The sequence below is a fragment of the Trachurus trachurus genome (genome assembly GCF_905171665.1).
Source record: "Trachurus trachurus genome assembly, chromosome: 3".
In the NCBI taxonomy this organism is placed as follows: domain Eukaryota; kingdom Metazoa; phylum Chordata; class Actinopteri; order Carangiformes; family Carangidae; genus Trachurus; species Trachurus trachurus.
In genome coordinates this window covers 29,331,434-29,403,522 of record NC_139893.1, presented here as the reverse complement: position 1 = coordinate 29,403,522, position 72,089 = coordinate 29,331,434, and the positions used below count along the sequence as shown (strand labels likewise).

The window sequence follows — 72,089 nt, the reverse complement described above, 5'->3', positions numbered from 1 at the left end:
CATTTTTAATGTGGGGGATTATATTTCTATTTTCATTACATTTGTATTTGTGGAATGGATTTCCCACAGGGAATTAATAATGATAATCAGAATAATCAGAATGAGAAATGATATTTCTGATCAATCAGGACAGTCTACCACATAGGGCTGACATATAAAGACAAACAACTTGACACACTCACATTCACAGCTACAGGAAAGTTGGAGTCTCCAATTAACCATATTCCTTTGGACTGTGGGAAGAAGCATGAGAACATGGAGATAACCCACACAGGCACAGAGAGAACATGCAAACTCCACTCAGAAAAGCCCCAGGCCCAGGAATCAAACCCAGAGTATTGTTGATAACCACCACACCACCATATCACAACATTTTTGATAGATAGATCATTTTGATATGTTCATATACAAATTTTAATACAGTATGGGTCGTGAATAAATAGTGAGTGAGTATAGTGATATACATCATTCTTGACGTAGGGACTTGTACAGTAGTATTATGTTATATATTCTGTAATGTATAAGTTGTGTCATGAAAGTTTGTTTAAAAGATCAAATGACCAAGAAACACAAAAACAGTGCAGTGATCATCTGCAGGACTGGAGAGGTGGGGGACTTTACTTGTCTGCCTCCATTTTCCATAATTCATCTGCAGTTACTACAATGCAGTTTGTACAGTATTTGTGTGAAATGATACAGAACAGTGTCATAGTTATTAATAATTCAACTTGTCATGACAGTAAACAACAACAAATCTAAGGCCTTCATTTGAATAATCATAATGTGTTATAATTGTATATTAATATGTTGTTCTGTTAAAATTTCATATATTTTAATATATATATATACTGTATATGACTATCGTATTAACATCATACTTACATATTGGCTTTTAAAAAACTGAAGTGGTGATAGCATACTTCATTGGATTATTGTCATTTTTTCAGGCTTGAATCAAAACTTTTTTTTTCTTTCTTTTTTTGTGTTTTTTAATAAAATTGAAAATATTTGTTCTTTTTTATGTTCCTCAATCAATACAGTCACAATTATGACGTGAGAACATCTAGATTACAACAAAGTAAAAAAAATAAGAAAATAAATTTAAAAAATAAAAAAACAGTCCCAAATGCAGCAGGTTAAGAATCACTCGTATTTTAATGTGGTTTCTGCTGTCATGGGTTTGGGAAATGGGTGCTTGTTGAATGCTGCTAAAAGCAAATATTGAACGTACGACAATACAAAAATAGTTTTCCTAAAAGTTCTTGTCCTTATGAAGTCACAAGACTGGGGAGAAAGTCTCTGTTCGCATGCAGGATCAGTGTCTTTACGCAACAGTGGGATTTTGAATGCGGTTTTCTCTTTATAGCCTCACACCTACAGTACGTGGTGTGTGTGTAATTACACCCCCGCATCAGCTCCCAGTGTTTACTGCTGTAATATGTTGTGACACTGTCAGACAGACACTGACTCACTTTTGTTTTTGTCATTCTTGTTATGGGCAGCCTCACCCCTTCCTGATTTCTCAAAACCTTTATCACACATGCATGAGTGTGATATGAGAGGCCATAGCTCCCCACACTCCTCCTCCTCCTTTCACTGCACTGGTTCAGCTTCACACTTTACAGTAACATCAGATGAAGTTTAGTTTTTGTTGTTTAAATCTGGACTCACCAAAATGTTTATTTAGACATGAGCAGAAAGACATTTGGAGGAAACTAAACCCACTGATGATACTGAAGCAGCAGAATTCATGTATTTTTTAAATGTGACTAGTGACTTTGCTTAATTTAGTTTATTTTTAGATCTGTTGTTGATTGTCACAAAATAATCAAAAAGATCTACTCTGGTGACATTAATCTACATGACTGCACACAACTTTATAAACATGCACAAACAAACAGAGAGTGTTCTCACTCACTTTGTACAGGCTGGTGGTGATATTGTGTCCCAACAGCGTCAGGATGCTGCAGGTAAACGTACCTCCTCTGTCTCCTGGTGGATGAAGAGCCTGCTGCTGGGATGTGGATGATCTGTGTAGTTCACCATTTGAAGATGGTAAATCCGTCCTGAAATGAATCCTATATATATATCACCTCTGTTGCAAGAGGAGGAATCCTCATGTGACACCTGTCGATGGTCCTCATGGTCCCCGCTTCCTCCTCCACCTCCTTGTCCTTCTTCTGGATGGTCGTCATTGCCTCCATGACATTGTGGATTGTCCTGCAAAGAATATATTTTACCACTTTAACCAAATGTCTTATTCTGCTAAAAGTTAAAAAGAAAAAAGAAAAAAATACATGGGTTAAGGTGTTCAGGTGGAGCAACTGGAAATTTTGTTCAGACATCAACTTACTGTATGCAGCAGTTAAAAAACACAAAATGGATTCATTATGATTAATGGGGGGGGGGGCAGGCTTGGAAAAATTAACCTTCTCATACTACTAATATGACCACCTGCAATGGCTTCATCGGCAACATATGGTCGTCATGCGCCGTGATGTAAAACTGTTGTAAAACCCTGACATTTTAAATGTGTAAACTGATTTATTCAGTTCAGGGTTCACAAAATACAAGAAACATTCATTGAACGCCTTCATGCACAACACTGTCAGTCTCCAGATGCAGCTGCTACAAGTTTTTCATGTCTGTGTTATATCCAGACTAGGCCGTGAGACAACTACAGTGATTCTTTTATGTAATTTTGTTGTTGTCATTATGACATCGACAACAGGTCTATTTTCTGTCTATCACATCTAGATTTATGTTAGTGGACTGGTCTGGCTCAAGCTGGCCGATGAACAACTCAGAAATGCTGTTATAAACTTTATTTATATTAGCCAGCCTATTAGAAAATGTAAGTTTTGAGTCAAGCTTGGGCCCATTATTACCATTAAGGGGACGGGACATCTAGATCATGTGACGCAGGCATGAGGCATGAAACACAGCAGTCACACAAATGTGTGTTAAGATGGACGCTAAAATCTCAGCCAAGTGTGTCCCTGAGGATCATGAAAATCACATCAGAGCAATTTTAAATGGCCTTCTGGGCTTTGACGCACATGTCCAGTCAAATATGTTCTAATGAAATATTTTGTTAAGTAAAACAGGTAATTACCCTCCTACCTATCACTCAAAAGTGCTAATTAATGAGCAGCATAAACTGAGTTGAGTGCAGCTGCAGTAGAAGTTCTGATAGGAAAATGTCTGCAGCGAGGCGTTTACAGGAGTCAGTGAAAAACATTCTGACCTAAAAGTAAAGAGAGAGTTGAGATAGTTTAGTTGTGTCGTTGTGTTGAAGAGTCACAGTCTTTTCCCAGCTGGCAGTGTAAACGATCATCTGTCCTCCATCCAGATTTCCCCTGCTTTCTGACTTCGGCTGAAGCTCTTAATCCCATTTCCGTCAGCTCAGTGCTACAGCGAATGGGTCACGTTTCATAAGGACCTTTGGTTTCCCACTGGGGACTGATGCCAGATCAGTTTATAGCAGCAGGTACCAGGAGAAGATATTTTCATTGGGCTGTTAAAGTCAGTTCTATTTATGATTGTATAAATAATAAAATGTGGTAATACATGTCTCACAATAAGATTGTATCCTATGATTGTATCCCTTTTATTACAGAATTTGAAACTATTGATTATTTTCACAAATCAAATTAGTCAAATCACTGAACATAATAATATTTATTTGGACTTACCATTACCGGGCAGATAAAAGCAATTTGGCATGAGGCTTCATCAGTACCCACTAAAGGATTTTAGCCTAGGAGCCCAACAGAAGATTATTTCAAAGATCTTGTAACTCTTGACAGCCACAACTGCACAGATGCATCTGTGGTAAATACAGTCACGGGAAAGAAACAGTACCAAGACTTTGTCAAGAAGGTGCTTGATGAGCGCACAAACTCATAGGTCATTCAGGTGCCGTCAATTAATTTTATTCATCTTTGAGATAGTTCTATTTGAGTCCAGATGTGTTGAATTAAATAATATGGACATGATTTTGAAAGGCACACACCTGTCTAAATAAGGCCTTACAGCTCATTTGCATAATAGAGAAAAATGAGATCCATGACGTCAAAGGAACTGGCCCAAGGGCTCAGAGACTAAATTGTAGCAAAGACCTGCTGCACTTATTGTTTCTAAGAGCACAGTGACCTCCATCATTCCTACATGGAGGAGGTTTGGGTCAACCAGGACTTTTCCTAGAGCTGGCCGTCCAGCCAAACTGAACAGTTGGGGGAGAAGAGTGTTGGTTAGAGAAGTAACAATCCCAAAACACTCTGTCTGAGCTCTAGGGATCCTGTTTGGAGATGGGAGAAAGTTTCAGAAGATCAACCATTGCTGCAGCTTCCACTAACCTGGGTTATATGGCAGAGTGGCCCGACGAAAGCCTCTCCTCAATAGACACATGAAAGGCTGCGTAGACTTACTCACAACCTTTAGGTGGTTGTTTGCAACACTTTGCAGGCTTTCGTGTGTCCTGCACTGACCAAGGCTCTTCTCCCCCAACTGTTCAGGTTGGTTGGACAGCCAGCTCTAAGAAGGCAAGGCAAGGCAAGGCAAGGCAAGGCAAGAAGAGTCCTGGTTGACCCAAACTTCCTCCATATAAGAAGGATGGAGGCCACTTTGCTCTTAGAAACAGTAAGTAGAGCAGAATATTTGTTAACCCTTTAATTTACAGGCTGCTAATTACATGATAATGTCAAGAAATAGCCAGGAAAAAACAAGTTATTTCTCATTTTGTTGAGATATTCAAATGAGCTGTGAGGTCTTATTTAGACAGGTGTGTCTTTCAAATCATGGCCAAACAAAGCTGGACTCAAATGAAGGTGCAGAACCATCTCAAAGATGCATAAAATAAATTGACGACTCCTGAATGACCTATGAGTATCACAGCAATGGGTCTGAATACATTTCTTTTTTTATTAAATTGCAAAAAATTCTCAAATTCTGGGTTTGTGCTGTCATTAAGGGAGGCCGAGTGTAGCTTGATGAGGAAAAAATTTGATTGTAACATATTTATATATACACATAAGAGGGCTCAGATTTTAAACTCACTCTCTCTGGACAATACAACAGCTATCTTGACTTTCACTTGGGAAGAGCTCAGGGAGCTTTGGCGGTGTCAACTGCTCTTACTCAATATAATGCATTATTTAGGTTCTTCCTAATAGCTGTCAATGGTTAGAAAACTGAAATGAGACAATTTGTTTACACTGCAGTGTCTTGGTCGGTATGGTTCCTTTCATGAACCAACCATCTCCATATAGTCATACTCATATCCCATGCTTTCTCAACGCTGAATCAAATAGCTGATTCAGCATCATATGATTCACCACATCATATTTGAAGGTTGATACACATCACCATTTAGAGTTGATGTTTCTCTTTGCTGCCACAAAAACACACTTTTCAGAAGGTGTCAATATTTGTTTGTTAGTTTTATCCACTGTGTAACTGACAGATTTGACAGATTTTGCTCTGATCACTAATTAGCTCAGTCAGCTCACGTGCTTGGATTAAGTTTGTCTCTGCTGGTTTTTTTTGTTTGTTTTTTTTCAAAGTGAAAACCAACAAGCAGTAAATCCTGGGTCCATTCACCTGTCGTCGACATCATCATCAAAGCTCAAACGAGGAAACCATGGAGCTTCAGTCTGATGTGATCGGACATGTCGGGACACACGGAGCAGGGCTGCAGCCTGCTGGAACTGGATGTGGATTCCAGATGGATCGGGGCTCAGAGGGACTCTCCAAACACAAACACTCCCACCAGCTACCCCCTTCCTCCCCACTGGTTTATGACTCCTGTCCATGACTTTTGCCTTGTGATGTGTTCAGACAACACTCATGTTGTTTCTTTAAGGCCTTAAACCCTCAGACCTGAAACTGTAAAAGACCCGGAAAATCTGAGTTTCTTTTTTGTCATTTTCCCTCTTTAAAGGGATATTCCAACATTTTGGCAAATCCGCCTATTGCCATAATCCTTAGGTTCACTAGCTTTGATTGTTGGTGCAAGCTGTTTTGAGATTGGCAGGGCAGAGACGCAAGCTGCTCAGCTAACGCAATGGAGGCTCATGGTATTTCTACGTTTCCCTCATCAAACTAAATACACAATCCAACAACTCCAAAACGCTAACGTAACGTTCCATTATTATCTCATAGCGTGGTGAATGTGCAGGTCACAACTTGTCCACGAGAGCATTTTGGAGTTGTTGAATTGTGTATTTGATGAGTTCAATGAGGGAAGATATCGGAAATACCGTGCACCGTGCAGAGCTCAGATCTGCCCCGCCGATCTCAAAACAGCTTGCACCGACAATTAAAGGTAATGAACCTACTCCTAAAACTATAGGGATTATGGCAATAGGCGAATTTGCCAAAATGCTGAAATATCCCTTTAATATGTTCAACCATTCTATCATGTATTCTCCATAAAAATCCTCATATTCATTTAAAAATAGGGTCATGTCCCAGGAAAGAAAGCAAACAAAAAAACAAAAAAACAAAAAAACAAAAAAACAAAAAACAAAAACAAAAACAAACTTAGGAAGAAAATGTGAATATTTTCTAACAAAAATGAGAAACACAATATTTGTGAGGTAGGAAACACGTCTACAAATAAATACAATAATTAAACAAAACAAACCGTGACTCTGTGATAAAAGAAAAAATATTTGAGAGAAAAATTGCGACTTATCCATCCCATACTATCTTTGCATGGGGTTCAAGTTTTACATTGCCAGGGCATTTTTGTTTATTTATTTCATTTAGTAATTTATACTGGACTAACTAAATATAAAATGTACCTACATATAAATGCAGAGCAGCAAATACAAGCAGCTATTGGTTTAATTTTGTCTTTATTTGGTCTGTTTTATCTTAAAGTACAACTTCCTTCAAGCTGCATCAGCACTGTGGCCACAGCTTGATTACTGTAGTTGTGCAGGTATTTTTGAGATTAGTAGTTTAGTTTAGTTTAGTTTAGTTGTTTTGAATCCTTTCATCATTCCAAAGTAATTTTTTCATTTCTTAATTTCTTCTCTGCTACTGTCAGCTTGGTATATGAATAACTGGTTTAATGATCATGTTAATTTATACTGGACAACATCAAATACTGAAAAATTATATAATTACCAATATATTTATAGGTTTGTGACGCTCAGGGCTGAGCCATTGATTAGTCATATATTTCTAAAATGTGACAAAGAGGTGAATAATCTGAGATAAACAGGTTTAGAGCCGGTAGATCTCTGCTGATGAACCTGTTTACTAGTCTGGAGATGAGCAGGTAGAGACACTAAAACATATAAATAAAAACAAAAAATGATCAGATTCTCAGTCATACTGTAGTAACATGCAGTATAGTATATCCATTGTTATATCCAGTATATCCATATCCAGTTTTTCCTTCATTCCAGATGCCATTAGTGAGCTGTCAGATCTCATTCACCGACCAGTGTTGATCTGTGTGTAGGAGGCGAACGGGGAAAACAGAATCACAATCTGGGTGAAAATCATTTGCAACAAGCTGAAGCAAGTGAAGTGCAGGCAGTGTCCACAGACAGCTGTAGGTGTCGTCGTAATGACGTGACGGAGGAGGTGGAGCTGGACAGGTGTACAGCTCTGATCAGCCTGAGTGACACTGTGAGTTACTACTTCCTGTTGTGTGGAGAGTGTGTTGACCTCTGGACACACTGTGATGGGCGTGACTAACTGCTCTAATAGGATCTAAATGGCCTGCTGTGACACACACACAAGCACGCACACACACACACACACACACACACACACTCACACATATAAAGTGTATTGGAGAAAATGAACTATACCAACAACATAAAGTTACTGTAGTAGTATAGTATAGTAGTTACTACCACTACCTTCATTTATTAAGTGTTAAAATACAATCATTAAGCACAATATAGATAAACTAATTAATCCAGAGTTAAACATTCATAATGAATACAGACTAATTCGTATATGTAGATTATTAAGTATTAATAGTGCTTGTAGTTGTTATAGAGCATCACTGTCAAAATGTTAATTTTGATGAGATCTCTCACAGGTTGCTTTAATCTAATTTATAACATTATTTGTTTTTGTTTAAGACTTGGAAGTACTAAATGATGCAATAAGGCCATATCATCTCTATTGGTTTTTCTATTTGCTATTTAGGGTGTGGAGGCTGATGCACACCTAAAAAATCTTGAAAAACAGGTGCGTTGGAGCATAGGTTAGGAGTGAACAAAGGAAAAAAGAGTCTCCCGCACACTGTCAAGTCACTTGCAAAAGACTTTAATAAAACAAACAACGTTTCGGTCCACAGGACCTTTTTCAAGCAGAATTTTTTTTTAAAGACATTTCAGGCAAATATATGGCCTACTATAAGTAAGATAGCCAATCACAGGCTGGGTCAGTGGGGGGTCCCAGAAGGTCCTACAGCTGTAGTCAACTAGTGGTGATTTGTGCAGCTCCACCCAGGGGGTGTGCCAACAGACTCAGTGAGTAGCTGGATAGGCAGTGAGCCTGTAAAGTTAATTTCACCTCAGGCAGACATACAGTATATGTGAGTGCTCACATGTGTGTCTCTCTGTAACGGCAGGGACACCCACAAATATATATCAATACAATAGTAGGCAAAGAGCAATTTACAAACAGAAAAACAACAACAAAAAAACACTACAATGTATACTATACCAAGAGAAATATATATTTTTCATTTTAAACAAAAAACATAACAGTGCATGGAGAAGAAGAGAATAGTCATAGTAAGACCATGCCTGGCATAAGTTAAAAATACATATATTTTTATATTTTTAATTTTAAACAAAAAACCTTACAGTGCATGGAGAAGAAGAAAATAGTCATAGTAAGACCATGCCTGGCATCCTAATAGCAAGATAGGGGTCGGGAGAGGGGGGGGGGGGGGGGGGGGGGGGGGGGGGGGTTTGTCCAGCAGGGCTTCAATATCTGGTGATAGAGGCATGCAATGATAAGCAGATAATAATAAATAAAGTATTTGCTGATCATAGAATACATGCCATTTATCACTAAATACAAAATTACAGCATCACATTTAATAAAAAATCATCATTAAGGCCTTTAGGGGATAAAGTTTGTAGGGTGAAGATCCAGAATGCTTCACGTCTCTTCAAAGTAAGGTCATGATCACCACCTCGAGGTGGTGATTTAACCAGTTCAATGCCATGAAATCGCAAGGTAGCGATGTCATGTTTGGCCTCATTGAAGTGTAAGGCCACTGGTGAGTTTCTGTCCTGCCTGCGAATGGCGCTCTTGTGTTCATGAATTCTCACTTATAATTTTCTGGTGGTCTTACCCACATAACATAAACCACAGGGGCATTTTAACAAATACACAACATGGGTAGAGGCACAAGTAATCACACTTTTTATAAATCACAATATTGTTACATTGTGCACAACTGCCACAGCGGTAATTTCCATTAGGAAGGGGACTCAAGAGAGACTGGGCAAACTGAGGTGAGCCACCCTGTGTGAAGGTGGCCTGCACCAGGTGATCTCTAAGGTTGCGGTCCCGCTTGAACACAAATAGAGGGGGATCTTTGAAGAGAGGAGTCAGTTCTGGATCTGAGTTTATGATGTGCCAATGTTTCTTGAAGGCTGATTTGATCACATATGAAGTAGGGGAGTACGTAGTAATGCAAGTAAAGGAAAAGTTCTTGCTGTTCTTTTTTCTGGCGCTGAGCAGACCTTCTGGGACCCCCCACTGACCCAGCCTGTGATTGGCTATCTTAGTTATAGTAGGCCATATATTTGCCTGAAATGTCTTTTTTTTTTAAAATCTGCTTGAAAAAGGTCCTGTGGACCTAAACGTTGTTTGTTTTATTAAAGTCTTTTGCAAGTGACTTGACAGTGTGCGGGAGACCCTTTTTTCCTTTGTTCACTCTATTTGCTATTTCACATCTTTTGAACAGTGGATTTGAATTTATTCAAGGTTATGTAATCCACCCCTTATAGATGGGTTACACCCTGGACAAGACAACTTATAGAAACAAACAACATTCACATTTACTCACATTCACACCCACAGGAAAATTACAGTTACCAGCCAACCGGGTGCATGTCTTTGGATTGTGGGGGAAACTAGAGAACCTGGAGAGAACCAATGGGCACATGGAGAACATGAACTCCACACAGAAAATGCATTGAACCCACAGCACTTACCACTGCACCACTGTGTCGTATATAATTCTATGTGGTCTTAAATTGTTAGATTTAAACAATGAAGTCAGATGTCCTCAGTGCCACGGTGCACACAACTAATAGAATGTATATGACAGTTTGGTGTCTGCATCACCTTAGTGCTAAATGTTAACATTGTTGTAAACCTGCTTTAGTTGCTGCAGGTGTGTTGTAAATGATTTTAAATGCACTGCGGCTGTAACACATGAATGAACGTGTACTACACTGTACACACTATAGAGTAAGAGAGCAGGCAGCACAGTATCTGTGCGTGACCTTGGCTGCAGGTCGACACACAGCAGCAGCTGGTGACTCTGATTACTCATGTGTGACTTCTCTGTGCTGCGCTGAAAAGCAGATTTTCTACTAAAACAACACTGTTCCTGAAAGCTCTCTCGGTTTTCCCCTCTGTTGTGAAACAGCAGGAGTTATGAATCACTGCAGAGAAGTGGTAAGAAATTCACACAAATGTATCTCTGCTATTGGTTACACCACCCTTCTTCTGTTTTTTTTTTCTTATAAAAATTGTTGTTTAATGAGCTGTTCTTTCTCAGTAAACCTCCTCCTTCTCCCAGTCACTGCCGATTCCCAAAACAAAGGAATTACGGAAACAATGCAGGGTCACAGATACAGAAAAACCTGTGTGAGTTCTAGTTGAAGATGACATAACACCCCATTATCAAATAATAGGATGCATTTATTCACACATAGAATAGGAACTTTTTCTCTTACCTGTGTTGGTTTAACTCTCTGTTATGCTTTGATTAACAACTTGTATAATGCACAATTTAACTTAGACTTTTAGTCTATTCCTTTTCTTTACACTGCGCAGTAGGATCTAGCTGTTCGTTGTAAACTTTTATTAAATTGTTGTTCATTCAAATGCTTCAGAAATCAAAGAAAAAAACTTGCCTTTGACATTGTTTCTGCTAATAGATGAAACTATGATTTATGTTATGTATAAATAATAAATATGTACTGTACATGGTTCTCAACAGGTTTAGTTAGTTACTTCAGATGTGTTTCTTATTTTGTGAGCAAAGAAAAAGAAAACCTGAATTGTGACTTCCACGTCTGCCATGTTTAGATCTCTGTAACTAAGTTCAGTGTCTAACCTTCATTCTGACTTGTTAGTTGGAGCCTTTTTCACATCATTATTTTTATTACAGGGTCCTGCATAATCCTGTGCACCCAATCTGTGTGCACCCTACCCCACGCCCCACCCTCGCCACGCTTCACTGTGTTTTGGTCTTGAGAACAGATCAGGTCTTCACTGCTCTCAGGAGTCAAAGGTTAAATCAATTCAACCTGCTCTCTCTATCTGCTCCTGCTATGACAAAGCCATCAGGTCACTTCCTGTAGTGGGGACAAATGTCCAGCTCTCTTTCTCCATCCCAGGACGTCACCTGATGGCCCGGGGGTCTGGCCTATGGTCATCAGCTGTGTTTTCACTCCTCCCCCTCCCTCCTCAACCTCCCCCTCCTCAGCCATCCTGTTCAAAGACTCTGGCAAAAGGAGCTGGTTGAAGTGGTGACGGCGCTGATGTGTTTATGAGCTTCTGACCTGAACAGGAAGGAAGAGGCTCAAAAATGGACTCGTCGGTTGACCCGTCACTGTCAGTCTGTATCTGCAGCGCTCCTCACCTGAATCATATACAATACAAAACACAATGAACACGAGTTCAAAATACAATAAATATTCTGGGGCGGTGTTTAGCTCAGTTGGTAAAGCACCCGCCCCATGTGTTGAGGCTATGGTGCTCACTGCAGGCGAGTTTGAATCCTGCGTCAAGCGGCCCTATCCTGCATGTCACCCCCCCTCTGCCCCCCGCCTCTCTCTTAACTCTCCTGTCTATTAAAGGCAAAAAAGCCCAAAAGAATATTCTAAAAAAAAAAATTAAAAAAAATGCAATAAACATTGAAATCAGTTATGGATCCAAAGCCAAGTCTTCAATACAAGATAGAGAAATCAAATCAAATTCAGACAATGTGTCAATTGAATCAATCTAGATTTAATTAAATTTAAACATGCCACAAATTCAGACAACAGCTGTATCAGTTTGATGACACAGTCTCTACAAAAACTCACAACACAACTTTAGTTTTTTCCAGGGATACAAAACAGTGATGGACCTGACTGGGTCATGTTTTTGCTCAGTGCTTCTCCACCTTTTAAGTTGTGAAGACAGCTACTGTACTGGACCTGTTAGTGGTGTTTGAAAGTACTGTAAGATGAGTTTGTTCTCTCTAAACATGTTGTTTTCAGTCACCAGCTCCTGCGTCCGAGCTGTGAAGCTGTTTGGTTCACAGAATTAATACGAACATGTAGCTGTGATGGTGGGGGGTGGGGGTGGAGATGGGGAGTGGGGGGGGGGGGGGGGGGGGGGGGGTGCAGCTGTTGTAGCAGGATTACCGGGGCAAACTGATCCCTCACAGCCCTCTTCTCCAACCCTACCTTCACAGCCACAACACAACCTGGACACTGGCTCTGATACGTTTTAAATATTTTTCTGTCTCATTTCGTCGTGGTGCATTCAAGAGCATCATATCACAGTCATAGCTCAAATCTCAACCTCACGAGACGTTTGATTCAAGATCAGTGATCAGTTTTAATGTATGTCTTTGATTGTTTTCTATCTCTGTTCATCTTTTCATCTATTTAGTCACTTTGTTTTTATTTTATCATCTTGTCTCTTTGTGGTGGTTTTGCATTTTGTCAAACTAATTTTGTCTCTTTGTTGTTTTGCATCTTTTTGGTGATTTTGCCTTTTTTTTCCCACTATCCTATTTGCATTTTGCCACTTGAGTGTGATTTGGTGTTTGTCTTTTGGGGGTTTGGGGGTTTTGGGTCACTGTATTTCTCTTTTTGGTCACTTTTTAGATATTTACCATTGTTTAGATGTCTGTTGTCTTTGTGAGTTTGTGTTTCAGTAATTTTTTGTCCGGTCAAACTCATGTATCTTTTAGTATTTTTTGTTTGTCTGTGGTGGTTTTGAGACTCTCTTAATACTTATGACTTACAGTCTTTTAACTGGGGTAAGTGCTGCTTCAGGGGATCACCTGGTGAGCTTCATCTTGTCATAGCAGCCGTGGGTTTGAATCCCACTGGTGGCCTTTTACTGCATGTCATTCTCTCTCTCCCTCTTTCTGACTTTCCTGTCTCACTGTCTGGTGGGCCCTTAGTGGCTGGCTGCTGTGTTGTACAAAACAAAGACAGACCATGACTTCATCTAGAAAGCATCAGTCAGCAGGCCACTACAGAGGTACGAACATGATACGAACTTCATCCATTGGTAACCGCAGTTACTGTATATGTCAAACATGTTTGGTGACATCAGTGAGTAATTGGAGCTGTGGTACAGTTGACAAGATGTTGACAGTCCCGTGTCCTGTGTCCAAACATTAGACAAATGAAGCCTGAACATGTGACATTACCTTTAGCAGAGAAAAGCAACATTTGTCATTGGATCAATGAAAGGAATTCCCCTCGGTTCATTTCAGAGCTCACTGCGCTGCACGTTTTTATGCAAATAAAGCTGAGACCTTGAGAGATTACGGTAATGTTTCATTCATTCATCTTATCTAAGTGATTTAAATGCTTTTTGCACATGATCTTTGACAAATAAATTCCATAAGCTAAACCATGACACTGGAAACAGTGGGGAGACATGATGTAAAACCAATGACAGCAGCAACAATGCAGAAATATTTGTGTTTCCTCTACTGAAATAATTTACAGATGAACAACTAAGTTCTCTCATAAGGGCCACGTGAGCTGAATAAGAATTCATAGGATTATTTTGCACTGATAACTCCCTGTCAGTCTGACTTGAAGACCACGTCTCAGGTCTTAGCAGCTCACACTGTCGGGACAACATCAGATAAGTGTGAGAGCCCAGCTTACATGTCTGCCATAAACTGTTAGTCCCTGGATTTTGTGGGTTCAAGGCTCAGTATCATTTTCCCAGCTGCCCGTGCCAACACCATGCTTTATGTAATAAGCCGTGTGTGTTGAGACCAGCCAGCAGGTTTGGAGTCTGAGCCTGATTTACTGGCCTGACTTGCTCTCAGTATCCATCCTCACACATCTGGTTTAGTATTTGATTGATACTGGACACTGAGTCTCTGAAATTTGAAATTAAAGAAGCAGTGGCATCAACAGTCTGAACAGTATCACATCTGCTCTGGAGTCTGGGGTCATATTAAAGACTTCACCATGTTAGAGTGTTTACGCAACTCAACATGATGCATAGTGCACCATGTTTGTTCTTTTTGTGTTTTATTTTGAGGTGCTGATTCATGAGAAGATATACTGAATTAGAAAAAACATATCAATTTAGTCGCACATCTCCTCAGCTGTCAGCTGCTCTCTGCAAGTTGGTGACCAGCCAATCAGAAGAGAGGAGGCTCTGAGCCTCTCCTCTGGTTGGTTGGCTGTTTTAAGTGATCCAATAAAAATGGAGCAGGTTTTGGGTAAAACACTGTAGACCTCTACATTTACATGTCTAGGGAGCTTTAAGGTTGTATGCAACTCTCAAAACTAAAATTAATACTTATTTTTATCTTTTTCCAGTTTGTTAGTGATAACTGGCTGTGCAGGAGCAGGAGAGGAAGTTGAAGTGAGGACAGCAATAAAAACCAGACAATATTGTGTACTGTCCCAATATCTAATAATCATAGCAAACAATGTTTAGTTTTCCAAAGGACATATTTATTGAAAATGCAAATGTACATTTATATGATACAAATCCTCTTAAACTCTGCTATCCAGGTTGGTCTGTTTGATATGAACAAATACATTAAAAAATTTAGTCCATAGAGAAACATACATCTATATCGCACAACCTTATATTTTCTTCGGTGTTCTGTCATCGGGAATAAAACCAAATTAAAGATTTGGACCCAGTTTGATTTGTTTGTTCTGCATTTGGGCTGAAAGCTTCTTGTCTTCTCATCATCAAACTCAGAACAGGCTGTGCTCTATCAAACGCCAATAAATAAATAAAGTGCTCCACATACAACTGGATTTAAATCAGTTAATACACCTCACTAGCACTGATTATTCAAAATATAATGTGTAATCAATAGATATACAGATTATTCTTGTTATACTAGAGGTGAAACATCTAGGAATTTGATATTGAAAATCATTTTTAAAAGTTAAGTTATTTACAAAAACAACACAGTCACGCCTCAGGGCTCAACTGTCTGCAGCTTTTGAAAATTAATTTTCAATATGTTTGTTATTATTTAGTCTTTGCAGTTGTACAGGAGCTCTGTGACAACTACAGGATGAATGAAATCAGACTGAACATGTTTTCTTTCCTGCAGGCTGACAGGGAGGTGGAGGTGGCAAGGCACTTCATTTATCCATATCTTATTCTTAAAGGGGCTGTTCATAAGTTTTCAAGGGTGATAACAGGTCATCATGAACGCCTACCTTTAGTTTGTTGTCGAATAAAAACAAAGATTTTTTTTTTTTTTTTTTTACTTGGTCTTGATGTGTTGTTTTGTATCAGCATGTTCACCACAGGACAAAAAGGAGAATGTGGAGAGAAGATGGACAACAAGGAAATGTGGTTCTTTTTGTTGAGAAATGGGTATCAAACCAAAATCCTTTGGAGTTTGTCCATTCACCAAATGCCATGGAAATTTGGAATGGAAATTCAGACTGTTCTCTGACAACATTTTAACTAACTGGTTCACATGAACACCTATGTGGTTATTTTGGCTCCCACCTGTGATATAGAGTATAAATGCACAGAATGAGAAGTCACATACACATGTGGGTTGGGGGCAGTTCAGAAAGTGCTGAAGATGAAAAAAAAAGCTGATCAACCTGTGAACAGTCCAGACTCGAGAGGATTCATTTTTATCACAAGGGGCCAACAGTCTGCTCCACCAGGCTCTCACTGGAAATCAGTATGAGCTGCAGTACCACATCCCTGCCAGCAGAGGCACCACCACAACTTACTGTCACATCATTTAACAACTTACACTTGCCACGTCAGTCATGCAGTCCTCATGTGTGTGTGTGTGTGTGTGTGTGTGTGTGTGTGTGTGTGGGAGAGAGAGAGAGAGAGAGCGAGAGAGAGTGTGTGTTTAGGACCACTGGCAGGAGCAATCAGTGGGCTCCTGGATGGTGTAGCTGACCCAGGTGGCGTTGCCGCTGCAGTAGAGCTGCACTGAGCGCCGCTGCAGCCCCGTCTCCCTGCAGCATTTACAGAAGCGAGCGTATGTGTTGATGTTGTAGTTGTAGATGCTGGCAGACGGACACTTCCCATCACATGACACGATGTTCACCTGCAGGACAGAGACAATCAGTAGAGTAGATGTACTTCATTTTGCTATTATTTTTAAACATATCCTTCAATCAGACTGTAAATAAAGATGGACGTAGCCTCTATGACGTCACCCACAGGTTTCTGAAACTCAGTGAGGAGGGGCAAGTGTGGACTTATCACTGTGTTGTATGCCAAATTGTGCAAAGCATACTTGCACCCACCTGTCATTCAAAGAAGTCACACCCTCAATTCTCCTTCGCTTCACTAAAGTGAAAACTGATGAGTTCAATAAAAAGTCGTCATTAGGAAGGAATCCGAGAATTTCCTTCGGGATCAATAAAGTTTATTCAATTCAATTCGATACGAACGATACGATACGATACGATACGATACGATACGATACGATACAATAGCTGTCCACCACTGCTGTTTTTTGGTCCATCAAGGTGTTATGAAGTGGATGATCCGAGTTGTTCAGAATTGCCTCTACCGTTCTAAACAACCTTTTACTTTTGTAAACCTCAAACAAAACAGCAAAAATCAAATAAACATATTGTTGGGAAAAACACCAAACTGTCAGATTGCCCCCTGTCAAAAGTTTAGATCAGAAACATACCGGTCTGTTGCTGCGACAGTCGTTCTTCCTGATCGTCATCCTCACCGTCACTTTCTGACAAGACTTTCCATCTTCTTTGCCTGTTCATACGACAATAGATCAAAACAAATCAGCCACAACAAAGTTAGTGAAAAAACATCCAGACAAAAAGGCTGCGAGACCTGTTAAATGTAGGAGGATGGAGAGAGAGAGAGGGAAGCACTGAGGCTGTGGAGATGTTTAGTGGATGGATGAGTTAGAATAGGCTTCATGGTTAGAAAGCGACAGAAAGACAAAGAGCTTCACCCAAATGAGACAGAAAAGGAGAAACAAAATTAGAACGATCATGCATTTATCATGCACAGAAAATGGCTTCTAAAGAGATGAGTGGACCAAAAGTACAGTGTGTGTAAACATGCTCCATCAACACACAGATACATTCAGTGATGCATCACTGCAGCTGCCATGAGGATTACAATAATCAAAACTCACTTCATCTGAATCCTCAACTGAGTTTACTGCTGTTTGGTTTGTTAAATATCAATAAATATTACCAGCAATATTTCTGATATAAAATATAAAGGTGAGCTGTCTTAGACGCTGAACTTGTTATCAAGATAGTGACTTATGTCAGTGAATAATTGACTTGTTGTGATGTACATGTAGAATACAGTAACTTCTCAGCTGTGAAGTGTTTGTTCCCTCCTGTCTGTTTTTTTTTTATTAGTACAACACTTGAATGTGAATAGTTGTAGCTTTGCTGCAGCCAATATGGCAGCACCAGAGATGCCTTTGTCAAATAGGAAGTGACATGAATCTATATGCATTTATCTATTTGGCATAAAACACATAAAACAAACAAAAAACAAGAGAGCACAAACACAGGCTGTTATGTGAGGCACATATCCCATCAACCCTTTTCCTGTTCTTCCTTCAGCTCCTGTCATCACCAGAAACTCAGAGTCAGATGAGTAATATTTGATCAAAGTTGAATTCATATTCACTCGTTAGACAGTGTCATTTAACAGGAAAGTAGAGTTGTGAATTCACCATTACTTATATGGATTATTTGTGCTGAGTCTGTGATGATAAAATGCCTCACACAGCAGCTTCACTTCTCCACACAGCTCCCCCTGGTGGTGCAGAAGCATGGATGAGTGGAACGACACCCGACACCAGCCCACATCAGTTTCTAATGACACATGCAGACGTCTAAGCCCGACTACTGGGCCACTACCAACAGTACATTGTTGGCAATCAACAATGCACTGCCCAGACAGTGCTAAATGGGGAAAGAGTTTCGCCGTTGTGTACGCGTACATGATCCACTGGAGGGGAGTTGGGGTTAAATACATGTTTCTGTCCTCTCAAGTGTGGCGTCATTTTTTGGCCCACATGAAAGAGTGTCTCGCCTCCCTCCAGGGTGTTGAGCGGCAGCAAGGAGTACATACAGTACATATATAAATTTAAATCTGCGGCCTGTTTTGCTTTGTTGCATCTGTAACTTTGAATTTGACCTGAAATGAGACAGCAGTTGAGAGGACTGGTACAGCACGGGGGGGGGGGGGGGGGGGGGGGCTGTCAAACTTTGGGGTTTCAGCCTTATTGTTTTAGAGCGAGTACATTGTTGAATATCAACAATGGCACTGACGAGCCTTGTTGTTTTAGTACCTCGTTCACAGTTTGTGTTTACTGTGGGAGTCAAGGGGCTAACGGGAAAAGGGAACAGAGAGAATCCAGTACCTGGGGGGGATTGGTACATGATGGTAAGCTGCAGCACACAAACCACAACGTATGTCGCCGGATGCTTTTCAGTGAAAGCTGCATCGATGGTGTGGCACTTTGAAAAGTTTTTCTGGCACCACAGTTTGTGACACTGATGAAGGTGAATTCACTGAAAAGCACAACGACTCTCTAATCTGAATACACAGCAGATAAATCTCATGGAAAACAGCAGCTGGCGTCCAGACAGGAGTCACTTCAGACAACGTGGTTGAAGACTTTGGACTGAAAACGGACAAACTGAAGGGCAAACATGTTGGAAACATGTTGAGCGGCAGGTGGAGGTGCTCTTCAGTGTCAACCTACAGCGCTACACTAACTACATACAGCTGCTGCTACACTCAGGTCACATACTCACATGTTTTGCAGCATCCGTCCATGTAACTTACGACAGTTCCACCGATCTGAGAGCAGATGAGAGTCAGATAGTTTAAACTGTTCTTCTCTCTAAGTTCCTGATGCCAAATATTCAGTATTTTCAGGAAAGCCAACAACAAACAGTGAAAAATATGGGTTTAACTGAATGTGCTACAGTTTTTAGACACTGAAGACACATCCCTCCAGCTACACTGACAGATCTCCAAAGTGAGGCAGACTTCATCTTGTTTCATTGATATCAGTGATGTGTTTTATTCTCAAGACTCTGTCCATCTTGTGTATGTTGCTCTGTTTGAGCCTTGCACTCATCCTCCAGCCAGGGAAGCACAGAAAAGACACTCTTTCTCCCTCTTTGCTTTATATCACATTAAATGTCATAAAAACTAGTTTTACTTGTTTTTATATTCAGTTCATTACACAGTCTTTCCTCCCTCTGAAAACTGTTGTTCTCTTAAGTTGAGTTTAACTTCAGGGTTCAGTCTGACAACATGCAGGAAAATTAATAAGTTCTGCACTGATGTATGTATTGTCTACATACTGACAATAATAAACGAGAACAGAAACAAATAGTGCAATTTAAGTTTGGATGAAAACAGGAGAGGGATTTAATTAAGTAAGTAAAATGGCTGATGCATGTATGCATGTATGTAACTGTAGGTGCCTGTGTGCGTCTATACTGCTGCATGCTGACCTTCATACACTCTGTTTCGTTGAAGGGGGGACAGCTGAAGGAGTAGGAGATGAGTGTCGGTCCGGACAAAGTGTCTGTACAGTCAAACTTCATGCAGTTGGACACCCAGGACTTCCCCGGCTGAAAACACAGCAGCAACATCAGCATCTGGACTATTGGTAATTTAAGACTCACAACTCTGATGAGGACAGGCTTCTACCTTATAGAGAACTGTGGTCCCGTTCTCATGTTCATAGAGGCAGGAGATATTCTTACAAACACCACAACATGTCGACTGGTCCTTGGGAGGGACGTAGATCTGATTCTGAAACAACGAACAAAACAAAGCTTCAAGATTAGTTTCATTCAACGTTGGAAAAAACTGTAAATAAAAATTCAGAAAAAGACACAAACTGCAGGAAAAATAAGAAAAAAGAGGAGATTGGACACAGAGTTTAGTTCAGTGGTTCCCAACCTTTTTTGGCTCATGACCCCATTTTGACATCACAAAATTCTGGTGACCCTCAATTTAGATGCGCAAGCTCAGAAAGTTTTATATGCTGCATTTTATTTGATCCCGATTTATATTCGAGAAAGTGAAAGTATTGAATATTTTTATCAGAATTCATTTTTTAGACACTAGACATTTCAGGCGACCCCATTTGAATTCCAGGCGACCCCACGTGGGGTCTCGACCCCAAGGTTGAAAAACACTGGTTTAGTTAGATGTCTGTAGTGTGTGTGTGTGTGTGTGTGTATAATGTTTCTGCATTGTGGCATTTTAACATCAAATGAATTAACACTTGTTTCCTGGTCTTTCTGCCTAACTTTAAGAGATACCATTGGACACCAGGAGGTGATAATAATATCATGATTAATGACGGGAAGTGGACTATGGCTGGATAAATGGACAGAGAGTTAACTAATTAAACAATAACCTATGATCTTTATGTCAGGAACCACAAACAGATCAGAGGTGTGAAACATTAATAACTTGTGTTTTCGTTATCTTATACAAAAACATCACTAGGCAGGACATCTCTATTGTCTGTACAGAAGTCGATGTTACCTGTGTTTTTGGAGGGCTTGGAGTCTGTGGTTCTTTTCTAAACAAGTGTTGCATGCTTGGATCCTGTGGTGAGTGTGTTACTAGTGTGTTACTAGTGTGTTTGTGTGAGTGTGTGTGTTCTTACTGGCTGGCAGTGGGCAGAGCAGTTGATGCTGGCCGTACGGAGCAGGTGGAAGCCACTCGCCGGGTCGAGGCTGCGGCTGCATTGTCTGCTGTGACACAAGCCGTCGTCTCCATGCTCCACCAGTGTCTGACCAGGTCGCAACACACCCCGCTCGCCAAACACACACACCGCTTCCCGCACTGGACGCACACAGAAGAGAGGTCAGAACAGCATTTGACTTCATTTTCCGCCTTTTAAATACATTTGATTAAATGTGCAGCAGCTAGAGTCTAAACCACTGAATTGGAAGCAGCCTCCCTCCTCGGCAGCGCTCACCACACTTGTATCTTTTGCAAGCACACTGGTCCTGTGGGTCGGACAGGAAGGCCCGGTCCAGCTGGGCGGCTTCTCCCTGCAGAACACAGACAGAACCATACCTCGGTCACATACACTCTGAAAACACACTGACCGGCTCACAGAGAATCGACAGCATAAAAACATTGAGTTGCACACATTTGTAGCCGCAAACAGCACAAACAGTTCATGAAGTGTACTCAGTTCTGCTCTTTTGCCTAGTGATGGACAAAAAACCTTTGTTTTATCAGTGTATTCAGCTGCTTTGAAAATGTGTTGTCTGTTAATGCTCATTATCAGATGGAACAGACTGACTGAAAATCAGCAAAAGAGGTTTTACGCGTAAACTCAGTGTGTTCTACAAAGACAATATATTAAAGAGAAAATACACAATTAGATGTCTTTAAACAGACAGAGTGAGTGTTTAAAGTCAGGACGCACCAGGCCACATTTTGGGGAGGTAATCTTCTCACAGGAACACTCTGAAAACACAAAACAGAAATGTTCAACATCTCTGCACTTGAACTGTTTTAGATGTTCAGCTATAGAGTGATGACAGCAGCAAACATATCATCATCCTAAACAAAAACAAACTACTATTTACTAACTATTTAAAACCCTTTGATGTAATAATTTAAAATCTAAGCCTTCAAAAATATTGAAAACACAGACAATCTGGGGTTGACCAACGTTTCCTGAACGCATCACTGACTGTTATTAGTCATACCGCAAGTCTGGTTGGGGCAGCAGCGACCTGGACTGGACACTGACACTACAGACATCCCAACTGGGCAGCTGATCTGTGGACACCTGTAGGGCTCACACACTGCACACACACACACACACACACACACACTATCATTGTGATTTTTTATCATTTTTATTATCATCATTGGGTTAAGAGAGTATATGTTTGTGTCAGATGTGTATGTGTGTGTGCGTGTGCTCTGACCACAGTGGTAGGCTGGGCAGCAGCGGTCAGTGGTGTTGCTGTCCACTGTTAGCACCTCCCCGTCCTGGCAGAGAGGAGGCGCGTCAGGACACGAGGAGCACACTGAGGGGGAAACACACACATGGTTCATCATCACACTGATTCAAAGACGACTGAAAGTTAGAAACCGTGACTGTGTTTGTGTGTGAACTGACTGCAGATGTGGGCCAGGCAGCAGCTGCCGTCGGCTCTTGTGGCGATCAGAGTCTGGTCCTCTCTGCAGATGGGAACGTCGGACTCACAGAGCTCAGGATCACACTCTGCAACGCACAGACACTCACTGATGTAACATCAATAAAAGTCAGGGGGCAATTAGCTTAGCTTAGCATGAAGCTCGTCGTGGGTCACCATGTCGCACCTGGTTCTGTCTACAGGTAAAATTGTGCCCACTACCAGCTCCTATAGAGCTCAAGTATCACCAATGAATAGAGAATGGCCCTGAGTGTCACACAACTCCTTGTCTCCTAACCCTCCTTCTAAGGATAGAAAACACTTTGTCCTTGACAATCATCCTGGGGGACATTTCCATGAAGTAGTGAGAATCCAAGGAGAAGTACTGCATTCAGAACATGTTGGGAAGTCAGAAATTGCAAGCTCCAACTCAGAAAAACCTTTGTCTGAAAGAATGTCAACATTATAAGTACTAAAAACACTAATTCTGCAATATTGACTCCTGAAACGCGCTCCATTCAAAGATAAAATCTCAACACATGATCGTTCTTGAATATAAGACAACCAACCACTTCTTTAAACCTCATTTCCAGAGAGAACCTTATCGTCTTATGTCCAGATGTGGTGATGATGATTTAACAGAGACACTGAACAGAGTGTCTGCGCACAGAGATGGAAACTCACCACACACATAGTCCGGGCAGCAGGAGTCTGATCTGTAGTAGGACACCAGCTTCTCCCCGTATTTACACTCAGGAGGGAGCAGGTCGCACAGGCTCTGGTTACACACTGCACGGACACAAATGACATCATCACTTCATAAGGATAAATCACATCAGGTTTTGTTGACGCAGATATTTCAAAGTGCTCAGGAACTCTTGCCGCCTCACCGCAGACTTTCTGTGGGCAGCAGCTGCTGTCGTCAGCCAGGCTGATGATCACCTCCCCTTCCCGCTGGCACATGGGCACCGCCACGTTGGAGCAGTTGTACTCCACAGGGACAATGGTGTCTTTGTCGCAGCGGTACATGCAGCAGGCGTCCTTCGAGGCCTTCCACACCTCACCGTTCGCACGAGGAAGGCCGGAGCTGTCGGTACAGGCTGCAGACACACAACAAGCCATGATTTCTACTTACACAGCTCTCAAAACAGTTTTGATTCTGCAACCAGATTTGTGACACTGTAGTTTCAATGATTAAAAAAAGAGATGACAGAAAGATTAAAGAGTTAACCGAGGCATGTATTTCTCAGATTCCCTCGTGCCTTCATAATTTAATGTTGTAGTCTCCAGTTCAGGTTAAAACTGAGGTCTTACCGCACTTCTCAGGTGAGATACAGAGAGCCGAGTACGGCCGGTGGAGCAGTGTTCCCTCAGGACACACGCAGCCCTCTGTCAGGCCTGAACACTGGTCTGGGTCAGTGTCAAAGTCGTGGTTGGGGCAGGACTGAGAGGTGCAAGCCGGCAGACAGGCCTGATAACGTAGAGTGTCGGGGCACAGGAAGGCTGCGGGAGACAAACACGGATTAACTTCACAGTCTAGACTTTACTAATACAAATCCTAGATTGCACTGCTTGGATGATTCAGCCCAACCTACACACAACTCACTGGACAGTAAGCATGCCCTTGTTATGTTCTCTACCGTCTACAGACTATGCAAATTCACACTAGTGTTAAGTTTCATCAAGTTCACATTTGCCATCAAATTCCACTTGAAATAACAATCTTAACATGCGCTGCATCTGCCCCAGAGTGGGAGGGGGACGTCACTCAAACATGGTCTGTAAACACAGCACTGACAGGAGGGTTCACTGGGACTCTGACTGACGTTTTATCGGGTGATTTCATATTAGTATTCAGTGATACAGCCTCTTCACTACTACTACTACTACAGCAATTTTAAAATACACTGAGGTTTCATGTATGACTTTCTTTGTTAACAGATCCAACATTAGCCTGTGTGGCACTGGAGTTCACTGCCAGCCTGAGAAACTTTGAATTTCCTCTTATGATATTAAATTTGCAGAGCAGCAGTTTGAATGTTTGACTTACGACAGTAATCCGGGCTCCTCCACTCAATGCAGATATTAAACTTGTGACAGGAAGCTGCATACGCAGCCAAAGCCACACACTGGTTATTGACATACTCTGCATCTCGTACCCAAACTTCACAGAACGTGCTGGGCGGGACCTGAAAACAAAGCAGAGAGACTTTTCATCATCTATGCTTTGTTCTTATTAGTTTTACACACCAGGTGGATGTTACTGTATGTGTTTTTTGATTTGTGTCTAGTTTGTCAAACATGTAGTTTATCAACAAAGGTGCAACAGCAATGATGGCACATGAATTAAACACATCAGATTTAATGCTTGAAATATTTCATCCTGTGGAGAAAGAGGACATGAACCTGGATACTACATCAGTGATGGGTAACGTACGAAGGCGTGGCAGGTGGAGAAGGTGGGATTCTGCAACATGAGCAGGCAGCTGGAGCAGTCGCTGGTGGAGCAGTTGAGCTCGCGGCGGCGGCTGTGGCTGATGTAACTGGTGGTGTTGGGAACTTGCCAGCTGTCGATGAAAAGAGCCGGGTCCTCGTTGGCGCCCACCGTGGTGCCGTTGGCCAAAGTCAAGTCGTTGGTCGGATCTCCGTCACAGAAACCTGAGTCGGGCGTGACGTGTCACAAAAACACGACAACAGATGATTTCAAAGTCATAACAGTCCATAGCAGAATGACAAAAAACAGTGACAGTTATATTCTATTTTTGTCATATCTATAACAATATTTAGTGATATAATTACTCAATTATCAGCACCCATGTTTTAAAAACCTGTCTAAAGATCCAACCGCATAATGCCAGTGTTGCTTGTTGGTTTTATGAATTTCTCAATTGAATGATCACTTTATTTCTTCTCCCTTTAATCCATTTTGGTGAGTGTTTTAAATGTGATAAATAAATATCTCAATAAATGATCGCTACAGTTGTCAACTGTCCACATAATGCTCACCAGTCAGCACAACTGTGGCTGGAACTTGTGTCCATGTTTCAGCTCTTACAGGTTTGACTTCTAAAATAAAATGATATTTGATAAACTTGTTTGAACTTACAAAACTTCCAAAAATGATCAAAGCAGTGGAGACACTGGTTTTAGTGTCTAGTTTATGTGTGATCTTCCCAGTTTGAGGAAACCATAAGGCTAATACAGCCCGAAAGCAGAACTAAAAGCATCTGTGCAGGAGTTTGACTGCAAGAGTAAGACTACTACTACTACTACTCTTACCACAGAGGCCCTTGGTTGGAAGCTTGTTGCTGATGCCGTCAGTGTCAATCACCATCATGCCGGTGCTGTGGTACCACTGCAGCTTGAGACCGGCAGGGCTGCGGATCAGGTACATGTTGCCCGTGTCATAGACCTCAAAGCCGTACTTCTTGAATCGAGGTTTGGCGTATCGTGAATTGACGTAGAGCTGGAAGAAAATTAAAAGTGATGATGATCAGACACAGTGTCAATCTGCTGTTCTGCCACATAAAAACACAAGAAGCAGGACGTCAGCGCCTCTTACCCTCCTCTGCAGCCTGTTGATGACGATGTGGTTGGACTTGTGCGTGATGTTCAGCACCACCAGACAAAGGTTGGTGAAATTCCAGAGGAGCTTGAGAAATGAGAAGAAAACCCAGTCGAAATCAGAGACAAATCCAAACAGTGACTTTGGGTCACATCTTCTTTAAGGGATCTTGACTTACTGGTGACTCTGAGTCAGCAGGACACTCCTGCACCAGGACACTGACAGTCTCGTTGGGCAGCTGGGTCACTATGTATGATGCAGCCTTATAGATGGCGACGCTGTTCCCATCGAACGTGATCACATTCAGGTCTGGAAACATTGAGCAGCGACCTGGAACATCAGGGAAAGACGACGGTGAAAACAAGAAAGCTAAGAAAAGATACAAATCTGCAACAACCAAATACGACGCTGATCATTCTGTCCAGTCAAATGAAAGTGACCCCAGAGAAGAACTATAACTCCTACGATATGATTTGTTTCTGTGTGTGTTCCTCACATGGGCAGTCCCACTGAGGGCAGCACTTGTCTCCATTGACCAGGATGGCAAAGCCAAGCAGGCCGCAGTTGGGGGGCTCAGCGGTGAAGGGACAGCTGCTGGATTTGTTGAACAGGACGAGCTGGTTGTTGACACAGATGTACTTCGTGCACTCATCAACAATTTCAGCATATGGAGGCTGGAAGGAAATAAGACATTTTTTTAAAATTAAAAATAACCTGGATACTCTTTGAAAACGACTGAACTGATATAACTGAACATACAGTGCACATCCTAGTGGTGGACGTGGCCATGGACGTGGTGTCCTCCGCTGTAGCTGTGGTCGTTTCTGCTGGTGTGGTCGTTTCCGCTGGTGCAGGAGGAGTCGTTGCACCTGGACTGGTGCGATCCACTCGGTCCAACTCAGGAGTTGCCGTGGTAACTGCTGGGTGTGAGGTCGTGGTGGTCGCACCGGGCGCCCGGGTGGAGATGAGCGTCTCAGGCGGAGGAGTCACAGGTTGCGACGTTGAAGGCGACGTGTCAGTCTCTTTGGTTGTCAGAGCTTCCTTCGTTGTGGGTGACACTGTGGTGGTTGTCATGGGGACGGCTGTGGATGTTGTGATGGTTGCTAAGGTAGGAACAGGAGCTGAGCTGGTCGTGGTGGTCGGGCCGGGGAGAGCTGTCGATGTTTCAGTGCGTTGGGTCGTGCTCGCTGTGGGGATCGACTCAGGAGATGTCGCAACAGTTGCAGGTGACACTCCCGACGTGGTCGACGTGGTCGTCGTGGCGAGACTTGCCGTGACAGTCGGCTGGCCGGGAACAGTCGATCTGGTGGTTACTGTTGAAGGCTTTGCTGCCATGGTAACCCTTGCAGTGACAGGCCTGATGGTTGACCTCTCCGTCACTGTGATTCTCGTTGTCACGGGTACTCTGGGCGTCGTCCTGACGGTGGTCGTCCGTGTGACGGTCGTGGTTGTCGTGGTGGCCGTGGCTCTGGTGGTGGACACCAGCCGGGTGGTGACTTTTTCCGGGAAAGCCGTCGTCCTCGGAGCTGCGGAAGTGGTTGTGTGCACTGGAGACCAGGATGGAGGCGGAGTGGTCGTGGCCCTCGTTGTTGCTCTCGTTGTTGCCTCCACTCGGCCCGTCACTGGACGCGTTGTCTCCGTTATGGGCTGTGTGACGACAGGTCTAGTTGACGTGGCAACAACACCTGGTGGAGCTCTCGTCGAGGCCGTGGTGAGAGACGTCTCAGGAGCGCCGGGCGCAGGTGGTGGGGGGGTGACCAGTGTCCTGGTTGTAGCAGCGGCAGGTTCTGCTGTTACGATGTCCAGAGAGGTTGTTGTAGTTCGGGCGGTGGAGGCGGTGGAGGCCGTGGCTGTGGAGGCTGTGGAGGCTGTTGAGGCCGTAGAGGCTGTGGAGGCCGTGGCGGTGGAGGCTGTTGAGGTGGTGGAGGCGGTGGAGGCGGTGGAGGCTGTTGAGGCGGTGGAGGCGGTGGAGGCGGTGGAGGCTGTTGAGGCGGTGGAGGCGGTGGAGGCGGTGGAGGCTGTTGAGGCTGTGGAGGCCGTGGAGGCCGTTGAGGCTGTTGAGGCTGTGGAGGCGGTGGAGGCGGTGGAGGCGGTGGAGGCTGTTGAGGCTGTGGAGGCCGTGGAGGCCGTGGAGGCCGTGGCGGTGGAGGCCGTGGAGGCCGTGGCGGTGGAGGCCGTGGAGGCGGTGGAGGCTGTTGAGGCTGTGGAGGCCGTGGAGGCCGTGGCGGTGGAGGCTGTGGAGGCCGTGGAGGCCGTGGCGGTGGAGGCGGTGGAGGCTGTGGAGGCCGTGGAGGCTGTGGAGGCCGTGGCGGTGGAGGCGGTGGAGGCTGTGGAGGCCGTGGAGGCCGTGGAGGCTGTGGAGGCCGTGGAGGCTGTGGAGGCCGTGGCGGTGGAGGCGGTGGAGGCTGTGGAGGCCGTGGAGGCCGTGGAGGCTGTGGAGGCCGTGGAGGCGGTGGAGGCTGTTGAGGCCGTGGAGGCTGTTGAGGCGGTGGAGGCCGTGGAGGCCGTGGAGGCTGTTGAGGCCGTGGAGGCGGTGGAGGCTGTGACAACGGCTGACGTTGCAGAAGTGACAACAGGCTTCGTCGTTGTCTCTGGAGGACGAGGGACCTCAGTGGTTTTAGTGGAAGCGACCACTGGGCTGACAGTTTCAGACGTGACCTCTGTTGTGGTCTTCGCTGTGGGGCTGTGGTCCAGGGTGGATGAGGTCTCCGGGTGGGGGGGGCGCCACGGCTCAGAGGTCTGCATAGTAGAAACGGGATGGGTGGTGCTCTCTGTTGTTGGTGACTGTGGTACAGTGGTGGTTTCTGTGAAGGACACTGGTGTTTCGATTGGTTTTGTTGTCGCAGGAGGAGCTGTGGATGTGGTGGAGGTTTCTGGAAGCTCTGGCGGTCTGGGAGTCGCAGTCTGAGTGGTTCTCTCTGTTGTTGGGACGGCTGCGGACGAGGAGGTTCTCTCGGTGAACGTCGTGGAGGTGGAGGTGGGAGAAGTCGTCCTGTCTGTGATCTTTGGAGGTGGTGGTGCAGCCGTTGTTGTGGTTGCTACTGGTATTTCTGACACAGTAGTTTCCTCTTTCTTTATTGTTGTTCTCCAGTCTGTAGCAGCTGAGGTAGGAGGAGGTGGTGCAGCTGTGGTCGGTGCTGCATGAGGTGGGGTTGACGTTGGTACCTCAGGAGCTGCTGTAGTGGAGGTTGTCAGTTCAGGAGTAGTGGTATAGTGAAGCCTCTCTGCACTAACTGGCGATGTTGTCGTCCCTGGACTGGTGTGTGCTGTTGTTCTGCTGGTGATTGTAACTGGTATGACCGACTCCGTGGTCTTTGCTGAAGTGGTTGTGGGCAAAGACACACTTCCTGTCTCCAGGTGGGTCAGGGATGGGAGAGGTGTAGTGGTTGTATGCGCTGTGCTTCGTAAACCAGGAGTGAACAGTGTAGTAGTAGTTGGGGGAAGTCTCTCCACAGTTACAGTCCGTGTGCTGGTGTCCGTGTACGCAGTGGTGGCCGTACTGGGAACAGTGGTTCTGTCTGAGACAATGGACGTCTCTGAGGTCGGAGTGGGACCCGGAGGAGCAGCTGTTACAGTCAGAGGAACCGCTGCTGAGTGTGTTGTAGCCTCCGTGGTCTCTTTGGTCGGCGAGACGACAGAAGGTGGAGTACTGACGGTGGTTGGCCACTCAGTGGGAGCGGCGGTTGGTGCTGGGGGCGTAGCTGGCAGCAGGGCGTCGGTGGGCTTGGTGGATGAGGTCAGCCAGAACAGAGCAGTGATGGCATGAGGAGAGCTGCTGGTCCTGAACGTGCTGGAGCTGAACGTGCTGGAGCTCAGAGCCTGGGACGTCCATCCATTCGTACCTGTCACAGTGGTGGGAGGGGCTTCGGTCACTCTGGCCGTAGACGGCGGCTCCACCACCTCTGGCTCCACAGCAGGTGGCGCTGTCGGGGCAGATGGGGGTCCTGCTGTTGTGGACAGTTCAGGCGCTGCAGGAGAGGTGGGGAGCGTCCGGGTCGGTTCGTCCGGGGCGGGTGGAGCCTCGGTGGAGGTGGTGTGTGTGGTGGTGTGTGTGCTGATAACAGAAGGAACGGTGGGGGCTGCAGTGGTGGGACCACTGAGTGGAGGAGTGGAGGATGAGGTGGAGAGTGTTGTCTTAAGAGGGGTGATGGAGGCAGTACTGGTGGCTGCAGAGGTGACGGCTGCAGACACCTGAGGAGTGGACGGTGTCACAGGCTGCACGACAGCTTTAACACCTGAGAGCAAACAAACAACAGGTGTGTGTGTTAGAGGAGCACTGAACATATATATATATATAACAAATGACATATTCGTATTGGAATACATGTATCAGTGAGGTCACCACACATGTGACCGTGTATGTTAGTTTAGTATTTAATTGACACATGTAAGTTTTTTAAACTAGTAAGTAATAAATAGGAAAGAAATCTATCAGGAGTTACTCACAGTCTTCAAGGTAGACACAGCGACGAGTGACCTCATCCAGGACCATGTGGGGGGGGCAGACAGGAAGACATCCCTCCACTCTGCACAGAGAGCAGCAAATGTCAGAGATACCTGCTTGTGTTTTCAGATTGAAGCTGTGTGAGTACTGATGTATGGTCTTATCTCCCCCAAACAGCCTGAACGTATAACTTACAGCATGCCAACTGTTCAATAAAGATCATTACTTGAAGGTTATGATTATATCACTGTTGAGTAAGAGTTTTGGGAGATTTGAACCCAGGTCATGAGGCCCACACTGCATTTCTAGCCAGTCATCAGGGAAAAACACCAGCACTAGTAATATGGTTCATACTGTACATGTGTGGATATAACTTGTGGTTCCCAGGTAATGTAGCAATGAATAACAATATACTCTATTATTAATAATAATGAAGAAAAACACCACTGAGAAAAAGATAGATGCATTGTTGAATACATTGCTGATTTTAAATCAAGAAAAAAATCAGAAGAAGAAGAAAATGTCTGGTAGAGACAAACTGTCCACAAACTGGTGGAGCTGTTGGAGGGAAGGGAAAGGTCAAAGGTCTCACTGTGGGATGGTGGTGCAAGCCTCGGCTGACGGGTCGCTGCAGGTCTTGAAGCAGGGGCTGACGCAGGAGTCGTACCTCCACTGACACCGAGGGGCTGGAGGGGCATCTGGGTGGGGCCCTGATGAAAAACAATTACTTTGTACTTTCACTGCAAGATCACACACAAACATATGTGTTTTTTTAATTCTCAACTGGCATTTTTGAGCGATCAACATATAAAGCGCTATTATGGACCGAAGAAGAAGATGCATCAGACTGACAAATAATCACCTTTGAGGGACGCTCTTCTGATCTTCTAGGAACAATGACATTACAAAGATTGCCCTTTTGTTTTTGAGTAAAACTGTTTCATATCAGATTTAATATAGAAATTAACACTTTTTAATAGGTTAACAGTTGGAAAAACTAAACTTGATTGAATAGTAAGATGAAGTTATTTGGTTCTGAACAATATTCATAGAGTAATATTGAAGCCCTGTGTGTTTGCAGCAGGATCAAAATGGTCTATTGACCATTAGTATCCTTTTGATATGAGTCATAAATCATGCAACGTTTCATAAGAAAAGTAGATCACATTACTAATCTATACTGGCTGAAAAGACTGCAGAAATGTTTTCACGGACCAGTAATGTGATGAACTTAGAAAGCCATTAACATCCGTCCAATGTCTGGACTTCAGCTCTAGCTCTGTAGGTCTGTGGCATTCAGTGCTGTCAGCATGAAATCCAATCTGCTGCTGGCCGCTGCTCATTTTCCATTAAGTAAAACAAATGCTTTCGTATTTTTAGCATCAGCGATTAGCCTGGATGCTTTCGGAGATGAACACCGCCGGTTTTGACCTTTGACACCAGAAACGGGAGATGGGCTGGACACTAAGAAAAATCTTATACTGACAACGTCTCTGATTCTCATCAGGTGAAACCTTTGTCAACCAATAAACACACTCAACTGGCCATAGACAAAACCACTGAAGACTTATTCCCTATAATTATGAATCATCTGTATCATAATGACAATTGACAACTTCTTAAAATTAGAGAAATAAAAACTAATGAACTAAATTCCTGGAAACATTCCCCATGGTGTGCAAAAGGTATCAAGGGTTTTTTTTATTTTTAAAATAGCAAATGTGTGTGCAGTCCTCTTGGTTATCTTGGTTCATGTGCTCTCTCCAAGCTGCTAAATGGACTCTGCCAAACATTATTTGTGGCTGAGACAAATCAGTCGTTCACATCTGTCTACAACCACCACTGAACGTAGCAGGTTACTTACAGAAGAGTCTGACTACACTTCTCTTCATATTTCCTGCTGCTCAGTTCATTTCAAGTCAACAGCAGCTTGTGAAAGTTATAAGACTTAATCATCATCCATGTTGATTGATTGTAAGTTTTTGGCCTTATTTAAGTTGCAAATGATGGAAGTTAAAAATTAATGAAAATAGTGAAAATTAGTTTAAAAAGTTGTGGAGATTTGAGGGGATGTAGATTTGAAATGTGGACATGGTACTGGATTCAAGCTAAGGCTGCAGGACACAGAGGAATTGCTGAATATTTTAAATATTACTAGAGTTTAATCTGTTTGGTGGTGTGATGGGTTCACTGTGCTGCTGACCTGTCAGCCTGAACAGCGTGGCTTTTCGGAAACTGCTGGTGTGTCTGTATTTGAGCAGGCGGAGCAGTGTGGCGTGCAGGAAAAAGCCCGGCTTGGCGTGGGCCTCCAGCGAGTCATAGCCAGGGATCCAGGTGTTCCTGTGGAGGACGAAGGTGGCTCCATCCCAGAATGCCTCGCTGTCCTTCCACTTGGCCAGCCTCACCTGGCCGCTGGGGCTCGCGTACAGGAAGTAGTTTGGTCTGTCGGCTGCCTCAAAGGAAACCCGTGATGTGTCTGTGTAGACAGAAACAAAGACGATTCATCAGTGGGCCAGGAAAAGTATCACACGTATGTCTGATGTATGAAATATGAATCTATTATGATATATATGATATAATATATAGCCCATATTAGCAGCTGCGACTCTGAAGCCCCTGAACTCACTCACTCTGCTTTAAGATTTATTACTGGAGGTAGTTATAACACATATACAACACTGCAGCCTCTATGCCAAGGTTGGGTAGCCCTCTTTTATAAAGCTCATATTGGTCTTTTACCCCCTTACATTACGGCACTGCTTTCTTTTAATTGCAGGCTGTAATTAGATACGTCCAGTTGATTAGATCACTCAGCAGGTTAGGACTGCTTTCACCAGGGAGATCCAGGCCACATTAAATCTTCAATTACATTGCACTTTACATCCAAATGTTCCTATTTTATCTTATTTTATTTCAATATTTGAATCATTGCTAAGGTTTTTATTCATTCTTAATGTTGTTGTTAATTGTAATTCAGTCCTTCTTTCATGTAAGCTCCACACGGTTGTTTCTTGTGTCTAGATCCTATTAACTTACCCTTTCCTCTGTTTCTACCTCAATGTATCACTGGGTTAGAAAAAAGGTTGAATTGAAGTAGATTATACACCCAGTATATACTGAATATAAACTGTATGTAATGGAACAAAGTTTGGTTGAACTTCTCTGTGATGGATCCAGAGTGCAGTGGGATCTCAGTAAACAGTGAGAGCAGCTTGATTCACTCTTGGATTCCTCTGAACAGCCTCTAGCTCAGGTTGCTAGATTAGCATTTTGGCATCAGATTATCTGCTACTGGAAGTCAATCTAGGGTCATCTCCTCCATCAGTGTTTTCACTGTGATACTCAGATCACTCCAAACACTGAAGAGGAGAGCATCAGCAGAAAGAGTTTCTCTCTAACTCTCAGATTTTTTTATATTAGCTGGAGGAGGAGATGCTTTGTTCAACAATAGGAAGAGAGATAAAAAATGAGAGGAAGGCAGTGAACAGTAGGATCTGTTGTGGATGAAATTGAGCTCACCTAGATGTCAGATGTTTATCTTATATCTAATCCATCTGAATAACCTAGTCAGTTAATTTTTCCTTCTGTGAGCACAGCGACTGGTGTGAATCACTTTAAATAGAGAGAAAAAAGTAATTTCATCCATCTTTAATTATGTTGAATAATGTGAATCCTCTGTCGTTTGTGTTGATATGAGTGTAGCTCACGGAGAGAAGGTCAGGGTGGATGAGTGGGTGTGAGCACAAAGTGTGTGACACCAGAGATCACAGTTCTCATCTTGTCTCCTAGCAACAGCGAACACTGAATCATCCTCACAAAGTGGTTTAGTTGCCTCAACTTAATTACAGAAAGGGAAGATCAGAAAACACTCATGTGAGTCATTTTGTCATTAGTGTAAAGAGGCTTGTGGTTCAACAGGCCAACAGAAATACAGTCACGTTGCCTGGAGGCCAATATCCTTGTGTCTCTCCCTCAGCAGCCCTCTATCTCTGTCCTGCCGGAGGGAAAACATTGCTGCCTGCAGTATCTCCACACCGATCAAATGTTCCCAAACTCCACTACACAAGTTTTCTTTCAAGGCCTGATACTGTATCTACTCTATCAGGAGCGACACTAAATGACTGTAAAATAAAACTAAAAAACCTCTCAACTAACAGCGAGGTTCCCACACTCGCTCAGACGTCATATTAAATGATGTTTCCATGATGTTTCCAAAGTCCTTTTCAAGAAGCTCCCACAGACTGCTTTTGCAAAGTTAACAGACAATGAATCTTCAGTTGTGTCTTGTGCTTCTGTCCACGTGGAAAGATTTTAAACAAGATAAAATAAACATAATGACCAGAAGCTGAATTGGTGGCAATTTATACTTTATACTTAACTTCTTTCTGATGTTTAATAGTAAGAAACATTTATAGAATAACATTTGAAAAGAAAATGTTATAAATAGTTTGAAGCTGTTTCAATTTTTTTGTTGCTATGGCAACATACAACACATCTGTGCTCCCAGAGAAAGAGAGATGAGGCAAACCAGTAACTATGCGATCTGCACCTACAAGCAGAAAGTTTTGAGGTCATTGGTTTAGACTTAGTTTGTTCTCCAGCAAACTGTTTTATCAGCTGCAAAAGTAAATGAATCTAATCTTTTCCAGAGTGAAAGTGAAGGCGACGACTGCTGACAGGAGAGAGAGAGTGATGCAGAGAAGAAAGTAAATGCATAATGAATAAAAAATAAATAATCCCATAACAGTCGAACAGTTGAATCTGGCCATGCGAATAAAGTAAACTCACCATGTGGTCGGGCTCTGCTGAGGCCTGGCGTTATCATGAACTGTGACAGGATGCCAGCGATGGTGGTGTTGACCTGCTGCAGGAGCACAGAGCCACTGGATGTGCTGGCTGCCAACAGTGTGGTCTGATTCTTGAAGGTGATGAGCCTGTAGGGGCCTTTACCCAGAACTACAGACAGGAGGCAACGTTAGTGCAGCAAATCACATCCACTCTACATCTGTCACTCATGAAGAAGAAAACTGATGGATTGATCAGCCATTTGAAATTTATTCACACATGAATTTTCAATGAGGACAACATCACACTAATAAATACAGTGAACGATGGCCGCCTATTGATTAATGCCAGATAATCGAGTCTCATCAATAATGTTGTAGCTTCTTCCAGGTGAGTGGAGGAACTGTCGTACCTTTGTTGAAGAATTCACAATCATACGCTGCAGAGAGAAAAGAGATAGTATATCAATATAATGAGAATAAAATAACAATATAACAGTAGTAAACATTACAAGATTACAGTGAGCTTCATGATAAAGGAACATCTCTTTACCCAACGTGGCTCATCATTCTTTATAAAGTGCTTATAAGCTACTACTGAAGGCTCTATTAGTGGTTAATGGTTTATCAATGTTTCGAAGGTTGTTAAGTTTAATTCTTAAGAAAACGGACTTCTACAAATTCCTGTGATTCAGAGGAATGATGAAGGTTGTTTCTGACTTACGGCACAGAGAGGGCGATCGCCAGTCCACAGGAACGCCCTGGTGGCAGCAGCGCTGAGCGTACGCCGCCACGCTGGTGCAGAAACACTCACAGTCACCGCCCCTGCTGCAGGCACACGTGTCTGCCAGACAGTTCATGTAGAACCAGGTAACATCCACCTGCACAAGAAGAAAACTTCAAGAAAAACTTCAAACACTCAAAATAGACATTTCATAGAGTACAATGCTTGGTTGGACTTTGTATTTCATCCATAATCATCCATTTATTGTATTGATATAAAATATCATTCATATAAAAAGATTATTAATACACCTCAACATGAAGATCATCATGTTCACATGTCTCAGCTGTGACCTGTGTCCGCTCAACAGCCTAATGTCATTTATACACGTTTTGGGATGATGTCGTTGCATTCTGGAGGCAGATATCTCTGACTATAGCCTGTGATACGCTCAGCATAATGACCCCACTTCCACAGACTTTCCTCCTTTATCAATGACTCCTCTTTCAAACTCACTGTAGAAGAAAATGTTGTATTTGAGGTTGCAACAACCACATTCCCTGGCTTGGCAACAGCGGTCCAGTTTTTTACTCGATATTGCCCCGATGGAGGAGCCTATGGCCCGAATGCAAAAAGCCAGTCAAAAGATGCTCCGGGACCGGGAATAATGTGCAGCTTACAATTTGGGTGAAAAGAGACTGCAATGTATTTTCTTCAAGAGATTGAGAAGGTGGGAAGTTATTTACAGTTTGTAACCTTGGTTTATAGAGGGGCTGGTGGGTTTAAAAACAATGAGAAAATGTTTTTTGTTTGGTCTGTTTGTTTTGTTTTATCTTCCTTGTGATTTCCTCAATAAAAGATTGGTCATAAAAAATGCTATAAATACATGAGATGGAGAGTAAGGTTGAAAGTCGTTCATTAGCTCCAAAAGACAGTTTCATATCAGTGTGACATGACAGAGCTGTGACAAGCCAAGGCTGCAGGACAGAGGTCAGCTGCAGGACAGCCACTCACCACTGGGTGGCAGGCCTGGAAGACCTCGCTGAGCAGGACCGCACACTGCCGCTTTGCAAAGGGCTCCCGGAGTGGACTGAGGCTGCAGGGGTGTCTGATATCTGGACTGTTCACACACTGCACACACACACAGACACATTCACACAAAGTGGAGTAAAATGCCATGTTTTTTTATTGAGGATGAGCAGTAAGGATTGAAAAGTCTGATTAGATTGCTGTTCCTTCTCCTCTTCCTCACACTCTTTGTCTTCAATGAAGCATATTTAACAAAGGAAGGGGAAATACAATATAAAAACATAGTTTTCTTAACTTTTAAAATTACTGTCTCTAGGAATCTCGTAATATATAACATCTACATCTTTTCACATCAACAGAAAATCTAATCTCCCTCCATCGCACTTTGTACATTTGTTTCATTTAATGTGTGTTGTGTACTCACATAAGGCCAATAAGTCAGTAGTGTTTCTATATGCATGGCATTGTAAATATTGATACATGATTCTTGAATTTTTCTCTTTATTAGTTCCGACTAGTTCATCAGTTACTGTGGAGCCTCCACCGCGTCCATGTATTGCCTCATTTTAGTCCCTGATTTATAGAAATTTAAGTAAATTCAATTGACATAATAGTTCCTGGTTTGAATCTTTGGTCCAAGATACACCACTTCTGAAGTTTCATACCTTGTTTCAGCTTGATCCAATTTGAGGGAGGTAAGGAGGAAATTTGTAATTACATTGCTTCAGTTTGTAAAAAATAAAAAATTAAAAAAATAATGTGCAAATGAAGAGCTTATCTTATTAAAATAACAGCTAAATTCTTACCAACACTAACACTGCTCTTTGGTCATGGAGCAAACAGATTGAGAAACTTGTTTTACTTGAAAGCTTCTTCAATAAAAATGTTAATAGGTGGTGTAGGTTAATAGGGTGAACAGGTGCGCTCACCTCTGCTGCAGTCCAGCTGTTTCCAAACTCCTGTGGTGTCGGGGAATCGATGTTGTCAGGCGTCCGCATCTCATTCACTGTCTTCAGGTCAAAGTTTCCACACAGACCACTCAACTTCCCCTGAACACATCAGCAACACCTCTTGTCATATCATAATACCACTGACATCATAACATCAGTCCATCGATGTGAATAAAAGCCAGTGCACTGGTGAAGTACGACTTCTGACCAGCAACAGCAGAGATGAGGCTGTCACTAAAACACTGTGGATTTCTCTGATAGCTGCTAGAAAAGCAAACAACAAATACGTCAGATATCTAGATTTGAAGAACCCTCTCATTAAGAATAAATGATGAGAAGAAGAGTTTGACAGAACAATTGCCCATATGCAAATGTAATGTGTGCACATACTGTATTTGACATTATTTCTATATGGAGCTGATAAATAGTATTTAGTGTATATGGTTGACACATGTGATGTATATCATCTATGGGTATTTCATGTTCTATAGATGTACGTATATCTTCATTAATCTGGAGTATGTTTATACTGTATGAGTGATACATATAGCAACATACTGTGTGTATGTTACATTTTTGTATGAATGGGAACTAAGTCATGTAACTGCTCATGACAGAAACTAACAAACTCCTTCTGCTGATGACCATGGGATACAAGCTCTCAACTGTATCCCATGTTTGTGGACATCGTCTACACTTCAACTACCACTACACATCACATCCCTGCATGCTGCAGAACCAGAGGAGTCAGAGCCAGGCTCCTACCTGCCAGCGAGGTCCAACCTGGATGTGGACGGTGGTCTTTCGGTCCCAGAGGACAGTGACATCTTCATCTGGGAAGTGAATCACTGTGAAGTATCCAGCCGGCCAGATAAACATCCTCTGCTTTCTGTCAATCACACTGGATGGATTCTACGGGGGAAAGTTTAATTTTACAGAAATATTCTCAGGTGTTATTCTTATTTTGAAATAAATATGATGATAAGTCTAACCGGCTTCCCAGTGTCGTCATCAAACGCTATGAAGGATCTTCCGATGTTGATCAGCAGTGATTTCTTGCAGATGACGCCGCTGTCGTAACAGTCGATGTTCTCAGCGGAGACACTGAGCATCACATCCGCACTGCTCTGTGGAGGAGAGGAAAGACAATCAGACAACGACAGTAACTTCAGGATAAAAAGCCCAGTTTATTTAACTGCACAACTCGATATCTCTTTACATTTACAGATAGATGCTTGAGAAATTCAGATGGCTGAAATGACAGATAAGCTGCTTTTTTATTTTTTTACTTCAGCTTTTCATCCAAAAACCATACGCAGTATGTGTAGGCCTACAGATGATTAGTTAATGAGTTAAAATACGTATGTACAACCATGTTAACCATGTGTAAACACTTTCTTTACCTTAACAAGATAGACTTTGCATGCTCCAACATAGTCAAACAGCAGACCGTCGAACGTCCTGTAGTGACGATCACCGTAAGCCGTGCACATGGATGGACACGGACTAAATACACACTGGAAGGTCCCGTGCTGGCAAACACTACAAAGACAGCAAAGCTCGAGTGATTCAGCATCAACTTGTTCCCACTTAGTGCAAGGACATTTATTTTCACATCTAATGGCCTCCTTTTGTCCCGAGCCTCAGGTTTACAGCCGGCAGAAAAGTGGCCGGTGAATTGTCAAAGGCTGAATCACTGCTCATTCCGCTATTAGGCTGTCATCTACATCTACTTCCCTGGCTATGGCTTGAAGAAGAATTGGAAGGATGGGAGAATGACTGAGATCGCTGGGAGAGTGTTTCCTTTCACCAGCCATGAACAGTCTGAAGCAGAGGGAATCAAAGAGTCATACAAGGGCCCGCTCTGTTTTCCAGGCCTGTTTTATGTCCTGTGATAGCAGAGAATTATGGATATCAGGTGGCCACTTTTGCTGTTCTGACAATCTCAGGTCTCATCGCTTTCAGGCAAGGACCTGACTTTGAAAAATTAGTAACGCTGTTGGAAACTTGTCTTAATCCTGACAGATACTGTTGGCAGAAAATTGGTGAGGGCAAATTAGTATAGGAAAAATGGATAAAGACCCACGGCAGGAAGGAACCAAAAACTGAAGTGTAGAGCTCATGTGGAAACACAAACACAAGACCGCACATTGTATTTTAGTTCAATATGTTGTGTAATAAAACTTCCTCTGATTTTATTTGTGGCTATGTCCCCATTAATGAATGAACGTACCATTGATGACAGGGGGAGGAGACTCTGTCGCCTGGGTAATACTCCTTTCCTTTCCACAGACAGGGGCAATCTGCAGGTTCAAAGCACTCATCTCCATGTTTCAGCAACCTGAGAGCAAGCACACGAACCTGGTTAAGGATGAACTTGTTTTGCAGCTCTGTGTCAACTGAAAATCAATTTCTTGTTGTGGTTTGACATCAACTGATGGTGATGATGCACAAATGTGATTTCTTGGATTAGACCCTGAAACAGTTGCTCCTTAATCTACAGAGGGCATGTTCTGTATGTTTTTAATGACAATTTTTTTTTTCATCTTGCACTGCTTTTATAAAGGTTTTTCATCCTGCTAACATTTATCATCAAACATTATGAACAACAACATTATCATAAAATATTTGATGTCTTTAAAAAAAATCACGAATTGCTCACATTAAAAAAAAGAAGGACCCAGGATATGATTGACTTGTTTTGCTCATTAAAACCGTAGCTACCCCAACCCATCAATTTTCTGTTGATCAATAAATGACTAATCAAACTGTTAAAGGCGATATATGCTCTGCCGATATACTGTAGTTTCTTGCTGTGAACAGATGGGAGTGACTGTCACTTAACAAGAGCTTCAGTAAATTTTGTGTCTACAACGTCAGAGGTTATAATATGACAATGGGCACATTGACCACAGCTAGCTGGTTTTGCGCGCTAAGAAGTGATGTTTAAGGAAACACGTGGTTTGTTCCCACTTCTGGATACAGCTGTTGGTGAGTAAATGCATGCATTTCGATGCTGAATTCACAAAGGAGAAAGTGCAGTAAAGGCAAGTACAGCTTTTAATGCTAATATTTGCCAACAGCAAAAACGTTCGTATAGATCCTGTGAAAGTGTAGTGGGAATGACACTGGAGACCCAATCTCTGTCCTGTCAACGTGATTTTAATTAAGTCTTTATTCCAAAACCTTAACAAAGTGCTTTCAACCAAATGAACTGAACCTCTCACTAATGGAACAAAGGTAGCCAGCACATGTGTGGTCTGAGATGTAAAGCCAAGCAGTGACAATACACCTGGATGAGGTGTTGATTCAAATCATGAATGGGCCGATGATAGAGCCTCATATCTCACAACGCTGTGTGGCCAAGAACTACAGTCTAACAGGATGCTATCAAGTTATAATGTTCATTTGGAGCTCCTGTGTTCATCTCTAACCCAGATATGAGGACTTGTCTTTTGCCAAGAGAATGACAGAGGCAGAGCCAAAACAGGTTAGCTTCCAGAGCAGAGGCCATGCCAGGAAATGAGAGAGAATTTCAGGGGTGGGCGACTGTGGATGAAAAGCGCTAACACTCGTTGGCTACATGAGAAAACCAGACAATTAGGATTCTCAGAGATAGAGAGAGAAACACTCTTTGTCTGGATGCCTCCATTTTCTTTCCACTCTGCGAGACGAAGCTGATAAGTATCTTGTAATATCCAAGGTTGAGCTATATCCACTGGCGAGGCTGCAGACAATGAAGTGACATACTGAATGGTCCCGCCACAAAACTCGGGTTCATCTGAGTAGAGTTACACCCTAGATAAAATGGTGTTAACAGCTTCCTTTATCCCCACGCCAAGCTGCCGTATCAATTACTCCGATCAAAGATTGTAAAATCATTCCTTCTCCCCAACCTATGTGCACATTATGAATAAATCCTCAGAAACACGGCGCTCATTTTGATATTTAATTTTATCGGACAATGTAAAAGTGACTGAGGGAGATGTAGCTTCATAGTGTGGCGACTGGCGGTCAGGCGGCGTGCTGGGTTGAATGCAGTCTGTGCTGTGCCTGTGTGTGGTGCTGCGCCAGGTTATACAGACCCATCGGAGGCCACAGGTGTAATTACACAAGGTAATGAAGGAGGAAAGCGTCACATAACTGTCACTGGCTCATCAGTGATGGGCTGAAGTGCAGGGACATTTTAAAACATTTCTGTCAAACTTTGAGAAATCTTGTCATCAGTCTTTTTGTAGCTTCATTGTTTTTGAAGTGTTGGTTGTTCTTGGTTTCTATGATTTCAGCTCAGCAGCACAGTAATAAAGACGTAACTGAGAAAGAACAATATAAACTTAAAGAAATACACTTAAAGCCTTCACAACATCACGGAGAAGTGATACAGTGATGTACGGTAAAAAACGAATCATCAATGAAGCCAGCAAAGAGACACTAAGGAGGAGTAATGTGTTCTCTCCTTGTTACAGTAGAGAAATGGTAGTAATAGTTGTTTTCCTCGTCTTTGCTTGAGGAATTGTGATAGATATTTTTGCACTCTGCAAGTTTAAATTCTTCTGATCTGAAATAAGACTGTTGTATTTCAGTTCTCCAGGTTTTGTTGTAGCCTTTGTCAACTTTATCATCCCCCAACTGTATCTCCTCAGAGGAGACGTTACATTGTGCTTTGTATCACTCTGTATTTCTAAGGTCTGAAACCCCTGTGGATCGGTCTCCACCAGGCAGGCAACAGGTTGTTGTAGAAACTGTAACCAGAACCAAACTCTGAAACGTTGCATGCTGGTCCTGCGTTGCACCTGAAAGTTCCAGGTTCATACGAGTTCAGCCGGGCTAATTGACACAGAATGAGGAATGGATGAATGGTCTACATTTTGATCATAAACAAAGTGTGCCATTGTGAATGAAAACACAATGGGGTCTTCTGTCAGCACCTCAGCTAATTATTTCCCATTAGAGGTTTTAAGTCCTGCTGCAGATGAATTCCTCGTAGTTGACTTGAGTTGGGATCTCTTTTTTTCTGTTTTCATGGTAATCATCTCAGTGCTGTAGACATGGTGCTGAAGTTGTTGCAGGCCGACAGGTAAAAATAAATTTAGAAAAACCCTCTGAAGATGAGGAGTAGCTGAAGATGTAAAAGTTAGCATGTTGTTATTTAGCTATTGATTATAGTGTTATTTAATGCTCTTGATGTCTTTTTTCTTTATTTTTACTTCTACTCAACTATGACTTGGGGGGAAATATTGTTTTTAATCCACTACATTTATTTGATAACTTCACTCACAGTAACTTTACAAGTGAAGAATTGTGGGAAAAAATGTATGCTTATTGCTTTGCATAAGAATTTACTTAATGATGAAAGCATAATATATACTGTATATAAGTACAGCTGAAACAATTAGTTTTTTTTTTTCATTCATAAAGTAATACTTATTCTTAAGGTTTAAATGGGACTTTAGTGGTTAACGGGTCAGAACGGTCCAGAACTTTCCACCACTAATTCACGGATGATGAACCACTAACAAACCCACCTTGCTTCTTGAAAAACTGGGTGACACATCATCTCCCCTTTGCTTTCCTCTCCTCTCTTTCTTTCCTTTATTTTCTTTTTTGACTTTGTGATTTTTGAGGCACATTTTTTAATTGGACCACCTACTGTCTCCACCTCCTTACCTACTGTGTCTAACGATAAATGATGGCTCTGTACCTGATCTAGAGGACTGAACCTAACCTAACTCATGTTACCATTACATTGTAAATAGAATATCTGTGATTATAGGTTAATAACGTTGTGTCATATATTTTTTTGTCATTATTGTAATTATATTAGGGGCCTTATATTAGGCCCCTAGAATTCTTCTCTTTATTCTCCCCTCTCCGGCGCCCCAAGGCTACAGCATGCAGGAAGGTGGAGTCCACTGCCCCGACCTCCAGCTCCGGTTGATAGACCCCTCAGGGAAACATGTACAGTGCCAAGACACATCAAGACCAGAGCGACTGAGTGACTGCAGAGTTTAGGACCATTAGGGACATGAGGGAGCTGGGTGATCAGGCAGCTGGGGACAAGAGTGGAACCTGACAAGCAGAGTATGAGGAGAAGGAGAAGGAGAAGGAGCAGTCTGCTCTTCTGTCACTGACCATGAATGGGATTGACTGGGAGTGCAGGCGAGAGACCAGCAGCGATGCCAAGGAGGGTCAGTGTTTTGCATCAGTGGCGTAATTAAATGGGATATGCTATGCCTCACCAGCAGTGTTGTAGAAAACACACTCAAACCACTGCACTGAGTTGTGACTGGGGACAGCTCATCTGAAGATCACTGCTCATCTTCTTTCCTTAATTCAAATTGTGACGTAGTTTCCAGCTCAATTTCTTAGACTGGGTCCAAACTCAAAGTGTGTTTCTGAAAACAAGTCTTGCAGTTCCCACAGAACTATGAACAACAAACCTGTATAAATCCCATCATGACTCCTGCCTGATGTCACAGTTAACCTTTAAATGGTCTCCACACCACTGCACTTATTAATACGGCAGTCATCAGCCTGAATTAGACCTTTGTGTCCATGTTTAACACAAATTTAGTTCACAAAGTCTCATGTTTCAGGGAGTTTTTCCGACTGGCACTCTGTATGTCAGAGCTGAGCATTAAGGCCGATGATGCTTTAGGTGGAGGACGGGATTAAATGAATCACAGCAGTGAAGCGGGCAGAGGTGACGCAGGATCGAGATGACCTCTGCACCTGACTGACCCTTTCTCTGTGTCTGTGCTTCATGATGTTGGACCACACACACACTGCACCGACCTGCTGCTATTTATAGACCAGGACTGGCAAGACAAAGAGGAACTTCAGTCAGGATGCATGTGTTTTTCATAAAACACCAGACAAAACTTTACATTTATAACATAATAACTTAAAGTTATACAGAAATTATGCATATATGCATAATGTATATAGAAAATCATGTACTTCTCAACAGACCATACATTACGTGACTGTTGTAGTATTTTCATTTGGAGCTAGAAAGCATCTTTACTTGAAGGGATTTGTTTGTTAAAGCAGAAGTAAGCGATCCGGTCGTTTTGGCTAACTTCTTGTCAGCCGATTGGAGTTAGCAGTCCCCGCCCTCGTCATGGATCTATTGGTCCTCGTCCCTACGTCACCACATTCACACGCATCCCTTGGCTGCACACACAGCCCTTCATGCCGTTCTCTCTCCTCATTGGATAAAGGTTGTAGGATACAAGGAAGTATACAAGAAGTTTTCTCCTCGGCTTACAGCAGAGCAGAGGGACTGGGAGACCCGTGTTTCGGACCAAACACTCTATGTAAGTGATTGCTGTCGGAAGATATAACTATTTAAGACTTATATTAACACAAATATTCCGCTTACTTCTGCTTTAAACCTCTCAGTTTTTAATTGTGGTTCCAAAATTTAACACAGACTTAAACATCTCCAACTTGCAGGATATTTAGCTTTTATATGCTCTCTTTTATTTACAGTACATGCTTACATTCAGCTTAAAATATCAGTGGTAACAGTGATAGACTTCACTTGTGCATCTGTCAATCAATTTACGCATCAGGGCAGCTTCTTGACTTATGTTATCATTTTTAGTCTTTTTTGTTGTTGTTTAGATTAATATCTGTTCATGTGTTATGAATAAAAGTCATTCATGATTATTTCATGGATTGTAAAACTATTATGCACATTTGCGTATTCAAATGTTAAGTTCAATATATTTAAAATTATATTTAAGATATTGATACATGTATTGAATTTTCTTCTGTTTTACTTTTTATTTTGTGTTCTTTATGTTGGATTAAATTTCACCCGCTCGGTTTTACATTTTATCTTGTTGCCATGTTATGTTCCTTCTGCAAGTTCTGCAATCGGATGATTATATACTGTACTGTAGCACAAGGCTGCTGTTGCATATCCTGGTTTAGAGCTGCCATCAGTCAGCGATAAACATGTGCAAAAGTTTTATTGCGGAGGCTGCAGCATGTTTAAACTGACACCCACCTGTTCATATTTTCATCAGGATGACTCTTGGTGGATGTTGCAGAATGAAACACCACTTAACCCTCTATTCAGGCCGACAGCCAGTGGGGATTAGAGGGATCGGATGGCTGTAATGGACTCCATCATGTCTGTCCATCATCATCATCTGCTGGGTTTAAGGACTCTTGGGTGTTGGGCAAGTTTTTGTCCAGAGGTTGTAACTTACTTTAATCCCCACATATCAACACGAGTGTCTTTCAAATAACCTTTCTGACCAAGCTGAACAATTGAAAGTGATGTCAGCCAAAATCTCTCAGAAGTAATTGGTAGTGCACTAAAAATTATTTGTTGATGTAAAATGTATTTTGCCAGTGATATTTTCACATCAAATGTCTGTATTTGTCATTGTGCAAAAAAAAAAACTGTACTTCAGTCTGATTAAATTATTTTGTTGTAATTAAGGCAGCCATGACTCTCAATACAAAACTATTGAGTGATTGACAGAAGAATTGCCAGATGTCACTCACCCAGGAGAGCAGGTACATCCAGCCACACAGGGCTCATGTGTCGAGCAGGTAAGGTTGAGCAGGTAGGATTCACAGGTGCGCTCGCATGCCACGCCTCTTCCCGGCAGGAAGCCATCCTCCCCGTCTGAACAGTTCTGGTAAAGCTGGCCTGGCGGACACAACCTGTCTGCAAGAGGAGAAGGAGGAATCAGGAGTGAGCATTCTCTTCTCTTCTGTGTTACAGTGCCCTTTGGTTTAATATTGACCAAAGCATCATAAAGTATCTTCCCACTGATTCTAAGCTTAATAAAAAATAGGAAGACAAGACATTAAAGAAACATTATGAATGAGTGACCTACCACTGTCTGGAGTCTGAGACACCAGTTTACCGTTCAGACAGAGCCTGCGGGGGAAATAGACAGACCTTACATGACGGAGGTAAACACAGACACTACATGATGATTTGACGTAATACATGACATGACAGACAACTACGTCTCAAAGATAATTCTAGTATAATTCTAGTTTCTGTTTGCGTTTTCGTTATGCTGATCCCAGACGGTCAATCCTAACATGTTTAGTCACCCCTTGAACCTTCATTTAACACGGAATCAGAAATTACAATTGTGCACATTAAAGGGGAACTAAGTCTGATCGCTTTTCCGCTGTTTTGCTAACCTTCCTCCTGGCAATGTGCATTTGTTTACAACGATGCCAGCGGGGAAATCAATCAATAGAGTGGTGCATAAAGTTATATATCATATACGTTGTGTATATTTGTGTCATCTTATCTGTTAAAAACAAGAGATTATGGGTCACGGGGTGCATTTGTGTCGTGATGCACAGAGACGAGAGCTGGGACACCGGGGCAGCAGCGCTGATCTTGCAATGTTGTTTTTCAGCCAAGAGACGTTACGTGGAAGGCAGAGAGCCTCCATTCTCTCCAAAGCTGTTTAATTAAGGTAAAAATGTAGCATAGTTAAGCTAGAAATCATGCATATTTCCTCAGGTCAACCAACATTTGTTATTCTCAAAAGAATTAACTTCCTCAAGTTTTAAAGAAAGAAACAGGAAATTGCGCAAAACAAATTGATGTATCTATCAATATCTGTCAAAGTCTTTTGTTATTAAAAGATAGTCTCTCAGGAAACTATATGGAAAGTGTGGTGCCTGTAAAGTTAAGTGTTACAAGTGTTTGAGCAAACTGCCCATATCCAGATCATGACAGCTTTTCTACCATCACTTTTAAAGCTCCTCTGAGGGTTTTCACTGTGTCTGCAGCTCTGGGCTGTGATTGACAGGAGCTTCATGTAACCACAGAGAAGAAACAAGTAGAAACACTGCACAGACGCATTAAAACCTCTTAAATCATCATCATTTAATTAACTATTAGAGGTTGAAACATGAGAAGAAGCTGATATTGGCCTTTGGTTTGCCTGATGTTTTGAGGGTAAAGACAGAGAGCAGGAGGAGGATCTTACTGAACACCTGCTGACGTCATGATCACATCTCCTGCTTCGTAATCTGCTCCCAGGAAACTGCAGGGACACTCGCTCCTGAAAAAAGTCACCAGGACACGAAAACAAAGCACAAAAACACACACACACACACACACACACACACACACAAGACTGTGTCAGATCAGTGATCCAGTTATGTGAATATCAATTCGACAGATGTGGAAGCTCCTGATAATGTCCAACCATTTCTCGAAACACCACATCAGGCACTGGCTCATACAGAGCAGATGCTGCTGAGTTTGTTACTGTGTAAATAATGATGTTTAAGTGGGTCTCATCTTTCCTTCAACAGAGCACTACAGGTCAGTGGACAGGGGACAGATAAGATAAAAATCAGTGTGAGAGATGTTGTATCCATAACCAAACAAACCTGCTTCAAAAAACATCAATTCTTCAGACAAAGTTATTATCAAAAAATAAAAAAATACTACAAGGTATTGACATTGTGGAGAAGTGTTTTTAGCGGTGGCTGAAAGCCTTTGTAACATATAGGCCAGCGGCACACATTGGCCTCTGTACTACAAATTCTTTCTCACTGGTTATCAGATATCTGTGTCGTCCCCGGCCCGAGTGGGAATGAAAGGGGGGTTTCACGGAGAATTCCTTGATGTAACTCTATCACATGGTAAGTAAGGCACTGCGCTGCACTAGGATGTAAAAACCTGGGACATTTAGGAGGAATTAAGCTGCATGTCTTCTAGGGCAGAGCAGGCTGAAAGGGAGAGCTCAGTCACTGAGGTCCTCTGTCTCTGTTGCGTCTGCAGGGAAAATACTGTGCTTTCCACTTAAGGCTGACCCAAACTCCAGAGCAGATACAAATATCACTTTGAGGGGATTGTTTGGGGGGAGTGACTCCAGCCAGTTAAGCCATTTAACGGGATTCACAAGCTTCCACAACACTGAGCTGCTCCGATACGCAACAGAGACAACGGGACGCTGGTGAACTCAACACTGACATAACGAACTTGAACGCGGCATGAGTATCCTCTCCAAACAGTAAAAAAAAAAACATTTGATGTTATACAAGTGTGTGTGCTGAAGTGATACTCATTGAACTTCTCTGCCTTGTTGCTATGGAGGTTGATGAAGATCCCTTACCTGTGCACACAGGTGTGTGTCCGGTGGTTGTAGAAGGAGCCCTGAGGGCAGACGCAGCCCTCCTCACACTCCTCCCCACAGTGCTGCGGGACAGAGAGGGCAGAGCAACGGCGCTGGCAGGACGACACGCAGGTCCCGTACTGCATGGTGGGAGGACAGGTGAGCGCTGCGAGGACACACAACATCAATCTCAGACATGGTCACACAGCAGTGTAGTTTTATATTGACACAAAACCTGTGTTAAGATCTAAAGCCATTACATGTCACCCCACCACGATCACGTTCTGTGTCCTGATGTTCAATACTATGGGGGCTCCCCACTTTTACCTCTTCCCCTTTCACTCTTGTTCTTTATGGGAGATTGTCAGCATTTAACAAGTTACGTTCAAAAGTTCCATTGCTGGATTAAATAGTGTAATTTATTATTACTCCAGTATAATTACTGTTTATCATTAGTCACTAGAATTATAATTGTTTATTTTGAATGAGCTGCTGACAAGTGACTAAGTAAACTTAAAACACATGATCACATTGGACTGGACGATGTCCTGGGCCTCTCCATCTAAACACAACAAACAAATCTATACTATCTGGTTACACTTGTTACCATTTCACCAGCCTAGTGAAAAAACAGGCGAAAATGTCTGTTTCACGCACACAATTTCATTTCACTCACATTTCAACACAGCTTTTCCCACTAACATCTGCAGTAGAGACATTTGTTTGTTTGCATCATCACGTCTGAACCTTGGGTCCCCTATTTATGAGCAGTTTCTGCTTCTTTGGGGTTCCCTTTCATGTACATCTGTTGCAACTGCTCATCTGTAACACATTTTCTTTGTACATGAATAAAATATCTGAATATCTAAAAAAAAATATCTGAATATCTATTAGCTGGACAGTTTGTTTGAGTAAAGTTTGTTTGACAACCCATGCATGAAGAGACAGAGTGAACAGTTGAGAGTTAATTTGTCCAAACGGAGCCTTGGAACCATAAGAAATCCCAAACTTACATTTCTCCGAGAGATTTCAAGAACTCAAACTGGGATAAAATATGATCTCTAACTTTGTTAAATATCTTCTGGTGGTTTTCTGAAGGTTGACTGTAGCGTAAAGTAACACTAAGCTTGAATTTGCTTGTGATAAGAAATAAAAAACAAAAAAAACATGGAGGGTGAATTTTGGGAAAAACAAAAACATCCTCCCTGAGTACTCACCACAGTCGGGTATCTGTGAGCGAAAGTCGATGATGACGGAGAACCTGCGGCAGTGGCGAGCGTAGTGGGCCAGAGCGGAGCAGAGACAGGGCGTCCCGCACTTACAGGTGTCTGAGCGACACTGCTGGTGGAAAGGTGTCGGGCTGAGGTACTCGTGGCAGGCGGAGAACAGGTCCTGATTCAGTACGTCACACATCTCTGAGGCGTAGACCACTGAATGGGGAAAACCAGCAGGTCACCATCAAGTTACCGGTGAGGGTCAGACTGGTAAACTGTAAGTCCTCCAACAATTATCAGTTTGTGGAGAGCTTTACTGTCTTGTATTAGCCTACATGTTACGGAAAGTATAAGTGTACTAATCTTGGACCTCAGATTAACTTTTGCCTACCAGTCACTCTGTGTAAATGGATGTTTCTGATAAATAAAAAATGTAAAAAAGCAAAATACTTTGCCAATTGTTTCTATTTCTATAACAAGTTAATGAATCATCTCCAAACTAAAATTTGCTATAAACTGTGGAAGACACAAATTAATTGATTTGAATTTGATTTGAAAATCTTTAATGTCCCCGGAGGACAATTACGAATGTGAGTGTGAGCAGAGTAACCTCACTCTGAATTCAAATCATCCTGCAGCTGCAACGGAGGTGATTTGAGCTGATGTTAACACACAAGATCACAGGCATGTGTTGGGGACATAAATGCAGTGAAGTTCACAGGTATAAAACTGTGAATGCAGCGAGGAGAAAGAAGAGGGACTGACCGGCCTGCTGGTGTGTGTCACAGGGGTCGAGCTGAGGTGTACTCAGAGTGGGAGAACAGGCCGACGACACTCTCCAGCCGTTTCCAAACAGCTGAGGAGTGCTTTCTATCATGCCCGACGGAGATCTGCAGGAAGACCAGCACACAGACTCATTCACAACAACAGTCACCAGTTAACAGACTCATTAGTCTCACTTTGTCCTCTGAAATCTCTGACATGTTACTAGTGTGTGATTTCTCATCTACAAGCTACAGTACTTCATCAGTGTTGAGAGCAAACCCCCAAACTCACATTAGTCAGCATTGAAATCAATACAAACAGTCAAACTATCGATCCTACAAATTCATGAAATGTCTGTTTGTCAGGCAAGTGTTTACGGAAAAAAGTTTCTAAAATGGATTTAAAGACATAGAGCATAAAGACATAGAAATTAGGTGATTTTTTTTCGAATACACTGATCCACATCTGGGACGATTTGATCTTAAAAGCTCAGCTTTAGATGTTTTGGTCTGCACTGGACTCTTTATAATATAAAGATTTTTAAACAATGAATAATATACTTAAGTTTATATATTATTCATTGTTTAAACACTCTAATTCAAACTGAGCTCTCGAAGTCACTGTACTTACAATATTAATCAGACAACCATTAAAACCTTTCCTCTTTGAAACAAGAATAGTAGAGAAGAGGAAGCACCTCTTGTTCTGACTCATCTGTTTGTTTTGGGGGATAAACGTGCAAAGTTTTAACTATTACTACTGAATTACTACTGAAAAACTACTGCAGCCTTAAGGCAAGTACAACCACAGAAACTTTGAAACAGCAGAGGTCAGCGCTAAAAGGAAAAGTTTAAGACAAAATATCAAACGGGGCCTTTAACTGGATCTTTTCTGGTCTTTCAGGCTTCAGGCAAAGTGAGTTCCAGTTTTCTCTCTGGTAGCATACGACCACTTTAGTCACTAACTGTGATGTATATCCATTTACAGCTGTGAGACAACATCCGCCCTTTATGGTCGGCCATTACGACACGGTACAGTGGAGCCCCTATTCCACTAACAGTAAATTCCTTGTTGAAGTGGTGTGTCCAGTTGGGTGCTCATCTGGCCCGCCTAATAGAGCCGATCAGAGAGCGAGGCTTTTGATGCCGAGCCGCCGACCAGTGTGCATTACAGAGAGAGTGAGTGTGTGTGTGAGTATGAGAGAGAGAGAGAGAGAGAGAGAGAGAGAGAGAGAGAGAGAGAGAGAGAGAGAGAGAGAGAGAGAGAGAGAGAGAGAGAGAGAGAGCAAGCACTTCACCACTTCACCATCACCTCCCTCTCTGCCTCTGTAACAGGAGTATGTGCTTTTTTTTTATTGGTGGGTGAGTCGAGGGGCGGGGCTAACCAAGAGGTTCAAAGTCTGTTGGCACACACTTACAGGAAGTCATCTTGAATGTTGCCGTTGAAAGTGCCACATAGCCCCACCGTGTCGTCCTTCCACAGCTCACTGGCCTGAACGTAGAGACGAAACTCAGTCCAGCTGTACTGCAGATGCAGGCCAAACGCCGTCCTCACCTGCAGGAACATGGACGACAGCTCCTGGATGTGGAACATGTCTGCAAGACACATGGGAGGAGGTCATTTAGGCTTTCAGCTCATATGAGGTTAAGTTAATGTAAGCAGGTTCAGCCTACACTGTTCAATCAATTCTTCTTGCTCTCTGCAGATGCATGAGCAGGACTTGACTTTTATTACTCTATGCTTAGAGCTGTGCTGTGTCACGCTAATACAAACAAAACCTTTCCTGCTCTGGCTGCATCACATTAAAAGCTTTTTGCTTCATCAAAATAAATTAGTTTATCACAGAGTTAGCAGGGCACCATGAGATCACCAGAGTGTATAAAAGGTTTGACATAAACACAGATGGATTAATTGATTGAGTGTTTAAGGTAGTCACCGATCAAATGGACAAAGTATAGGTTGTTGAGTTAAAGCAGATATCAGCTTCACGGCCGTTTCGGCTAATGCTGCGTTCAAGGCAGGCTTTTGAAACCGTAAGTTACAGCTTCAAGTCACAACTACGACTTGGTAGCGTTCCAGGTAACCCGTAGCTCGTGTTTTTACCATCCTGTTGTCTGTGAAAGTTCCCTATAACGGCCACTCGTAACTTCCGACCCGTGAACTCGTACCAGATCGAACTGGTATGACTTCACAGGAAGGAAAAACACAAAGTACGAGTTTCTTTGAACGCACCATGAGTTAGCAGCCCCCGCCCTTGTCAGGCATCAATTGGTCCTCGTGCTACGTCACCACATTCACGCGCATCCCTTGGCTGCACACACAGCCCTTCATGCCGTTCTCTCTCCTCATTGGATAACACTTGTATCCCACAAGGAAAATTTTCTCCTCGGGTTACAGCAGAGCAGAGTGACGGAGAGACTCGTGTTTAGGCTGAAATACTTCATGTAAGTGATTGCTGACGGAAAATAGGACTATTTAGGACTTATATTAACAAAAACTTTCCACTGATATCTGCTTTAAGTGTTGTTTTTACTCCCTAGGGACCAAAATGTCAGATTATTCTCACACAATTCAGCACAAAACACACAAAAGGCTGTTGAATAGATCGACAGAGTGACGCAGACATTGCTGTGAAAAGAAAGTAATGCTCAGTTTGTGTGACACAATGCAGTTGAGTATTGGGAAAATTCCTGTTCAGTAACAAAGCTGTCACAATTCCTCTCCTCCATTCCTGCCATGACCGCAGAGGACTGAAAGACCCCAGAACGTGGTAAAAGATGAAGGAGGTTTACCATCAGAGTAGGGCAGGGAGATGCGGTACTGCCCAGCCATGAAGACCTCACCAACGTGACTCAGTGTTATCTCCGTCCTCGGATCCTCGTCAACAACCAGGGTAACTGACTGGATGCAGGCCCCATCCAGGTTCTGCAATTCAGGGGAGACGGGTTCAGAAACCATGACAGCATTTTCCCAAACAGCAGCAATCACACTACAGGTCACACAACATGACTCGCAATATTTTTTTGTTTTAAAATTAAAACAAGAACAACAGCAACATCATCACTGTGGTCGAGGTTTATAAGACCCAATCAGGATCCGACCATGGGTGATACATTATTGTCTGTGTTTCTTCCTGCCCACACTACAACGCAACCCTGGAGTTGTTCAACTATAATCGGGTTTGTAGCTTTGCAAAGTCTCTGTTTTAGGCTGGGTGAAACCTTTATGAAGGATAAACTGAAAGTGAAGCTGTGAAGCTCAGTGAGAACAGAGCTAACAGAGTCCAGTGATAGTTAATCACTGTGAGGAGCCATACACACGTCTGTTCTTCTGATCTATTCAACACACTAATTATAGCCTCCTGAGGTTTGTTTAAGAAATTTAATTATGAAAAATTCTATTGCGTGACCATATTTTACTGTTTTGATTTAAAGCACATTAGTGTGTCATGTAAATACAAGTTCTTGAGTTCATCACTATAGTAAAGGTATGATTAGTTCCTCTGCTGTGTTGGTGACAGTACGTAAGTGATCTGCCTCTATGAATCGTCTCTTTCATAAGTGGCAGAGCCCCATAGCCGAAAGGTTTTAGCACCCACCTCACCCACCCCTCCTCCTTCTACTCTTCCCATCATTCACCTCCTGTTTTCGCATAACCTTCTCTCTGTCCAAGTCCCCCACCCCTCCTGTCCCTCTCTTCACTTCCCTCTTCACTACAAAGCCGTCCACAGCTCTGTCAGTCAGGCCAGATAAGGTAATCCTGTTCAGTTGGCTGTTAGGGGTCTCAGGCCTCTGCTCTGATGAGTGGGACATCTTATATCTCGCCTCCTCCCCTTCACCTCAACCCCCCCCCCACCAGTTTTTTGAACAGCTCAAAGGCTGCTGGGAAATTGGAGGCTCGGAGAGGAGAAGAAACTCTCAGTCTTTTGTCGCTTTTCATGTTCATTATCTGCCCAAGTTTGATCGAGACGTTTCCTCGAGGCGTTCGCTTGTCTAAGCCGCAGCGTGGCTCATCAACAAAATGACCTGTGTTCAGCGGGGATTATTGAGCACTTAAATAATGATATGATCTACATGACAGACAAATTGCATAAACCTGTAAACTGAGCCAGCAGAGCACTTTTGATTGTGAAGGCTAAAGTGAAGGAGCTGTGCAACAGGTGGAGAGATGTTTTGTTCAAAAGCAAAAAAAAAAACTCATAACTGGGACATTTTTTAATTAGATATAAACAAAGCAGATTAAAGGTTACTCACAGCTCCACAGGGGGCGTTCTGGACAGTGACTGTGAACTTCCCTGAGTTGCGACTCTTGGCGAGGACGTACTGACATGTTGCAGGGAAGTTGTAGATTCGTCCGTCGAAGGTCTGAAAATACATATCGCCAGTGACGGAGCACTCGCCTGTGGAAAGAATGATATGTCTTTTCACCTATTTCCTTTGTTCATCTTATTCAATCAATCAATCAATCAATCAATCAATCACATGCATGTAGCATGTGAACGTCCACTAGGCTTCCTGCTCTCCTGAAGATGAGTCACACAAGAACTCATGAAACAAGGGTAAATGTCAAACTTCTATAATGTTTTCCATCCTTCGATGCTGACGGATTCTCTTTTGATTATGTCACTGTGTAATGGCATCGAACCAGAGCATTAACACCTCAATTAATCTTCATTTGCACAAGTTATAATCCAATTAACAGTAGATGGAAACACAGTAATTAGGAGGATATTCCATGATAATTAGCATTTAATTTTGATTGTAATTTTATGCATTCTCCTTTCTTCCCTGAATAGGTTTGGTAAGGCAGGTGCTTTAGACAGAAAGCTTCTTCTTTTCTTGTTCCCTAATAAAGAAGCCTCCTCATTGCTTGCCTTGCAAGTTCTTCTTTTCCTTCCTTCCTTGCAAGGAAAAATTTCTTTTCACTTAGAAACAGCTACTTTCGTTGTTGACACACAATTAGCAGACATGCACAGACACTTAAATTATCAGGCAATTTTCCTTCCTCAACCTTTGTTGGGTTAGGGTTATGGTTTCTTGCATTATAGTGAAGATGAAAGAGAGATGAACATTGAGGTTAGAGGAAAAGATTACTTTTTATAAGCATCTTCGGTTTTTAATAAAATTAAATGATCACCTCATATCAGCAGGTTTGATTTTATAGCAAAGAGGATAACCCCCTACAGATAGAGGCTCACAAACCTGGGCAGCTGTACTCGGTGCAGTTCCACACTCCACCCACGCATGTGCTGAAACAGAAAGCAGAGACATCCGCAGGTGGCTCTGAAAACATGAAAGGCTAAGCTAATCAGCAGGATCACTGACAGAAACTGGTCACACTAAGCCCAGGTGGTCAGATCTGAGAAGATTAAAAGACTGCATTGAGTCTCCAGGACAATATGCTGTTTTTTAGACGTGATGATGACGACATGTAATGCAACAAGGTCTCACAACCACCGACCTATTCTTCATTAAACGTCCAATGGCAGCCATTGAAATTAGGTTATTGTGGAAAACAAGAAATGTTGGTATTTCTCACTGAGAGACATTATTGAATTTGACAGTAGAATAGTATTTGAACAGGTAAATCAGAGCTGTAATCCAGCTGTTTAACCCTAACCCTTTATAATGGCACAGCAGGTGAGAGAGAAATTAAACACTGCTCACCAGTTGTTGCATTCCTCCTGCAGTGTTTGTCCAGTGGGGTAAAACATGCCATGGTACTCACAGGGACAGTCAGAGGGCATTACACAGCTTCCGTCCTCATAGATCAGTCCTGAGGACGAAAAACAGCAGAAGCATATGTCAAGACAGGCCGAGGATTACTGTCTCATACCAACTGGAGTTACCAACATAGGGAAATACACTAGGTGGAGGACAGGATTTTTCATGCATGTGCATTCAGTTAATAATCAAGATGTTTCAAGGATGTAAAAGAAAAGTGATGATAGGAAAGAAAAAAGTGGATTTCTAGTGCAATGGACTGAACTCACCATCTGGACAGTAGCATCCGTCTAAGCAGGCCAGCTTGCTGTCAATGCATGTTCGCTCCAGGTTGCAGGACTCTGGGCAGCAACTAATGCATTCCCTGTAGTTTAGACCTAGAGGACACTGCTTCACTGGTCGCAAAAAATAAACATGACACAGCTGTCAAAAATTTCAAACTTTCTACAGCAAAGACTGACAGATTATACGTACTGAAATGAAACCACTGCATCACATTTCGCCACAGCTAATGGTTTCTTTAATTGACCGTTTGGTCAGAATATCCTTACTGTATCTGGACAGTGGACACCATTGAAAGTGCTGAATTTAAATGATAATTCTGTTTCTTTTTTTTGAATAAACAGATATAAACATAATCAATAAAACTTAGTGGATAAAAGTAATGTACTTACATTTTGTAGCTACACATTACAGATTAAAAAAAAAAAAAAAAAAAAGTGTGCTATTCCTGCAGTTTCATTTGACGTCCTAGCCATCTACCTGAAATTGCTGCAAGGTGCCTTGGCAACAGTTGTTTAGCAAATATTAGGTAGGCTATGATGAATATCTAATCTTTAAAATAATTTTAGTAGGTGTCCAAACACCACTGAAAGAAAAAAAAATCAGATTTTCGTTATTTCCACTGACTTATTTGAGGCCCTTCAGCAAGTAAGCTAGCAACTAAAAACACAGCTGGAGATTACCTTAGCAAGAGTTAGCTAATAGTTCTTTAGCTATTGTTAGGAAGGCTGCTATATGCTGTTCAAAATAAATAATTTTGTTAATTGCATTTTGAAATCTTGCATAACATACATATTCTCTCCAAATGTATTTCTTTGGGTGTAGTTATTGACACATGTTTTCGGCAGCAAAACACCTGGAACCACGTACCACACTGAGGAATGTGCTGCCTCCAGTCGTGCAGTGGGTGGTCAGCGTGGGCACAGGCCCGGGCGTACTCGCTGAACACCTGGCATACCACATCACCGTTGGGACCCGACCTTCAACAGAGAAACAAACAGAAAAGGACGTTTTGAGAGGGGCCAGGAGAGTTGAGGCCACAGAGCCAGGTACACTCAGAACTGACTGTGCAACTCAAACAAATATCTGCCCACGAGCTGTGTCCATGATGGCTTTAAATGGAAAACTAAACCCGAAGAGTTTGTTGTGGTGTAGGCAGCTGTATCTGAAACTGCAGAGACAGAAACAGAAGAATGAAACTCTTCCAAACCGGCCAGAGGCGTGATAGACTGCCAAGGCCGATGTTACTTGCAGAAGAAGGGCACCTTCAGGATCATGGATTAAGGCCATCAATCTTCTTTGTGGACATAGACAGAATGGCAGAAATCTTAAGACACATCTCAAATGACCACAATAACTTACCTGACATGAATGTCCTGTGGAAAGTAACTGCTTAATCTAGTTTGGCACCAAGCAGGTCTTTGGATATTTATTTATTTCAACTTGTTTTTTTCTAAATGCATTCCTCTCTGCAATACTAGTAAAGGAGGCACCAAAGCCAGAACTTAATAAGGTAGGTGATGGGCGTTGTTCTTACGTGCAGAGGTCGTTGGAGCAGCTGGCCATGTAGGACAGTGGACTGACAAATTCATGGCAGCTCTCAAATGGTGGATCCAGAAGCATCGCACACACCTCCTCCACTTTCTGCAGCCACAAACACACACACATATACAGTTTTTCACTCATCACTCAACATGGTCATTTACAACTAAAGACACAAAACACAAAATCACGACAATGTGATTTCTGGGGCCTAAATAAGCTACTGTTTTCCTTTAATTAATCGAATAAGTTAAGCTGCATGATAAATAAATACAATTAAAGGATAAATATTATTAAAGTTTTATTAGAAACAATGGAGCCTAATATATTTGTTCAAACATATACAATCAAGGAACTAACTATTACTCTGTTATGTCATCTGAAATACATCTGAATTTGGGTCCATAACTTTCAGGTCCAGCATTGACTCTAAGCTCCACTGCCAGTTGCCAGTTCACTTTATTTACCCACAGCGTCACTGACATGAGCCCATTGTCAGACACATCTCTGTGTTGTTTTTATTGTGCTTGTTAGTTATTTTTCTGCAGACTCCCTACCACGAGGACATGGGCTTCAACTGCAGCACAGGGTGAAGCGAAGCCAGAGGGCACCATGGGACATCGGGCCTGGTGTGGCTGCGTCTCCACCCAGCTATTCCCAAACATCTCTAGGTCATGGGTCAGCACACCTGGGAGAGACAGAAAGTGAACTGCTATAATGGAGAGAGCTGTGAAGCAATAGCAAGAACAAGTTGTATTTATTTACTCCAACGTGCAATATTTTTCAAAGCATACAACATGGAAATGTAAAATATGGCATATATAGAGGAATATGTTGCCATGTATGTCATATATAAGGCAATATCACATATATACATCCAGTGGATATATAAAGATATCATTTTATAACATATATGATATAGCCATTGTAGAGTTTGTATACATCTTTGGAAAATACATAACATACATAATGAATCTTTGTGTCATGTTTTGATCATATATGTGAACACATATGCAGATGTGTTTACATGTAAATCATATATACTAATACTACATAGTACTTATGTTATTTCTGAGATATGCCTGTCTTTTATATTTCATATATTTATTTTATTTATATTACATATAAGATATTAACAGTCATATGCCACTGAGCTTTGTTGTACAATATGAGCTATGCATACAAATAACTATGGATATACTGTAAACTTACTACTACCATATAAATAGCTAAGATCCTTTTGACGCATATATGCAATATATGTGTGTGACATATATCATATAAATGTGAATAATAGACTCCATGTGTTATTTACATATATAATGTGCATTAATTAAAAATACATGTACTATGTTTTACATTTATATATATGCTATACATTTGCATAAAGGATACAATAACTTGCCATGCAGCCACAGGATGTAGTTTATCTCAGTGCTTTGAAAGAATTATATCACAAGACTTGAATGTCATGAGTATTAATCAAGTGATGCACATTGCACAATCTGAGAGACTGGTTGGTGTGAGGCACAAAAAACAACCTATTTGTTTTTCTTCAATTGAGATGATTGTGTCACCTGGGAGATTGTTAACTAAAGATAATTTTTATTAAATAATAAAAAAAAAAAGTATCAGGAATTTAAAACATGACAGCTTAAAGAGCTACAAATGATCAATGGGGACTCTTTGTTCTGCTTATTGGTTATTTCTGTCATCACAGCTACTGTACTTGGACTTCCAGACTTGCATTAACCTTTTTGGTAATGAAGTAAAATGCATCCTCACATGGTCGTGTTGATCAGATTACAATCTGTCTGGATGTGTGTACACCAGGATTTGTTTGTGGTTAAGTGCTGACTGATTATAATCTGATCCAGTTGGATTCAGGTCTCACGCCCCACGGGCAGATTTTACGAGCGATAATTCCAGTAAGCGACTAACAGTAAGTCTTTCTGCATTTAAAAGATTTTAGCATGAAGCAGGATCTAACTAGGTTTTAACTGTCAGACATGATGGACAGACATGATCCTACCATAGCTGGTCTTCAGGTCGTCCTGAACGTCTGCGTTGAAGTTACCGCACAGGCCGCAGGTTCTTCCAACAAACTCTGGGCTGAGTTTGATGTAGACTGAGCCACTGCGTCCGTCCCAGGCCAGCGTGAAGCCATGCTCCTGCGTCACCAGGACATACTGCGAGATATGCTCCAGCTGCAGGTCATGTATGTGGTAAGGCAGCTGCAAACTAAAGACAGAGACAATGAATCCACAGTGAGAATGGATATGCCACTGACCTTTGAAATAAACGACTGTCCTGATGCAGAAATAAAACATTTTTGATGCCTTGTGTTAAACTGCTGACCTTTGGCCTTTGAAGGTTACGTTGGTGGCATGCAGCTGGACTTCACCCTCCCACGGCAGGAAGATGCTGACTGATCGTTGGCAGGTGTAGGGGGCGGAGCCACAGTCCGGATCATTGTGGACCTGCAAACAACAAGATGCTACTTGAGCCTGTTGGAAACCAGAATGAATTGTTGCAACCTGTGGGTCAACAGCGTGAGGACATCTTGCATGGTCTCTAATCTGGAGATAAATCAGAACTCATACTCCCGTACAACAAAGTTTCTTTTCACATCTTTCTTCATCTATCTTCATGTCTAACATATTGTCAGACCATTTTGCAATGGGATCAGTTTGTCCTTGAGCTCAAATGAACATTTGTGCAAAATTTGAAGGAATATCCTTGAAGGGTTCTTGAGCTAAGGCGTTAACAAGGCAAAAATCATGTTGTGTGTGGCCACTGTGGCCCTGATCTCTGACCTTTGACCCCCTAAAATCTCTCAATCCTGGTGAGTGTTTGTGCCAACTTTGGCGCTTTCTGCCATGAAGTTCCATCTTTACTTTTACTGAGATACTGTTCCCATTGGAGTGCAATGGCTGGATAGACAACATGACACAATAGGCAGCTAGACTAAAGCAGTTAAAATAGATTAATCCATCCCTGAAAACAGTCCATAATAAATTAGCAGCACTATGCACCAATATCGTCAGTCACAGCAGTTTTCTATGCTGTATATGCATGTCAGTTTGAATGATGTCTGTCTTTAGCAGGAACCAACGGGCTTGGTGCCACAGAGAAGGGATTGAAATCACAAAGTATTGAGAGATGGACAGATGTTTTTTGACATTACACCTTCTCATTTGAAAACTCTGATTTTGATCTTGTTGTGTCTGTCATGTCTTTCTTGTGAACAGCAGGTACAAATACTGAACCAGTTACTCCAGAACTGAAGCTCCCTAAAGGACTGGTATAAATGCTGAAACTTGACCCTAAAACACACACACACACACACACACACACACACACACACAAGCTTGCCATCTTGAAGCATTCCAGAGCAAGGTGTGGTATTGACTACTACAAAAGAAAATGTCATCTTATTCTGGTCTGACATGTTGAGGCTGTCAGATTTTATCAGTGCTGTTCTGTATTTTACTTCTGCTCATGAAATGCTCATTGTTATCAATATTGGTATTAATCTTCTATCAGTAATCATAATGCATAAGGCTCCTTTCATGTTCCCTGGCTGGTTTGGTTTTCCCATACACCGCTACAGTATCTGCTGCCTTTTAGGGGAACAAAGTCCCAGTCTGTTGCAGATGCTTTCAAGGCATAGTGGGTAATTGCAGTATTTAATGGTAATTGACTCTAATAACCAGATAGCTTTCACTAATCTTCAGGGTAAATCTTTTCCTCGGGCTCGGGCTGAAATCAGTGAGGAGAGTGTGCTTTAGAGCAGGAGCCCAAACTTTCCTCGACTGGAAGCGTCGAAGCGAAACCTTCTGGGCAGCTTCAAGTCTGGAGGATTTGTTTCGTCCTGGTGCAGACGGGTCTGGACTGACCTGGACAACGATGCTGGCCTGGGTGGTGTCCTCGCAGTCCCTCAGCAGCGTGTATGTGCATCGACCGGGGAAGTAGTAGTAAAGGCCATCAAAGGTCTCAAAGTTGTACTGACCCCACGTCCTGCAGGTCATCTCCCTCTCGAAGCCAGGATTTGGAACTGGACAAGAGGAAGATGGTTATGAAATTATGCATTTACCTCAGACAAGAGAGCTGCTACAGCAAACACTCCATCAATCCAGCTTCCTCAATAATGAACACGATTATTTTCTCAAGAAGAAAGAAATGAAGTATTAACTGTTAAATGGTCTGTTAATCATTTTTAGATGTAAACAGTGGATCAGTGTGTTTTTTTTTATTTGGACTCATCCTACTTTCAACTGGATTAAATCAGAAATTGGGTTCAGGATTAAACAATGAGTTAAAAGAGTCTTAAAAGAACTTAAATGTTTATGCAAAAATGCAAAGGATTACTGCTCTATCAACTGCGCTATCAAGAAAATGACAATGAAGTAACCTTGTAATGCAAGCACATGTAATTATCTCCTGCTTTTAAAGTGTAAGATTTGGAGGTAAATCCCTTGTTAGTGAAAATGAGACTCTGTTAATTGGGCATTTCGTTAAGTACATTTTCAATTTGGAAGGACCAACAAGTCCACACCCCTGTGCACAAAATGAGCAACCCTTAAAAAAAAAAGTTTTTTCCTTAATTAAGTGCAGCATTGATTAATGTTTCTGCACATTACAACAGGACAAAAACAAATGAACAAAAAAGTTAAAATTTAATCTATTTTAATTGGCAAAGCTGTTACTATTTTTCACTCATCTGTTTTAATTTCACGCTGTGAAGATGACTCCTGATGCTGTTTCAAGTTTATATATTATAACGGTTTAAGACAATTGTTTTTAAAACTTTCAAAGTGAGTGAGATTGTAAAGACTGTAAAAAGAAGAACATCAGGTGTGTGAGTCACCTGTCTGACATCTGTGTCCTGTGGCCTGATACAAGCTGCAGTCACACATCTCCGTCTGAACACACAGTCCACCGTTCAGACAGGGAAGGGCACACCGCTCCGCTGAGAGAAAACAGACACACTGTTACTGCTGGTGCTCATCTGCAACGCAAGGCATCATTTAACGTTTCCAGGGTCTTTCATTGATACATATTTCAGCTATATCATCTAAATTTCACCTGAATCTGACTTAAATTTGACTGTGTCAAATGTCAGAAACTGTCTCAGTACATCAAGGCTAGATTACCAAATTGGCAATTTGGGCAAATGTCCAGGAGCCCCAGACCCCTGGAGGTCCCAAACAGCAGTACTTCATCATATCATTTGTGTCAACAAAATTTGTCTCTCTTTTTTTTGTCCTGAAGAACCACTGGAAAACATGAATGACTTAGAGAGTTTGCAGTCAAAACTTTAAGCTTAAGGCGCCATCTGTCTGCCCCACCCCCGACTTATCAGCACTGTTGAGTCCCAACAAATGTTCCAGTCACTGAACGCACCACCAGACACCAAACGACGGCTCCTCATTCTGCTGTAACAACATCTGCTCAGTGGGCTTACAGCATGTCTGCCCAGTCAGCCACGTCCCACTCAAACACAGGTATGATAAGGAGGTTTGTGCTGGGGATGGTTGGAGGGATGGGGGAGTGGGGGTAAAGGGTATCGATGAATGAGATAAGAGCTATTTTCCTTCTGTTCACTCTTACTAGGCGAGTTAAACACAAGGCTCGCCTGTTTCTCTGATGAAGCTACATTAGTCAACTCTCAGGTGCTAAATTCAAATTCGGCTTCAGGGTTCAATACACTACAGCGTAAGAAAACATATGCAAAAACACAAACATGCTACAAATTCAGGAAAACAACAACATTAATTTGACAATGAGCTGAAAAAACTCACATCACAAAAGTGTTTCTGGAGACACATAAAAGTAATGGACCTAGCTAAAGGCTAAAGCTAAGCTCATATAGCTCTGAATCATGTGATTTTGACATTATGATAAACCAACCAAACTCACCTTATTTTTAAACACCACTAACAGGTTGCCGTCTTCACAAGTTTCCCAGTCAAGAAGCATTGAACAAAAGTGTTGCATTGACCAGAATTTGTAGCATGTTCGTGTCTCTGCGTGTGTTTTCTATATTTCCCTTGCTGTGGCAATCTCTGAGCTTCAAGCCAGAACCACAGCTGAGATACACGTATTAATCAGGGACTTCTGATATCTCTGCACTTTATCAGCTTCACTGATATTTCTGACACCTTTTTCCCATACATTTATATAATGTCTTTCTGAAACACAATCTCTCTCTTTCTCTCTAACCCCCACACACACAAACACAGACCACCTCATGTGATTACAGTTAGAGATGTTTTCAGTTGTAAGCATTAGTTTGAGCGGTACTTTTAGGCTGCATATCTATCTAAGCAGGTAAAATCACCATGGCAACCTCTGAGGGCAGGCTGACACACAGGTGTTTTAAATCAGATTATTAGAAGCATTTGGACATTTGTGGTGATTATCACCTACTTTACTGTCAAGGTCCGACACACACACACACACACAGACAATCACTCATGTACTTGTACACACAGAGAGTGGTATTTCGCAGTATCTGTATCACTGTATAAACCCACCTGAAATCCTACGACGGGACAACCTCAGGGCTTCCTTCGCCTGCCTGGTGAGTAGTGAAATATTGACTGGACGTTCCTCTGGTGAAAAGTCCCCACTTGCTGGTGACACTGGACCATGTGATGATTGGTTTGGTAATTCTGGGCTAGTTAGGGGTTGGTCGAATGGTGTTGCACTTGACAGTGAATGGTTATGAGACGTTATGCTGTGTGATGTGGTGGTGGTTATTGATTGACCAGTTTGTGATGAATTGGTAGGAGAGTGATGATGTGATGTTGAGGTGAGCAGTGATTTGTTAGATGTTTCTGAGCCAGTTGTTGATTGGCTTTGGGGTAATTGGCTTTCTCCTGAATGGTCAGATAAGGTCTTGGATGGCGCCTTGCTCACTGGAGGGTGACTGACTGGGGCAGTGATTCCTGGTGATTGGCTGGCTAGTACTAAAGAAGTAGCTGATTGGCTGGATTTTGGTGTTGCACTGGTTGTCTTTGAGCTGCCAAATGGTTTTCTGGCTGGTGCTGTGCTTGTTGGTAATTGGTTAAGTGGTGTTGTTCTGGTGGCTGATTGGCTGTTTGGTACTGTGGTGGTTGGTGATTGGTTAAGTGGTGTTGTTCTGGTGGCTGATTGGCTGTTTGGTACTGTGGTGGTTGGTGATTGGCTAAGTGGTGTTGTTCTGGTGGCTGATTGGCTGTTTGGTACTGTGGTGGTTGGTGATTGGCTAAGTGGTGTTGTTCTGGTGGCTGATTGGCTGTTTGGTACTGTGGTGGTTGGTGATTGGTTAAGTGGTGTTGTTCTGGTGGCTGATTGGCTGTTTGGTACTGTGGTGGTTGGTAATTGGTTAAGTGGTGTTGTTCTGGTGGCTGATTGGCTGTTTGGTACTGTGGTGGTTGGTGATTGGCTAGGGACTCCGACCTTTGTTGGAGATTTAATGGCAGGTGTCGTGCTGCCTAGTCGTTGCCAGCCTGGTGCCAAGGTTGTTGGTGATTGGTTGGATGGCATTGTGTTGCCTGATGATTGGCTGGGTTGTGTTTTTCTTCTTGGTGATTGGCTGGTTTGTGTTGTGTTGCCTGGTGACTGACTGTCTGATAGTGTTCTTGATGGTGTTTGACTAGCTGTGGTTGTAGATGACTGGTCCGAACTGAGGGTCCATGAGGGCGTTGGTGTCCTCACGTTGGACGTCATGTTGGATGTAGTGTACTGGCCAACCAGTGGACGACCGGAGGAAGATGTATTGGTGTCTAATGCGGCAACTTCTGTCTGGACGTCCTTCAAAGAGAGAAATTCCATCAACAGGTAACTCATACACAACCTCACAGTCATAATATGATCCTAGCAATGTCTCGGAGCTTCTTCCAACCAAAGATATTAAAACTGACATTTTCACATTGGAGCTGTACACTGCTAAGCCAGTGGATATTTTTAATTAATCCTATGAGTTTCATATGATATCAAGCAAATCTGAAAAAGAAGCTCAGCTCTCAGGTGACAGATTAATAAAGATTTGATTAAAACATAGGACACCCAAAACCTTCACAATTCTGTGTTTTGTTAAGGAAAAAAATTCCTCTCAGAATTATGTAGGTCGTTGCCAAACTAGAGTCCCGACCGGTGAAGATGGAACTAAGGCAGCGCTGGGAAAAGAAGAGGCTGGACAGAAAAGACCTGTCATCCACCCTTCATTAACGACTCCTCTGTGACTTCCAGCCCCGCTTTCCCATCCAAGCCGCCAACCCCACCCCACCCTACCTGCCTTGTGTGTTTTTGTGATCTTTTTTTCCTGTGATCTGGCAAAATTAAAACATTTTTGAAAGAGATCTCAGAGGGATAAAACACCAGGGGGAAAAAACAGGCTATCTGGAATATTTCTGGCACAAAAGTTGTTAGATTTTGATACTCCTCAGATATCTAATGAAATCTAGCAGCTTTGGTTTAAAGATTTTGGCAAGCATTCCGTTTCTACAGTTTGAGCCTCCCTGGATTCTGAGTTCTCAAACCAAATCTTCAATCTCAAAAAGTGGGGACAAAGCAGATGGCAGAGGTGAAGGGTGGGTGAGTATAAATTATGATCATATCAGTAAAGATGTTGAAACTGAGAAGGTCAAACACGGACACAACCCAGATGCACTGACTGAATTGTGAGCGACCCATCGTGTGCTAAGAGATCTAACATGAGATAGAGCCACTCTCCATACCTGTGACCTGTGACCTGTGCTACTAATTGCTTTGTTCATTTACCAGCCACCATAGTTTGGGCAGGATTCTCACGCCTCCCTGAGCCAAAGGAAAACCAAACAAAAGGAGGGACAACATTCAGGTTGATGGAGGCTCTGATACAGGAAGGGTGAGACAACAGAGCAGCCACTGTATATCCCTGCTGGGACTCCCTTACACGTCTGTTTCCGAGGGAGGGACAACAACAAAAAAATGACGCACAAATTTTACTTTTACCTTACATGCTGATGTAGGGAACGATTGCATAAGTATGTTTGTGTATCTTTATATGTCATCCAGATTCAGTTTCAGCCAAAGCACTTGGGAAATTTGTATTTTTTCCTAGAGGTCAAAGTCTTTACAATAAAAACTAAACCATACCTCTAAGGTATCAAAATATGACCCCGGAAATCTCTATGGTGCATTTATCCTTCCGAAAGCTTGTTGAAAACCTGCAGCTACCCCTCATATGATTGCGTCCTTGTGTATATCTAAATGTATATAATTTACTGTACATCTATACTTAAACAGCCACCGTCTGTGACTCTATAAGCAAATAATGAAAATACTGGATGTTTAAAATGGGAATACTGAGTCCAAATTATTCAAATAAAAGCTTCTGAGAGGTTTATGAGTGGTGCAGATTTTTTGGTCATCTCTGGCTGAGTGTTTTGCCACCTAAAGCAGCTCCATCAGTGATCAATGCGGCTGCCTACCTGTCCTCCCTGGGAAGCGGTGTCCCATTTCTGCTGCTTTATCCTGCTGCTCCCGCTGCTGGGACAGAGAGAACAAGGAGAGGTTTGTTCCTGCGGCAGCCCCCCACCAACCACCCACCCAATCCAACCCCCCACAGGACACCACAAACCCACCACCAACCAAACAGCCAACAATAAAAAAGTTAAATTAAATTACAAAAAAAATAAATAAATAAAAAGCTACCGGCCAACCAAACAACCTGTTGTCAATTAGTGAGTAGTTTAATAATCAATTAATCAGCCACTATCATCTGGTGTCAGAAACTACTGACCATCGCTCATTTTGAAATAAATTCTGAAATATTCACATTGCATGAGCAGAATAGTTAAATTTGCTTAAAAACATAATCCAGCACTTTAGCCTCTGACATTAATTCAGATCATGTGATTATTACAATTTCAAATGATTATAGATCATATCTTGTGGGAATATCCTTAAGCGCTGTGTAAATGATTTAATCACTTCAGATTCTCATCCATCACTCTGTAACATCAGGGAAACACCTGATTGATCTCAAAGTTCATTGCGCAACAGGATAATGAGTCCAATAAGTCCAATGAGTCCACTCTCAACCAGAGACATAAATAGTTGTCTTCAGAGACAAGAAGAACAAGGAGTTCTGCAACAGCTGGTCTAGTTCCCAAAGAGCCCTGATCTCAACATCATGGAGACAGGCTGGGATCATATGAGGAGACAGAAGACTCTGGGACAGACTAAATCAAGTTCCAGACTAAAATTAATTAAGTTCCAGACTAAAATAAAGTTCTCCAAGATCCTGAAGCAAACTAAGTGCTGAGACGTACCTGAACAACAGGTGAACTGAGGAGAACAGAGACAGCTTCAATGGCAAACACTGGTCTGATTTAGGTTTGTGTTAAGTTCACTGACAAGAACTGTTAGACTATTATTATACTAATTTATAGTTTACTATTAGTGACTAAAACTTTTGCACACAAATGTAGTTATGCAGGTATGTAAAAAAAAAAAAAAAAAAAGGATATCATGTTAATAACACCAAACTAAAATAATACAAATTATGATAAAATAACAAAATGATCAATTGCTAAATATTAAAAGGAATAATACATTATAATAATGATAACTCACTTATTAAATTCATCCCAGTTAGAAACGTTCACTGTCTCAACACCCCAGGAAAGATGAGCTGGAATCAAAATAAATATACAGAGAGAAAATTAAGACTACGAAATAAAAAATTGATGTAATTGGAGAAACTAAATAAACAATCATGAGAAACAGTTTAAACAGCTGAGCTTCCACATAAAGCACAGGTGGAAGATAAAGTAGCCTTCTCTGAAACTTCTCCACTTTCAATTAAAAAAGAGGCGACTCACCTTGATAAATTAGGATAAAATACAAAGATAATAATTGGAGAAGAATTTTCCAGCTACGTCTGAAATAGGGATCCATTCGTGTTTCGCGGATCCGCCGCAGTCAGTCGGGTCTGGGCAGCATCACCTGGTGAAAACCCTCCGGCTGGACTCCCGCTGCTCCCTGCGCTGCTCCATCCGGCTCATCCCCGAGGCGGCCCGGCGCGCGCCTCAAGAACCGCTGCACCTGCTCATTAACATAAAATATGCTCGGGTGGGCGGGGCCGAACACAAACTGTGAAGGTAACGCTGATGACAGGGTAGGAGATCAAGGATACCTCCAAATTTTACTAGGAACATTTAATATTCACAAGTGAAATAATTTTCACTACAAACTTTCAACTTATTATTGATACATTGTTGGTTATAAACACATAAGCGATTTATGAAGAAGTCAATAATCCGACTTATTGATCCATTTTTCCAAGTGTATTTTTTGGTCACTTTAATTGAGTGGTGGATGCACATTCAGACCTTTCATAGGTGTTGCGTAATGCATTCACGACTGATTTATAAGGCATGACTGAGCATTCATACATCAGGATACATTGCTAATAACGAACTGGGATTTTTTTTTTTTTTTTTTAAATAAAAGTCCACTGATTGCACCTGGAAATAAAAGAACAAAATATCCCTTTTAAGCATTCATTTACAATGGTTCATGAATCGCTTATGAATGTTATTTTGTATGTCACTTTGTAATAGGCTATACAGTCAGTGAAGGCATCATAGCTATTTGTTAATTCATGGATGGTTTATGAATGTTACTTTGTCACATTACTATATACCACTTAAATGGTTGGGTAACAGGAATGAAGCAAACAATGTATACATTTTGCATATGACTTTAATTACAGTGTAGCCTAGTTGCTATTTTGTCCCAGTACTTCCAGGTGCTATAAAGGAACTTTGATGAAACATCTGGAGAACACACTATGCATTCGCAGCTGTTTTATGAGGCCTTCATGAACCATTGCAATAGAATACTGAACTGGGGGATATTGTTCTTGTATTTCCAGGCGCAATTAGGGGACTTTTATTTTGAAAAAATGTCCTAGTTCGTTATTCCATAGCCATGTAACCTGATGAACGCTGAATGTTATGAATGCTGAGTCATGCCTTATGAAGCCGTCGTGAATCTACACCTTATCTATGCGGCCACCCGTCAAGTAATGTGTTACCATTTTTTTTCTTTTGTTTAAATTTTATGTAGGCTATTTGAGCTGATTGTACAAATGTTAATTTGAAGAAAATGTAGGCTGAATAAGAAACAAGTTGAATTTGATAATAATATATTGATGAAAAAAACACTGAACCCAGTGAGGAGGCTTCTAGTCTTGAAATAGCAGGAATCAAACCTGTGTACCGGTAGCCTATTACACCTTTTGAGTCGTGGTTAAATGGGGCAGCAGCCGTGAAAACAGCGCCCTCTCCTGGCTCACAATAAGTTGTGCATCAAAAGAGCCTGTGGAGGAAAATTATCCTAAACGCACTTCAGTGTAATTCCTAAACACCGATTTACCCACCAACCTTATGTCTCTACAAGAATAAAAATTAGAGAAAATTACTGTCATTTTTACTTTGCTATTAAACAGGTGCAGCCTACAGTAGTTGAAAGTCTGTTTTCTTTTCCCCAAACTGTTCCAGCCTGTTTTGTGTGGTGGCCCTGAAGCTCAATGCACTGAAACTTAAGAAAACACATACAAAGAAACAAACGCTACAAGTTCAGACAAGAACTTCATCAATTGACAACACAAGTGTTTCCACAAATGAACAAAGACAATGTCAGGTGTACTTTAATCCAATGCCTCTTGACTTTAGAAGTTGTGAACACAGCTACCTAACAGTGTTTGAAAATAAGTCATCAATTTGTTTGGTTTTAATATAAAGTCAATATCACACAATTCAGATATTGTTGCTAATATTGTTAGCTTAGCATTACTCTTTAGCCAGGTGTGTCACTTTTTTGTGTCCAAGGAAACACTTCCTTTGTGTTGGGAGTTTTGCATGTGTGGTCAAACTAATGAAGTTGTTTTCTGAATCTGTACTACATTTGTGTTTGCATGCGTCTCCTTAAGCAGCTGTGCATCGAGCTCTCGGGGCCATCATACCAAACACCACTTACCCGCTGTGGTCGCTGCTCAGGTGAGACGACCTGACCTGAACTCAAACACATGACCTTCTGGTTCGAGACAGGAAACACAAAACTCAGGAGTGAATCCCTCACTTCTGGTGGTGAATGACCCTGGAGTCACCGGCTGCATTTGCATGTGAAAGTCCGGATTTAGGCAGGAGAGAAACTTCCTGTGTGCGTCCGTCTGTCTGTCCACTGTCTGGGTTAAAAAAGGCCTTTGACTGACTGAACCCCTCAGAGACCCCCGACGGCCTTTGTGTGGCCCAGCTGGGAGGTGTCTGCTTTCATAAATGGAAACAGGA

At 42.2% G+C, this 72,089-nt stretch overlaps 1 protein-coding gene across 1 annotated transcript; it reads right to left on the bottom strand.

Annotated features, from left to right (window-relative positions):
- Positions 1–16,324: 16,324 nt before the first annotated feature.
- On the bottom strand, positions 16,325–69,693 carry otog (otogelin; the record flags this gene model as incomplete). Its single annotated transcript, XM_084001600.1, has 57 exons — positions 16,325–16,525; positions 17,123–17,202; positions 19,242–19,287; positions 19,953–20,072; positions 20,152–20,256; positions 21,125–21,303; positions 21,440–21,515; positions 21,899–21,939; positions 22,185–22,283; positions 22,410–22,511; positions 22,604–22,708; positions 23,304–23,408; positions 23,510–23,719; positions 23,934–24,122; positions 24,670–24,808; positions 25,057–25,277; positions 25,899–26,085; positions 26,182–26,271; positions 26,363–26,514; positions 26,681–26,858; positions 26,944–30,419; positions 30,631–30,710; positions 31,221–31,338; positions 32,832–33,104; positions 35,417–35,584; positions 35,826–35,852; positions 36,137–36,293; positions 37,151–37,267; positions 38,095–38,214; positions 38,881–39,027; positions 39,108–39,242; positions 39,519–39,657; positions 40,349–40,456; positions 46,639–46,804; positions 46,977–47,020; positions 48,099–48,173; positions 49,236–49,401; positions 50,453–50,665; positions 51,215–51,339; positions 52,632–52,809; positions 54,007–54,139; positions 55,468–55,613; positions 56,416–56,462; positions 56,881–56,989; positions 57,207–57,332; positions 58,090–58,199; positions 58,757–58,863; positions 59,319–59,449; positions 60,794–61,002; positions 61,120–61,241; positions 62,661–62,818; positions 63,632–63,733; positions 65,301–65,399; positions 66,375–66,561; positions 68,223–68,280; positions 69,370–69,427; positions 69,618–69,693. 57 exons carry the CDS (start codon positions 69,691–69,693, stop codon positions 16,325–16,327), a joined length of 10,635 nt encoding a protein of 3,544 aa, XP_083857726.1.
- Between the last annotated feature and the right edge of the window lie 2,396 nt (positions 69,694–72,089).